Source organism: Lepus europaeus, chromosome 5 (genome assembly GCF_033115175.1).
Source record: "Lepus europaeus isolate LE1 chromosome 5, mLepTim1.pri, whole genome shotgun sequence".
In the NCBI taxonomy this organism is placed as follows: domain Eukaryota; kingdom Metazoa; phylum Chordata; class Mammalia; order Lagomorpha; family Leporidae; genus Lepus; species Lepus europaeus.
Window position 1 is genome coordinate 123,741,061 of NC_084831.1, and position 72,089 is coordinate 123,813,149.

Sequence of the window (72,089 nt, forward strand, 5' to 3'; positions counted from 1 at the left end):
TTGTTACTCCATTACTAAATCCCATGGTATATAGCCTCAGAAACAAAGATGTCCAACTTGCTATCCAAAAAATGTTGGGCAAGAAAGGATCTCTAAAACTATAAAATTGAAGGGCCAAGCATTGTGGCTCAGCAGGTTGAGTGACACTGGCATCCCATAAGGGCACCAGCTGGAGTCCCTGTTGCTTCACTTCCCAACCAGCCCCGTACTACTGTGCCTGGGAAGGCAGTGGAAAATGGCCTGAGTGATTGGGACCCTACCACCCATGTGGAAAACCCTGATGGAGTTCCAGGCTCCCGGTTCCAACCTAGCCCAGCTCCAGCTTTTGTGGTTATTTGTGGAGTGAACAGTAGATGGGAGATTTCTCTCTCTCTCTCTCTCTCTCTCTCTCTCTCTCTCTCTCTGTCTTGCTCTCCCTGTCTCTCCCTCTTTCTGTGTAACTCTGCCTTTCAAATGAATAAATAAATCTTAAAACTATATAATTGAAACATGTTTTAGAGTCCCCAATAAATAATACTTTTCTATATTACATGCATAATTTTATCTGCAACAGATTCATTGAAATAATAGCACTGTTTAAGATACTATGTATTTTTCTCCTCTTAAATTCTCTAAATTCAGTCTGTAAGCTAATGCTTTTCACCTTCTCAGATGGAATCTCAGGGATTGCCTCAAAATTAAATGTCCAGTTCACTATAATAACCAGAAATCTAAATTCCAAATAATCTAAACTTCCCCCATTCCCTGGTGTTTGTCTTCAGATCAGGAAGCCTATACTGCAACCAATGGAGGTAGATTTATATGAGCTCTGTCAGGAACCACTCCTAATTACTTCACTGTCTGATCCCTCAGGAATTACCTTGGTATTAGTATCCCCACTTTAAGAAAAGCAGTATGTATGTGTAGGAATATAATATTTAATAAAAATGGTAAAAGATTCAATCTAAAAATAAATATTTTAAAAGAAAAACAAAACTGAAGCAAGAAAAGAAATTAAAGAAAACCAATTTGTACTTCAGTTTAAAAAGAAAGAATTGCAGTCCAGAGGGACGTAGAGATGGAGGACGGTGTCACTTGCCTGCTGCTGCCATTCTGGTTGTGGTGTCCCCAAGATTTTGTAGATGTTGTACACTGTGACTTCTCACTGGGGAGCTTCCATGGTTTCTGGAATCATTCCCTCCCAGAACTTCGGCCATACTTCTTGTGATGTAGCTGAAGCTCCCTCTGACTGACAGCTTGGAAATTTTCTTATTAATTCTAATAGTTTACCACTTTTCTGGGTCACATGTCTTTTGGAGGGGTTACTGGGAAATGTCCATTTTAAGTCATTCTTAAGTCATTTTAAGTCATTGTTTCTCCCACCTGGCTAATATCGGTCCTCCCCTATTAAAAAAAAAAAAAAAAAAAAAAAAAAACTGAACACCCGTGCAACTCATGGTCATTAGAAGCTTAGACATCCTTCTCCATGCTCTGGAATTTCAGGATAATAGACACATTTCTACATTCAGATTTCTTAGGCATACCGAACTCCCGATCTACTCTGTCCCTTTATCTCCAAGTAGTGTGTAGCAAAATCTTGAAGTAGTTCTTTACACTTTGGAAAGCAAAGCTCTCTCAAAGATAATATGTTTTGCTTAAGTTTATTCAGTAAGTTATTTTTGAGTGGTTGGCATATTTTCATCCCACAGCATTTTTGTCTCAGTGGAAATTAACTAAAAGTGACCTTTTTACCATTTGCCATTACCATGTGTTTTTTTCTATAGAATAAGGTATTTTGATGGGTTTTAATGAGGCTTATTCCTAAATATTGAATTCATAAAGTTACTGTCTTATAAAAAGCCAAATATCTGGCCCAACTTGTGTGTATCATGGCCATGGATAATTACATTAGTCACTCTAGGTGACATATCACAGCAGATACTTTTTGAAAATCTGTTGAAAGCTATGTATCCCAAACATGAAATTGTCTTCATGTATATGGGGATAATACTTACAACTGAAGGAGTCTAGAGAGTATCTAAAGTCCATCCTTTCTCCCAAACTCATCTGAACCATTAACACTATTTTTATCATTTTGCCTTTAATTTTTATACTTTCAATATTTTGTTGTAAAGTTTCTTTCTAATGGAATGAAAAACCATATTCACATTAAACAGATTTTTTATATTTTATAATTTGATTAAAGTAGTGAAAAATTAATTGATATCCCTGCTGCTATGGCTTAAATATCCTTCATGACTTTAACTTTACAATCAATACTGAATTTCAGAAAAACTCATCATGGGATAAACCAAATTCTATCCTTTCTAAGTTAGCAAACACAATTCACCAGAGTAGTGTTGTCTTATGACACATTCATTAAAATGACTGGTAGAAGCTACTATGCATTCTAGAATTTAAGACTTCAGAATGTAGAATGTGTAGGTATCAGGACAATAATGTTATACTGCAGAAAAGAGTGGTAATTAATCAGGAATCTCCAAAAATGGACTTTACACTCAACACCTTAGTCAACTTCCAGGAAAGTGCCTAACGTTCAACTCTAGTGTATGAAATATTTGTGCAGCATTCTGCCATTAATATAACTTTTAAAAATGTCTATCATATTTGAGGATCATTTCCTACTGTCCTTTTGGTTTGTATACCTCTTGAGTCCCCTTTTTACTACTAGAAACATGAAATATTTGGATGTATCAAGGTTTATAATACTAATTAGGAGTATAATATTTCCATAGAAAAATAATTTATAGTGATAGAAGTATGACCTTGTTGGCCATCATCAAACTACAGTCATAATTACATAACAGGATGCCAGAATATAACCATGAATTTGACACACTGCATGTCACATCCCTTAACTTAGAGATATCAGGTCGGCTATGCAAGGGGGCTTGTCCTGTGGTGGGATAGGAACCAAAGACTTTCTCATTTCAAAATGTCGCAATACCCTTGTATTATTATGCACACTAACAAAATTTCCATCCATTTACCTATTTCATAAAGTATTTCCTGATTTCCATTAGTCAGCACTCCATAGAAATTTAAGTCAAATTTATGCTTCTTTCCACACTCTGATTAGTTCAAATGATTACTGTCCATATCTTATTTTTTTTTTACCAGACTATCAACAATGTGAAAGGAAGCATTTTATCACACTCACAAAAATGACTCCTCCCACTGTTATTTGTTTCCCTGGCACAGTAATCAGCATGTAGTAAATAACTAATAAATATCTCTTAATTTTAAATGAGCAAATGACTATTCTATCTCAATAGAGCATATTAAAGTATAATAATATTTTGCATTCTACAACTTATGATCAAAATGACAATAATCATTTTTTAAAGATTTATTTATTTGAAAGTCAGAGTTACACAGAGAAGGAGAGGCAGAGAGAGAGAGAGAGAGAGAGAGAGAGAGGTCTTCCATCCACTGGTTCACTCCCCAATTGGCCGCAACAGCTGGAGCTGTGCTGATCCGAAGCCAGGAGCCAGGAGCTTCTTCCAGGTCTCCCAGGTGGGTACAGGGACACAAGGACTTGATCCATCTTCTACTGCTTTCCAAGGCCATAGCAGAGAGCTGGATTGGAAGTGGAGCAGCTGGGACTTGAATTGGCAGCCAAATGGGATGCCGGCACTGCAGACTGAGGCTTTAATCCACTGTGCCACAGCACTGTCCCCAATAATCATGTATTTTCTCTTCATCTCCAATCTGGGGAGAATTTATGAGGACAACTTGCTCTATTCTATATAATTTCAACAAGGGAACTTGACTACCTTCAATGGCTCTGTTTCCAGTGATGGTTTACTTACAAGAATGGCAGTAAGGTGCTACCTTATGGCCATGTGCTGAATTAGGGATGTAGGCTGTGAGTCTCCATGTGATTTTCACTTTTTCAAAGTTCCTTTGAATTTCTCACAGCACAGGGGCAGGTTCAAAGTATAAATACTCCAAGGTACAGAAAAATATAATCTGCTAATATTTTAAGGCATAACACCAGTAATTTTCCTGCCCCAAATCATAGTGGTGTGATAGGCCATACCAAAAAAAAAAAATGTAATGTATGTGAGCAAAATTGATATTTCAAGAGTTGATTATCATTTTTAGCCCTTGTTTATACTCTTGAGGCACATTCTTTTTTTAATTACTGCTTGTTGAATTCTTCATTTAGGGCCAGATTAAGCTTGTGATTATAAAGAAAATTGATTGTATGTCATCATAAAAATTAAAAGAAAAATAAGAAAAGGAGGAAGTAGAGTAGGCATGAGTGAAGGTGGGAGGGTAGGGCAAGAAATATCATTATGCTCTTAAAACTCTATGTATGGGCCGGCGCCGCGGCTCACTAGGCTAATCCTCTGCCTTGCGGCGCCGGCACACCGGGTTCTAGTCCCGGTCGGGGCACCGGATTCTGTCCCAGTTGCCCCTCTTCCAGGCCAGCTCTCTGCTGTGGCCAGGGAGTGCAGTGGAGGATGGCCCAAGTCCTTGGGCCCTGCACCCCATGGGAGACCAGGAGAAGCACCTGGCTCCTGCCATCGGATCAGTGCAGTGCGCCGGCCGCAGCGCGCTACCGCGGCAGCCATTGGAGGGTGAACCAACGGCAAAAGGAAGACCTTTCTCTCTGTCTCTCTCTCACTGTCCACTCTGCCTGTCAAAAAAATAAAAAATAAAAAAAAAACAACTCTATGTATGAAATACATTGAATCTGTTCCCATTATATACATAAATAAAAAAATCAACAGAATTGAGTCCAGCAATTTTAAAAAGGAAGAACACAAATTCATGATTTGTAAATGTTCACTACATTCATTTTCATCATAATTTAGCTACAACCAATTAGATTGTATACAACTTGTGTCATAGATATCTTACATCCATCAGGATGAATGATAAACGTATCCAACTGAACAGATGTGAAGATGATTGTGAGCTGCATTGAGTTAATCCACACTTGCTTAAGAAAAAATATATTTTATTACTGTGGAACCACTATAATTGATTCACTAAAGAAATTTATAAGCCATTGGACTTTACATGTACAATGATACCGAAATATAGCAATTTATTATTCCTAAAGAATTAAATGGGAAGTAACACATATTTTCTGTAGGCAGCCCATAGACAAGTCATAGACAAGTCAAGGTCAATCTTGGCTTGTGGAATTCCTGGGATGAGAAAGTCCCATACTCTCATGTTGAAGGAGAATGATCAAACAAGAACACTCTGCTAAAATTAACTATGTTATGACTGTGTTGCAGAAAGCCCGATAAGTTGCTTGCATGTGTTGTTAACGTCTGAGTTGCCTTGAGTTACAGCTGGTTATGCATAAATATCTCTGAGACACTGGAATAAATGAGCCTTGATCAGCCTTGTTGTCTTGGCTTCAGTCTCTGCGCCCTTGTCCCTCTTTTCATTCCCACTCCCTCCTTCAGGTTCCGTTTGACTGGTGCGGCTGGCCCGCACAGGTGGCGCCTGAACAGGGACCTGAATAGGAGGGACAACGTGAGGAACCCCGCCAGAAAGGCTGCAGCGACAACAGAATAATGAGAGGAAGATGGAAAGTATCCGCTTGCCTCTGGATAGGTGTGAAAGGGGCATTATGGGACAAGCACAAGGTAGGCAGGCCATGATAAAGGCTATAAAGACTCCATTACAGATGCAGGGAATAGAGTTAAAAAAAGGCGAGCCATATAACAGTTCATTAATGCTATAGGAATAGTCAGTCCTTGGTTTGAAGAAGAAGGAGTCGTGGATGAACAACATTGAGATTTACTCGGAAAAGATTTAAATATGCATTTAAAGAAACAAAGCAAGCCGTGACAAAGGCTATGAAAACTTTATTGCAGATGTAGAGAATAGGATTAAAGAAACAAACCGTAGAGCAATTTATCAGTGCTGTTGAAAAAATTAGTCCTTGGTTTACTAAAGAGGGTGTTGTGGATAAAAAACACTGGGAGTAAAAAATATAGATCAGTGTACAGTGGATACCCCCCACCCTGCATTTGAATATTTCATTTGAAGTAAATGTTATCTGTTGTAAAGTTAATATTACTATGCGAAATGAGGAATTGTGGTAACAAAGTGTCCGGACTACCCATTCTGTTTTCATATTATGTATTAACTCTACCCCTATTATTGGTAGGAATGCTTGGACAGATTATGCTTGGTTTGCTTTACAAAAAAATGTAAATCAAAATATGCCGCACATAGTTAAGATTACACAAACCTGCAAAAATGCAACAATTACAGATAATAAGAGGCTAATTCCCCCTCAGATATGTTTCAATTTATCCTTAAAACACAAGGAATATTATTGTGTTTGATAGCTGGATGTATACTTGTATGAGAAATTTGTATTGTATTCTTATGATGTGTTAATTACGCCTATACCTCGATGCAACCCTAGGGCCAAATGTAATGACAGATTTTTGGGATGGAGAGGCTTGTATCTAGGTTCAGCACTGGTAGACAAGTAACTTTGCTGCCAGATGACCTTCTCCTGTTCCTTGGGAGCCTGGCCAGTTCCCGGGGAGGGGGATAAAGGAATGTTTTTAATAAACAGGTGGGCATGCTTCGTGTCTCGACTCTCTGGCCAAGATCCAGGATGGGACGCACTGCTTGCCTAAAATCTTGGCCATAAGCCACCCTTGTCTTTGGGGGCTTTAAGAGGGAGCTGGAGCAAGCCTCTGCTGCTGCTGTTTCATCCTGGGGGAACACGCAGTCAAGCTGAACGTTAAACATGTCAGTGATGATTACTGATGATGTTTGATTGTCAGTATGGATCCTTTTCCAGTGCTGTGTGAAGATTGCCTAGCGATGCCCACAATACTGTAAATTCTACAAAACATAAGTACAACACGGACATGGATCAATTGGCTACTGTGGCTGAGGTGTTCTGTGACAGTCCCTTTGATGAGGGATTAGCAAAATGGTTTCACTTAAAAACAGGACATTCAGGACCTGCTGCTCTACATGGTATGTCATTACAACAAATCAACAAGGAGGGTGATGCCAAATAAACAAGGGTGCTATAAATGTGGGCAGCAGAGACATGTACAAAAAGTGTCCAAAAGTCAAAAATCAAAATAAGGCTCCTCCTGGGATTTGCCCCGGTGCTAAAGGGAAAGTCATTGGGCCAATGAATGTCACTCCAAAACTGACAAAAAAAAAAAAAAAAAAGGTAATTCGTTAAAAAACAGAGTTCAGGAAACTGGAAGTGGGGCCAGCCTCAGGCTCTCTCTTCAGGGATCAGTGGGCTGTCTTGCTATACTATCATTCAAGCAATGGAGCCATGTTTATCGCAACATTCTGTTAATCTATGCTCCTTTACCATCTTTCCTCTAAATAATTTTAGTGTGCACTACAAGGCTTGCAGCATATTTCTTGTGGATTAAACTAAAAGAAGCTAAGTCTGTGCACAGCAGAGAGCTGAAAATAATTTGCTGTCACAAATTGGCGTAGTCAGCAGGATCTGCAAGTATACAAAGCAATGCCTTTCTTTCTTTCTTTTTTTTTTTTTTTTTTTTGGACAGGCAGAGTGGACAGTGAGAGAGAGAGTCAGAGAGAAAGGTCTTCCTTTTTGCCGTTGGTTCACCCTCCAATGGCCGCTGTGGCCGGCGCATTGTGCTGATCCAAAGCTAGGAGCCAGGCGCTTCTCCTGGTCTCCCATGCGGGTGCAGGGCCCAAGGACTTGGGCCATCCTCCACTGCCTTCCCGGGCCATAGCAGAGAGCTGTCCTGGAAGAGGGGCAACCGGGATAGAATCCGGCGCCCCAACCGGGACTAGAACCCGGTGTGCTGGCGCTTCAAGGAGGAGGATTAGCCTGTTAAGCCACAGCGCCGGCCATCAATGCCTTTCTTTAAAAAGAAAACTGAAGTTGCATGTGTAACCTGTGATGTTCCTGGCTGGAAAGACCCTCAGTTCACCTCTTTGGTGAAGGAATGGGCTCTCTGCTCACGATTGAGTGAGAATTGGGATGACAAGTTATGGAGTGCACAGCCTCCACAAGTTATTGAGGTTTTGCAATTGGTGCTGGTAGAAAAGGGGAGGCAAGGATGGATTTTTTTTATCTGTGTACTGATGCATGTGCAAACAATTAGAAAAAAGCAGTACAGAATAAATGTAAATTGGATTAAAGAAAATGCTGCCCTTTGGAGTCAAACCGCTAGGTAGTGGTAGGAAAATTATATCAAGCTTCTGTACCGCTGCCAGAGACAACTAAGGTTATTCAGTGTAAACAATACAGAATTCCAGGTGGACATGAGAAAATATCTAAAACAGTAAAAAATTATGTTAATGCTGGAGTGATGATTTCCATAACCACTAAAAGAATAATCCAGTTTGACCTGTTAAAAAATCAGATGAAACCTGGAGAATGACTGTGGATTACAGGAAATTGAACAAAGTTACTCTCCCATTGACTGCTACTGTCCCAGATACCATCACTTTGATGTAAAAGTTCAGAAGTATAAAAGTGTGTTCTTGATAAGGAAAGTTAAAAAGAAAAGAGGTTTTTAAATAAAGGAAGGACATGGTTTGTAAAAATTGTTTATCTTAATGGCTAGTTTATACTGGAATGAAAAAAAAAAGAAAGGTTTGAGTAAGTTACAGAAGGTGTAAAAAAATTACAAAATGTTATGGAAAGAAAAAATTTTTGGCTACAAACTATTAGTCTATTTTCTTTGACATAAAATCAAAATCTGATCCTCTGTTAAAGCAATGAGTTAAAGTAATCTATTATGTTCTCTTGATGTCTCTGTTAAATTCTAATTGTTTAAAAACAGCTTCGAGAAAGAACAATGGTGAAATGGAAGGATCCTATCACCAATCAATGGAATGGACCTGATCCGGTACTGGAATGGGATGCGGGCTCCTAAGGGATGGGTTTTTCTATGTAACCAACATGCCTTTATATCTTTAGCCTCTGATAACTTCTGCAATTTCTCCCTGGGCCGTGTGACCCCGATGCGGACTTCTGTATTTACAGCGGCAGATAGAGCACGTCGGCGGCATGCTTCACCTGAAGATTGTAATGGCAACGTCATCCTGATAGGACAGGACACTGCCCTTGCCATGGCTGTATCAGCGGTAGGAGTTCCTGGACTGGCCTTTGGAAATAACCATGGACTGCGAAGGCTTGCATGCTTAGTGACCAGAACAATTAATCTTACTGCTACTGCGCTGTCCAATATAGCTGAAGAATTGGATCAAGTTCACTCAGGAGTGCTTTTAAAACCGCACAGCTATTGATTACTTGCTGTTAAAAGATCATATAAGTTGTAAATCTGTACCTGGGGGATGTTGTTTTAACATTACTAACAATGTGCCATATATACAGTCTGTCATTGATAAAATTAAGAGTGAAATGCAACATATGTTTATTACTAACCCCCTATCATTTGGAGAGTTTCAATGGATTCATTGGTTATTAATGCTGGCTGGACCGTTACTGCTTTTCCTACTTTGTATGGGATGTTTTCCGTGTGTTCTGCATTTTATGCTGACTTTGCTACAGTCTGTATGGACTGACATTCATCACTTAAAACTTTGTACCAAACCTCCTTTGTAATCAAAAATAATTGATATTTGGCTGTATATTTCATCTCTCACCTAATGCCTAGCTGGAATGGTACTCAGAGACGGGTAAGACACTCAGCATCCTGTACCAACCTAAGACAGGGCTCTAGGCCATGCTGCCAGAGTTACCGATGACGGGTAAGGACAGAGATGACTGAGGGCAACTTAAGACAGAGGCCATTCTCAAATAAAAAGGGGGAGATGTAGGCAGCCCATAGACAAGTCATAGACAAGTCAAGGTCAATCTTGGCTTGTGGAATTCCTGGGATGAGAAAGTCCTATACTCCCATGTTGAAGGAGAATGATCAAACAAGAACACTCTGCTAAAATTAACTATGTTATGACTGTGTTGCAGAAAGCCTGATAAGTTGCTTGCGTGTGTTGTTAACTTCTGAGTTGCCTTGAGTTACAGCTGGTTATGCATAAATATCTCTGAGACACTGGAATAAATGAGCCTTGATCAGCCTTGTCTTGGCTCCATTCTCTGCACCCTTATCCCTCTTTTCATTCCCACTCTCTCCTTCAGGTTCCGTTCGACTGGTGGCCCGCACAATTTTCCTTTTGAAATGTGAAGTTATAGCACATCCCCCAACCCTTAGCCTACCCCACAAAGAAAGAAAAAAAAAAAAGAGAAAAAGGTAGGAGATGAGGTACATGACAGTCTCCAGTCTATAGCCACTGCCACATTCAGTTGGGCACATGACGCTGGTCTTTGATTAGGACCCAGTCATATTTCCTGGGGATGACTGTTGATAGCTCCTTGCTCTAACCTGTGAAATTTTCTGCCACCTTTTGATCTTTCCTTATTCATAAGACATAGCCACCACTTGAAGCTCAAAGAGTTGCTCAATCTGATACCTCCATTTAGAAAAATTAGGGTACTAAAAGTCTCTTCAGGTTTATCTCTGTATTTGTTAACATAAGTTGACACATGCTTTTAAAAGGGCTTCCTATGTTTAATTTATGGATCTAAACATTCCGTGTCTAAGATTGCTCCCTTATATGGCTAGTTATTTCACATTACCTCAGCTGAAGATGCTGGCCAGGAGCCTTGGTTTTTTTGTAACATGGATTTTTCAAGGGTTACTTGACCTTTCTCAAAATGTGGTGGCCAAGGTACAAAAGTGGGTATTTGGTGAAACAGGACTTACAGGCTGTCAAACCATAAAAACCAGATTTTTTTCAACTCATACAGTGGGGCCAGAACTGTGGTGTAGCAGCTAAAGCCATGGCCTACAGTGCTGCCATCCCATGTAGGCACCGGTTGAGCCTGGCTGTTCCACTTCTAGATCAGCTCCATGATAATATGCCTTGGAAAGCAGCAGAAGATGGTCCAAGTGCTTAGGCCCCTGCTCAGATGTGGGAGACCCAAATGAAAATCTTAGCTTGGGATTTGCCCAGCTCAGGCAGTTGTGGCCATTTGGGGAGTAAAACAGCAGATGAAAGATCTCTCTCTGTCTCTCCCTTTCTCTGTAACTCTGCCTTTCAAATAAATAAATCTTTAGGGAAAAAAAAAAGAATTTCATCAGAGCATCCTTTTTGCTAACACCTATTTTTGTCAAAATAGTCACTCAGCTTACCTCGATTAAGGGGAAAGGTTCTTGTATATCATCTAAGTGAGAAATAAAAACCTAGAAACAATATGAGAGTACTCTTAATTTCTGTATGCCTAGAAGGCAGGTAAAGCTTGTGAACAGCTTTTCTCAGCAAACTATTCCCAAAAGATGCAGCCATTGTCTCAATCTCTAACTTGAATTAAAGTTAAAACATCTGTTCAAAGATCTTCATTTAATAATTGAGGCTTTTCTTCTACGTTCCCATTCCTTCATTCTCTCTGACAAGACACATGAGCTCCTCAGAGAGACATTATGGGTGCTGAGCATTTACCCCATTTCCCACCAGAAAGAATCAATGTGCAACATGACATGGGAGAAAGCTGAAGGGCTTTGCTAAAATCTATACATGGGCACTTTCACATTTTTCTTCACAGTCTAAATTTTTGTATTTGATTAGTGAACAAATATTTACCAACCTCAAATTATATTCCATAAGCAAATATGTTTCCTATGTGTCTGAAAGTCTCATGCTGCCTCCGCCCATCAAGTATGCTCTCATTTCTTTTTCATATTTTTCTTCTTCTTGTCTAGCTTTCAGGAATGGAAGTTTAAAGTGACTTAAAAAGGGTCTTGGGGCAGGCATTTGACCTCACTGTTAATATGCCAACATTTTATATGCAAGTGTCAGGATTCAAGTACTAGCTCTGCTTCTGATTCCAGATTCTGACAATGCATACTCTAGGATGCAGTGAGTGATGGGTTTGGAGGTTGGGTCCCTGAAATCCAAGTGGGACACTTGGATTGAGTTTCTCATTTTTGAGTTTGGCCTGGCTCAGCTCCAGCCATTGCAGGCATATGGGGAGTGGGGCAAGGAGTGGGGAACTCTGCTTGCCTATCTTTCTCTGCCTCTCAAGTAAAAATAGATAGATAAATACATTTTAAAAATATTTTTTTCTGCAGTTTGAGAAAAGTCTAGAGGCATTAGATAGGAAACCTCAAAGGAAGTAGTTCCTCTGAAGTGTGTTTTAACAACTGCTACACAGAATACCTCCATGTCTCTAATGAGTCCACAGAGAATTTCTAAGAGAAAGTTAACTAATTTCTGTGCAGTAATAAAAAGGGCCTTCTCTTTGGCCAATAAATTTTTCTAGTATTTTATTGTGGTTAACTTGCTCATCAGGGAAGTAATGGAAAAGTATTGGGTACAATGAGGTCATGAGCTCTTCATGGGAGTGGGATCACAATTACCAACCACCAAGGGACTGAGGCCATGGTTAACGTTAAGAGGAAAGACCACTGGTGATACTCATTGAGACAGTATCTGCACTATCCATGGAGAAAAGGCACAGGTGACAATTTTCTGTGGAGTAGTATAGTTTTCATATATTTGTCTAGGGAGTTCCAGGAAGTGGAATAAAAATCCTGTAGCAGCAGGACAGAGAAGATATTTTCGGCAAATTTCACCTGAAACTTTCACAAAAGTTTCCAGGAATTGTCAGAGACTGAAGAAAGCTGCATGCCACAGGCACTAGAACTCCAATATGAAGAAATGTGAAATTTTTAGTTTTATTGAGGGACTTTGATTTCTTTATTTAAAAGAGCAGAGAAGTGACAGTTGAATTATTTGTACGTCAAATTTAAAAATTGTAGAGTTTTCTGAAGAGTGAGTGATCTGTTTAGTAGTGAAAACAGGAAATGTGATCAAATGACAGAAACTGCAGCTAAATAGTGAAAATGTAAGGATAAAGACCAAAGATTGGCCATGCTAAAAGGACTAATACAGGATAAGTATTGATTACTACATAAGGAAGGTATAATACTGGTATTGGGAAGAAAAAAAATATACAGAAAACATTTGATGTATGGAGAAAACAGAAGACTTTTTCAATTAGAAGACACATAGAATACAGGGGACTGACAAAGCTGGATGAACTAATTGAAATAATTATTAAATCATTAGTGTAAGTTTTTATTTAGTTATTGATTGCTTATTACTCATTTATTTAATATTGTGTTGTCCTAATGTGCAAAGGGAATAAGGCAAAACTTTTATCCTTGAGATTCTCAAAGCTATTGGAGAGACAAAAAAAAAAGTTTGGATATAATGAGTTTTTTTTTTTATAAAGACACATAAAAAATCTTTCGATATACTGAAAAAGGAGCAGTGAACTCTTAGATTAGGTGAAGTTCAATAACTGATGGCTTTTAACTTGTGAAGAATGACAATTCCAGAGATGCAAAGGAAAGAATATTAAAGGTTGAGTCCTCTATCTTTTTCTGGGACCTTAAAATATAAAGGCACATATAAGGATCTTTAATTTTTTGGTACAATTCTTATGTGATGAAGATTTACAGGAAGAGGTATAATTGTAGACAGGGACAGAGAATCAGCTATTTTACAATCCAACTTGAGGAAATCAAACTTTACCCAGTAGGTGATGAAGAGTAATTGAAAAGGACAATGTGGAAAGCAAATGCACTATTTCCATTTGTTAAGAAAGTAATTTAATTGCCCTATTCTTCCTCTTTCCCTTCCTCCTCACACCCTCTTTCTCCAAATTTCCAATGCTTTTCTCTCATCCTCTAATACCTTGACTTCCAAGCTCAAGTTACTATCACATCCCCTATCTGCCAAATAGTTTATGTGGCATCATCAGATGGGTTAAATGAAGTCAAGGCTCCCATAGTGCATTTTGTTTTCAAATTTTTGTTTCCATAATGGATTCAAGAATGATAATGAAAGAACAGAAGACTGATAGATTATAATTGAGTAGCTATTGAATAATGTACCCTTCCTTTCTTTCAGGAATTCCAACTTTCTTAGCATACCTGGTCACCTTAATACTGGACATGATCTGATAAGAGAAAAAAGTGCCCCAAACAGGGAGAATAGGCAAGTGGAAGGTTAAAGATGAATGCAAGTGGGGGTTTTATTCAATACAAATGCATGGTGTGAATTCCTTTTTTACAGGTTTCAATCAGGCAATTAAAAAAAGGATTTAAAATCTTTATTCCGGTCTTACTTCAAAATTTCTAAATCTTTCTCTAAGCAATCACAAATGACAACAGTAATTTAGTTACTTGAAAAGTACTTCAAATTTCCAAATAATGTGTTTTTAAAACAAATTTAAAAATTTACCTAGTGAGATAGTAAAGGAGACCTTGTGATAATCAGAAATGAAGATAATAATTTTTATGATTTTTCTGCATCTACACTCAAAAAGTGCTGTCAGAAATTTTTAATCCCAAGATATTGAAGCCGAGGATTAATATTAAGATAACAAATTAAGAAAATCCCTACAAGCAAATGCCATCCTCCTGGAACTTTTGAAATGACTTAGAGGAGAATCTAACGTGGTTGGGCATTGGTTTTTTCAAAACTTTTCAAGCTCTTATCATATCTTGGGCACTATTGTATGTGTTGGGGATGCAGTTTCTGTTTTCTGGTTAATTATAATTCATGTAGGTTAAGGCAAACTTATAACATTATTCCAGTGATTACTAAAGAAAGCCATAGAAGTAATATATAGCACAATTAGGAATTGCTGGAAAGATTCCATGAATATATTTACTCTGAATTAGAGTTGAATGAAAGCCAAATAATAGGCATATTTCCAGAAGATAGTATGGAAAATGTCATGACTATAATTTCTCAATGATAACATTAAAGTAAAGGGAAATATAATGGCAGTATGAGTAGAAATGTGGATTTAAGAAAGATGAAATATCTAGAAAGTTTTATAGATGCTTGAATGTCATTTAGTCTTGTTAATATGGCAGGTTTTGTCTTGTAGGATTTTGCTGCCATTGTGGAAGATAGCTCAGAGTAGGAAGAGAGAATCAATGGAATGTGTTTAAAATGCTCTTGTAATAGTCCAGCAGAAAGCCACATACTCACAGAAGAGAAGGAGTTGATCCTAGAAATATTTCAGAAGGAAAAGAACTTGGACTTGGTGGATGAGAAATATTGTTGGTTTAAATTTGTCTTACAAATTTCACTTGAACTGCTCATTACCTAATATATACATGAATCAAAACATCATGTCGTTCCTCACTAATATGTAGAAATTATGTCAATCAAAGACTAAGAAGCCAAATGCTTGGATGAATAAGAATATATTTGAAATATTTTATTGAAACACAGAACCTATGTAATGGCATACAGATGGGCAGAATGTAGAAGAGAATGACAAAGTTTTGATTTAAAGAAATGTAAACTAATAGCAGCAATAATGACTGAGGAACATTAGAGAAAGTATCTAAACCTCCTTTTTAGGAACTCAGAAACAGATCCAGGTGACAGTAGTCTGTTGGACCTCCAAGTCCAATGTTTTAAGAGTAAGACATGTAACAAAATGGATAATCATCATGTTGAAGTGAATGTTGACATAAAACGAAATTATTCCTATCATGTGTTTTCTGTAAGGAGAAATCAGGCTTAATATCCTAAAAGAGCTTGTATAGGGACCAAAAAGGTAGTTTTATCTACAGTAGCATTAGATACATTTTTTTTAATGAATACCACACAGAAATGGGCTTATTTACGAATTTATAAAAGGAAACTCTCTAGAAGCAAAAACACAAAGTCAGGTCACAGGATGTTTCCCTAGGCAGGGAATGCATTGAATGCAGGTTGGAGGGGTGTGAATCCTTAGGCATTAGCACTTTCACTTACTGATACTTCTGTCAGCAACCAGAGTCAAATTTAATCATTTAAACCCATAATCAATGTAAGTAAAGGCTTTTTAAGGATTAGCTTTCTAAAATGATTTCATAGAGAATACAGATCTGCAAAGTGGGAGCTTTTACTTAAGCAAGTGACTTCATATTTCACATGGACATTTGTCCTCAAATTCACTACTAAAATTATCTGCCGAAAAATAGCAGCTTGGGTGCAAATCAACTTAGAATAATTTCTAGTCAATTTGCATTTTTCCCTTCCCATTTTCTGTTCTTTCTCTTCCAAACAAGGTACCTTAACTACTTTATGAGGGTGTCTCCATGATTTCTCAGTTACAAAGGACTTGATCATACTGGCCTTATTTCTCGGGATCAACTTTCCATGGCCAATTCTTCCTCCGTCGTCGAATTCCTATTGATGGGTTTCTCCAGCCTTGGAGAGTTTCAACTTGTCCTCTTTGCTGTCTTTCTCTGCCTCTATCTGATCATCTTGAGTGGAAACGTCACCATCATCTCAGTCATCTGCTTAGATCGCAGCCTGCACACACCAATGTACTTCTTTCTAGGTATCCTCTCCACCTCTGAGATCTTCTACACAATTGTTATACTGCCCAAGATGCTTATCAACCTGTTCTCTGTACTTAGGACACTCTCCTTTGTGAGCTGTGCCACACAGATGTTCTTCTTTCTTGGTTTTGCTGTCAGCAATTGCTTGCTGCTGGGAGTGATGGGCTATGATCGCTATGCTGCCATCTGCCAGCCTTTGCGCTATCCAATTCTCATGAGCTGGAGAGCATGTGGACAACTGGCAGCAACTTGCATTGTTAGTGGTTTCCTCGTATCTCTGGTGGGAACAACAGTAGTCTTTAGCCTCCCTTTTTGTGGCTCCAACAACATCAACCACTACTTTTGCGATATTTCACCAGTCATCCGTCTTGCCTGTGCTGACACTTACATCAATGAATTGGTCATCTTCATCTGTGGGGTGCTGGTGCTTGTTTTGCCCTTGTTATTCATCTGTATCTCTTACGGCTTCATTGTCCACACCATCCTGAAGATCCCATCAGCTGAAGGCAAGAGAAAAGCCTTCTCCACCTGTGCCTCCCATCTCATTGTGGTCATTGTCCATTTTGGCTGTGCTTCCTCTGTCTACCTGCGACCCTCAGCCAAAAACACATCAGGCAAAGACAGGCTAGTGACAGTGACCTACACCATCATCACCCCACTGTTGAACCCTATGGTATATAGCCTCAGGAACAAAGATGTACAAGTAGCCATTAGGAAATTAATTGGGAAGGCTGGCTTTTCTTTCAAGACTTTGTAATCACAACACTTTTCAATAGTACATACACATTTTGGCCAATTGTTTCACCGTTTAAGTCATGAGGATATTTTGTCTATTTTTCTTACTACATATACTTGGGAAAGTGCTTTACATTGTTACAATTTGGCTTAAATTTTATTCTATGTAATGCAGTGATAACGACATTTTCTTCTTGGAATTATTTTTTCAGATTTCCAGAGATTAAAAAAGAGTCTGACAATGGTGGGTAACTCTCCTTTTCCTTTTTTTTTTTTTATTTTTCTAGATTTATAGCTCTCAAAAATGATCTTTGCAACTATCATTTCCTCTATATTTTTCTTGTTTCTCAAAATTTCTGATTGTATTCTGTTTATGTTTATATCCAGCTTAAAATTAGGTGTCTAAACCTGAAGGTGGCTTTGATTTAGCAATATTACATGGCAGGGAATGATGTTCCTTACCAGCAACTACATGACTTAAGATTGGACATGAACTAGGTCATGACTTTCACATGATTTCTCTCTGGATCTTGAAAATTAATATATGGGATATATGAATGATGTAATTTTCCCTCTTTATTTCACAAATGGTTTATTTTTATCTGAATCTATTTCTGTATGTCACTGTACCTTACAAATAATTTTTTTATATTTTAAAAATGTAAAACAACCTAGAATATAAGATTCTTATTAAACACTGTTTTGCACCTTTTTAGAAGAACTATTTCTTTAAAGAATCTCCAAAGCAGGCACTTCAGGTTATCTTTTTTTGATCACTCCTTGAAATTACTCCTTTATGTGACGTTGTAGATCTGTTACATGAGAACAGAAAAGAATGAGCAGCCATCTTGTCCCACCTCAGATGGAAGAATTTTGCTTTGCCTTCTGCATCAAATTCATTAAGGAGCTGGGTGGGCGCGGTGGCTGAGGCCGGAGGATCTCTTGAGTCCAGGAGTTGTGGGCTGTCGTACGCTATACCAATCAGGTGTCCACACTAAGTTTGGCTTCAACATGGTGACCTCCCAGGAGCGGGGGACTACCAGGTTGCCTAAGGAGGGGTGAACCTGCCCAGGTCGGAAACGGAGCAGTCATTAAGGAGATGGAGCTGTCTGCATTCAAATTTATCGTCAGACTTTATGTATTAAGGAAAGAAAGACCTCGGTGCTCATTTGCTCCTACCTCTTACCTGTACATACGTCCCTTCCTAAGTCTCACAAGAGAAAAACAGTTCTCACTGACTGAGCATACAGGAATTCACAAAATGTATATTCTTGCTGTGCTGAGATCTTACCGCTATTTTCCCTCAGATAAGAGGAAATTACCCCATGGGGTTTTCATCACTCTGTTTCCTTTCAGCAAGCCTCATCCTGGTTCACAGATGTTTGAGACACTTAGAATGAAAAGCTAAACCTTTTCTTTACTCAGGTGACCTGAATTTCAGACTCATCACAACCCTGGGGCCGGCTCTTTAGATATGCTGTAGCTTATCAATATTGTTTTTAAAGTGTAATAATTAAAATTGGAGTTTATATTTGATGTGTGGCATTTCCCCCAGAGTATATTGTAACTGCTTTCTCATCTGTTTACATTTAGATGTTAAGCTCAACTGTCTAGATATCATAAATAACATTTTCTTATATTTTTAATTACCATATCTGTTCTTATTTTCCTCCTTTCTTCAGTTTTTGTATTAAGTCTTTTTTTATTTATTATCATTGTTGCTAGTTAAATAATCAAGAAACTTCAGTCACTACCTTTCTCCATAAGTAGAATATTGTTTACCTCCATTATTTTTGTTCTATTCCTTCTTTCCTCATGGGTTTGCTATCTTCCTTTATTAACTGAATATCCTTTTAGGAATGGAGGGTTTATTATACACATTTGTTTGCTATTTATAAAATGAATTCAGTTATTAATTTCTAGTTTTATTTTGTTAGTGAGTCACTGTAATGATGTAGTTCTATGTTTACAATTTTATTAGATTTTGTTATTGGCTTCTGAATTATGCCTCATCAAACATTTTCAATTGAAATTAAAATTTTAGTGTGTGTATTGTAGGTATTATTTCAATTTTATCAATTACATTTCATTAACCTAGTTTAGTATGTTATACCCTTATTTGTTTGGCTTGTGTATGACCTGTCATGATTCATTAGTGATGCACTAAAATGCTTTGCTGCATTTATGTTTATTAGCATTTCATTGCATTTCTAGCAATATTGATTATGAATATTATTTTTATGGAATCTTAAAATATTGAACAATGTTGTATGCTTCATCATATTTATTCAACCCTTAAACACACTAAAATGATAGCAGAGCTGTAGAAACACATAGGAGCCCTTCAAGAAAATAAACAGGAGATGATGACACAGGGGAGGTATTGAAATAATTACAGAAGAATCAAGGAGATAAAACCCTGGGACACCCAGATAGCAGAATAGGGAGGGAGCTTACTGCTCTAGCCTAGGGGAAGATGTTTGAAAAAAAATAAAGGGGGGCATCCAAACTCAGCAGAGAGATAGGGAGAAAATGGCAGAGAAAACTCCACACAAATTAGGGAGGCACTGTGGATCGACGTGGAGATGTCCACAAGAACAGCTCAGAATCCCAGTAGCCAAGAGCCTCAGCACCAGCTTTATAGAGTGAGGTGAGACAAGACTGCAGCAGCCCAAGACACTGGCGATAAAGCTGCAGGAAGAGCCTGGTGTGAGGACAGCTTGGAGCCCTGTAGGGAACAGTGTATCTGCCAACCTAGAGAGGAAAAAAAAGGGCAGGTTTCTCTCTCCCCAGCCACCCAGCACCGGCCTCCTGTAACTAGCAGAGGGAGTACGGGCACCATCTTAGACATACGTAACAGCTGTACCAGCTTGTGTCTGCACACTCAGCAAGCAGCCAAGCAGAGACAACTGAGTCTGGCTGGGAGAACTGACAGGGGGCTGGGTGCTCCTGACTGAGAGCCTTATGTGCTGGGTCTATGAAAACACTGTGGCTGCACGGGAAAGAGCAGGGTGTGGCTGGACTTTGGGCAGTCACTGTGAGTGGCTCCACAGGCTTGGGGCTCCCTGATACCTTGGTGAAGGTCATTGCTGTGGGATCCATATTCACACTGAGGACTGCATGGATCCATTGTGTGATGTGAAAGAATAGTATACCCACTGGGGCTAGTGACCAGGCATCGGTCTTCTTGTAAGAGAGTAGGTGAATATGAGACTACATCGACAGAGCCGATTAATCTTCCCTTCTGATTAAAAGAGAAGAAAAAGAAGAGATTTACAATGCCCAATGTGGGTTTCTCCTTGGACACTCTCTGTACCCTGGAGCACTGAACAGAGCTCCTGGCCACACTCAGCACACATCTCACAGTATTCACCAAAAGAGCAGACATGCTAGTAATCCACAGGGCCATAGCCCAAAGATAAAGCCATCACAGGGAAAAAAAAAAGTATATCCACAATGCCCAAAAATAAACTTAGCAACTTAGGAAACAAGAATAAAGAAGACAACATAACACCTCCAAAGGAACACAACAACACTTCAATATTAGAATGTGAAAATGAAGAAACTGAAAAATGCCAGAAACAGAATTCAAAGAAGTGATCGTAGGATTTCTTAGACACGATCAGGAGCAAATCCACAAATTAAAGAAATCCATACATGACATGAATGAACATTTTTCCCATGAAATTGAGATTTTAAAGAGAAATCAAAATGAAATATTGGAAATGAAGAGTTCAGCAGATCAAATAAAAAATATGATGGAAAGCCTTAACAACAGATTTAGTGAGGCAGAAGAAAGAATATCCAAGTTAGAAGACAATTCTCGGCCCAAGTCCTTGGGCCCCTGCACTCATGTGGGAGATCAGGAGGAGGCTCCTGGCTCCAGGCTTCAGATTGGCACAGCTCCAGCCGTTGTGGCCAATTAGGGAGTGAATCATCAGATGGAAGACCTCTCTCTTTCTCTGCCTCTCCTCTCTCTGTCTAACTCTGACTTTTAAATAAATAAATAAACCTTAAAAAAAAAAAAGAAGACAAATCTCTGGAAAAATTTACAGTCAGACCAAAAAAAGGAATAAATTAGAAAACTATAAAAAAGTGTTGGAGATTTATGGGATACTATCAAATGACCCAACATAGAGGTCTTTGGCGTTCCTAAAGGCATGGAAAAAGAGAATGGATTAGAAGACTTTTTTGGGGAATAATAACAGAAAACTTCCCTAATTTGTAGAAAGAAAGGGACGTTGAAGTACAGGAAGCACATAGAATTCCTAATAGACATGACCAGAATATATCCTCACCACGACACATTGTAGCCAAACTCTCCACAGTAAAACATAAGAAAAGTTTCTAAAATGTGTACAAGAGAAACATCAGATTACTTTCAGAGGGTCTCCAATTAGACTCACAGTGGACTTCTCATCAGAAACCCTACAGGCTAGGAGAGAATGGTGAGATATATTCTAAGTCTTAAAAGAAAAAAAAAAAAAAAAAACTGTCAACCCAGAATACTGAACCCTGCAAAGCTCTTATTTATGAATGAAGGTGAAATAAAGACCTTCCATAACAAACAGAAATTGAAAGAATTTGTCACCACTTGCCCAGCCTTACAAAAGATGCTTAACGATGCACTACACACAGAAACATGGTCACCACTATGAAAAAGGTGAAGGCAGAAAATCAGTAAAAGTAAAAACAAAATCCAAAATAACCAATAGGAACATTTATGGAAAAACAGCAGGGAAATTGACTGGTTTATCTTCTGTAGTTCCTTAGCTTGCAGAATATTCTATCACTGAGAATCCAGTCACATATTAAGCAATCTGTTTTTGAATCTTTTTAAAAAGAAGACATTGGTTATATTGGGCCATCTTTTTTTCTCCCTTCTTTTATTACATACCATTTGTGTGATTACAGTGTTAAGTCTTAGCTATTTTGTCTTTGGGCTGAAGAGTGTATCAGTTATGTTAAATGAATTTTTCCCTATCTTTGAAGTTCAGTCCGTAAGTGTGTTGTTACCACAAAAGAAAATAATTGGCTTTGCATTACTTGATTAGTTTAAAACTGAAATTGATGAGGTGCATTAGGTAATGAATTAGGTTTTTATTTCTGGGTAAAATTAGAAATGAAATAAAGATTTGAACTACTTATAAGATGAAAATAATGATAGTGCATATAAGCACTGAGAACCCTTTTGTGTCTGAGGCATCCAAAGTTCAAGTATTTACTAGATTTTTCTCCTGAAATCCTGCTCTTCTTTACTGTGCTTCCTGCATTTACTCTTATTATTGCTGCTGTAAAACAGCAGGGTTAAAGTGCCATTATACCTGCGTTCATTATGAATCCCATAGCTTTCTAGTTAAAAAATAGTCTCAAAAATACTCTTAGTATCTTTTTTTGGTTAATACTTTACCCACTAATGGTATTTCAGATACTTTTAATCATTTTAATAAGGTAGCTATAAAACTTTAAAACATTACATATTGTATTTGAACTAGTAAGTGAAGAGTAAGAAAAAAAAGTGCCTTACTGAGACTGTAGAAGTGCCATTAGTTAAATTTCAAAATGTTTAATAAAGGAACTTTCAGAGATGGGTTGAGACTTGATGGTCTCCATTAAGTTAGCTCCTGTGACATGGAAAGCACCCTGGAAGCAGTGGAGGACATGTGAGGGTATTTACTTACCATGTGGTTGTGATGTGCTCCTACTTAAACACAAGTAGCAACACACTGACATTTTTGTTGGACAATAGTCTGGAGCAGTGTCCTGCATTTATCTGTACTAAAATAACTACAAATTAATGGAATATACAAAGAATAAAAACTTTACGACTGTACTGTATCTGAGAGCCTTAGTACAGCTAAGTAAAGTTTCCATGATACAAAGTATTTGGATTTTAAATTCACTGTTATAAAGAAGATATGCTGTTATTCCATGTGCTTAAATGATAACCTGCTTATTGAACTTCAGAAAAAAAATAAGAAATGAGTAATTGTCACTGTGTTAATTATAATGTTAAATTTACAAGTTGTAGCATAAAGCTTAAGTCTGTGTTTCTCAAATGTGAACCATAGTAGTTTAATGCTGCTTTGTGTATCCTGTAAGTGCTACAAATAGTCACAACATTGAACATGTATTGATACCCCTCAAATGAATCCAACCTTTGATGTAGGTGTTTTGATATGTCTCAGAAAGTATCTGAGTGTCTGCAAATTTGTTAATCTGTTTGGTAATGAAAATACTTCCTGGGTCCAGTGCTGTTGTGCAGTGGGTTAAAACCCTGGCCTGAAGTGCTGGCATCCCATATGGGCACCAGTTCTAGTCCCGGCTGTTCCTCTTCTGATCTAGCTCTCTGCTATGGCCTTGGAAAGCAGTGGAGAATGGCCCAAGTCCTTGGGCCCCTACACCCACAGGGGAGACCTGGAGGAATCTCCTGGCTCCTGGCTCCAGCCATTGCGGTCATCTGGGGAGTGAACCAGCAGATGGAGGACCTCTCTCTCTGTCTCTACCTCTCTCTGCAACTCTGTCTTTCAAATAAAAAACAAAATAAATCTTTAAAAAAAGAAAAAGAACTTCCTGTTCTTTTGTTGCTGTTGTTCTATATTTTCAATTTGAAATTTTAATTTTTACTACTGTTAATTTCAGTACAATTTGTTCATTGGTTAAAATAGATTATCAGTGAAGAAACATAAAAACAGTCTCATTCATGTAACTGCTTAAGTAAAAACTACATTTTGTGCTCTATGTTCATATACTTTTAATGATCTGTATCTCTTTTTAAATATAAATTATAGGACGGTGCCATGGCTCACTAGGCTAACCTTCCACCTGTGGCACCAGTACTTCAGGTTCTGGTCCCAGTTGGGGCACCAGTTCTGTCCCTGTTGTTCCTCTTCCAGTCCAGTTCTCTGCTGTGGCCCAGGAAGGCAGTGGAGGATGGCTCAAGTCCTTGGGCTCTGCACCTGCATAGGAGACCAGGAGGAAGCGCCTGGCTCCTGGCTCCTGGCTTCGGATCAACGCAGAGCCAGCCATAGCGGCCATTTGGGGGGTGAACCAATGGAAGGAAGACCTTTCTCTCTCTCTCTCTCTCTCTCTCTCTCTCTCTCTCTCTCTCACATTGTCTAACTCTGCCTGTCTATATATATATAATGTTTAGGCTTTGTTTCTGTTTAATAAGGGTTTTTACCACTGATTAAATGAAAGAATATAAAAAATAAATTAATTGATTAAAAAAGGAATAAAGGACAATTAACACGGTTCTAAGCAGAAGAAAGAAACTCAAAATACATCCACATAAACGGGGACGCCAATAGAAAGCAAATCAATGCACAGCACAGCTCTGTCTGGAAATTGTCTTCATAACTGGGTCACCCGGATGACACTGAAAAGAGCAAGATTGATTTAATGTCTGAACAAGACACACAGCTTCTTGATCAGCAGTTCTCAAATCATCATCAATGACACAATAGTTTCCTTTTTCTATTTCATAAAAAGCCATAAAGTACAATAAAAACGAAATGAATGATATCTGAACTATTTCATGTTCCAAAAGATGTGTCCACTGATTATGAGCTTTTTTGTGTCAGAGTAATGTCAAAATCTGTAAAAATTGCTTCCCACTCGTATTCCATTTCTGTACCTATCTCATCACAACTGAAAAAAAAAAAAACAACAACAACAACAAAAACACACAGCAGATTCCCCTTGGAATTGCAATGCTTTCTATCTCTTCCACACTGGGGAAAATCTAGAGCTGCTTTTACAGCAGTTAACGTGGAGGACTTTTTGGATTCTGCAGAACTGAGGCGATTTGAGGAGCTGCCCTTAAAGCACAGGTTAACTGTGAATACTCTTACAGTCGGTACAACACCAGCTTCCTTCCTCCACCTGGGGAAGCCAGTCTCAGACATTTCAGTTAGGAAACAGGAGAATTGCTTTCTGGGAAAGGTGACAGGAAATGAGTAGTGTTTAGCATTGCTTTGCCTAACTCTTCTGCGTTGGAGCCCATACATCCACAGAACTACCCCTGAGTGTAGAGACTCAAACAGACTCTTTAGTGCCATGATCTGGAATGTATTTGAGCAGTCAAAGGTTACCAGACATTTGAAGAAATCTTAAAAATAACACAGAAATTTTTTCATAAGAGAAAAAAATATTCAGGGGAAATACTGAAAATGCACAGAATAGAAAATATACAATTAGTATCCTCATGTAAAATATATTGAATTCATCAAAGAAGAACAGTATATCAGGTACACTTCCTTAATCAAAACACAAGCACACATCGAAAACAATAAAAGTTGTGATTGGCACATCAGTGAATTATTACAGGGTGAACATGAATAGGTGCAAATTTAGAATATTATAAATACCACAGAGCTTACCTCATCTTCTCCAAAAGAAATAATTACCATGGCTTTTAAAATCATGCATCAGTACTTGCCTGGTTTCAAACTTGTAGAGAATACATCCTCTAGTATTATTTCTATTAATTGTTTTATTTTCCCTCTCTTTCTCACGTATTTTCTGTAGTGATTCTATATATTTCTCAGTTTTACAGCCTCCAAGTTTAGATTTAACTTCTGATTTTTTTTTTTATGTTTCTACCTGCTTGTGAGTCTATCCCCTCTCCTTTCAAAGTTTCTCTGCTAATCACTCATAACTGAGTTCTTTTAAATTCTGATCTTTGCTGTTATTTCATATTTTCTATCACTGTTTTAATTTCTTTTAGCTTATTTTAAAATTTTTGGTTAGCTCCCGGCCTCAGCCGGACTGCACGCTCAGCCCTCTGCCTCTGTGCTGAGTCGCCCGCCTGGTCTGGCCAAGTGTAATCTCTCCACCCAACCATGTAACCTCGCTCCTCCCCACCCACCAAGTCCGAGTGGCTGGGCACTCTCTCAGGTCCTGTCTGGAGAGGTGCCATCCATCCTTACGGATGTCCCTACCCTAATAAACCTTGCTATTTTACCTCCCACTAAAAAAAAAAAATTGTTAGCATTTTCATACATTTTATGAGCATATCTTCCAGGTTCTTTTAGGTTGTGTTCCCTGAGAAGCACATTCTGTGACAGCTTGCCCTGTCGGATGTATTGATAAATGTGTAAAGGAGGGGAAAATATTGAGCATAAAGAAATATCATGTTGAATATGCTTTGTTTTTTAATGGCAACCTTCCAAGGTGACATCTTTTATTCCTGGTTACCCATCAAGCTAATCTTGACAGCCGTTTCTAGATAAATCTTTTGATTCACTCCACAAATGGCTACAATGGCCAGAGCTGGACCTGTTTGAAGCCAGGAGCCAGGAGCTTCTTCTGGGTCTCCCAAGTAAGTGCACCTTCCGCTGCTTTCCCAAGCACATTAGTAGGGAACTGGATCAGAAGTGCAGCAGCCAGCACTAGAACTGGCACCCATATGGGATGCTGGCACTGCAGGCAGCGGCTTTACCCATGAAGCCACAGCACTGGCCCCATTTGAACTGGGGTCAGCATCAGTGGACCCAACGATAAGCTCTGTAGATAAAAGGACCATTCGGAAGAGGTGCCCTGGGCTGGACCATGGTAGCCAGGGCTTTACCAGTGAATTGGTGTTTGGGTTTGGCCTGCTCCAAGAAGGGTTGTTCCCTTGGACTAAAAGCTGAAGAGGCTTGCAGCCTAAGTCTGCCTACTCACAGCACTACTGTCAGCTGGAGAAGTCCTGTATTTGAAGGAGAAACCGATGGTACCTCTCAGATTGAAGAACACAGGCACAGTATTCCTTTATGAATATAGTTTTAGTGATTATTTTTCTCAAATGTGATAACTTCATATGTGATATGAGGATGATCTTTTTCAGAATTCATGTTTATGTGATAATGGTGTTCTCAGACTCTTAGGAGGAGAACATTATGTCTAATAATGTTCCAGGTTCTATAACTGTCTAGCTCCCTCTTGTGTTGTCATCAGAAAAAAATCAAGCATTACTGCGAGTCTTTAAATTTTCCTTGTTCCGGATGTTGTTCTCAGATTGGTCAACTGATTTTTAAGTTATTACCATTTGTGATTGTTTTTTTGTTGTTCAGATAGCAGAATTACCAGGGTTGTTCTTTTTATCCACTTTCCTTTACACAGTTTCTACATATTATATTTTGAAAACCATATCTTGAATTCCTTGAGCACATTTTGTTGATTAGATTTTAAAGTGTGGCTATGGGAGCTTAAATTTCCCCTTTTGTTGTTTTAAAATATCAAAGCTGAAGTTACATATAAATTCTCTGAGTATTTGAAGTGTAAGTTATTTAAGTTTTAAATATACTGAGACATTCACCCACTTAACCACTGCACCATTCAAGAATTAAACTATTTCCCTGACTCCAAATTATCTTATACTACCTTCCAATTGACTCTCAACTGGAGGCAATTCACTGCTGATTTTTATCAAACTAGTTTGGTTTATATTTTGTGAGTTAGACAGTATATATTTCATGACTAGGTGTACATGTAACAATGTGTTTTGTGTGTCTAATCTTTTCACAATATTTAATGCTAATAAAATGTGCCTCCTTATGCTTGGTTGTATTGTGGTTATTTTACTTGAAAACAAAAGAGTTGGCTAATCACATTCTTCTAACATAATTTTAAAGAAGTTTTTGTTTGTCATTTACATATATATGTATATATATAATGTGGTCTATGTATTAGTCTGAGTTATGGAAAAGACAAAATACAGATGGCATTATATATATGTAAATATAAACAGACAATTTTTGTATATGTTATCTACATTATTTACACATAAATGTATTGAAACAAATAGTAGGGAGAGAGAGAGAGGGAAGCAGAGAGAATTTATCACAAGGAATTGGCTTATGTCATTATGGACACTCAGAAGTCTCAGATTCTGCTGTTAGCCCCCTGGAGCCCCAGGAAAGCCAGCAGTCCAGTTCTGAAGGCCTGAGAACTGACAGTCAATGGAGTGAGTGCCTTCAAGTCTGAGTCCGAGTTCAAAGGCAAAAGAAGACTGATAATCCTGGCTTGAAGACAGGTGGCAGAGAGCATCTGCTCTAATAGCCTTTGTGCACTATTCAGGTCTTCCATGGATTGGATGAGGCCTATGTACTGGGTAGGGCAGCCCCTTTCCTCAGTGTGTGAATGCATATGATATTATTATCTAGAAACACTTTCACCAACACATCTGGGATAAAGTGTAACCAAATTTCTGAGCACCCTTGACAAAGAAAGTTAAACAGTGCATTTTATTAGGTTTATTTTTTATTTTTTAATTTATTTAATTTATTTTAATTTATTTGACAGGTAGAGTTATAGACAGTGAGAGACAGAGAGACAGAGAGAAAGGTCTTCCCTCCGTTGGTTCACTCCCCAAATGGCTGCCACGGCTGGCAATGCGCAGATCCAAAGCCAGGAGCCAGGTGCCTCTCCCTGGTCTCCATGTGGGTACAGGGGCCCAAGCACTTGGGCCATCCTCCACTTTCTCCCGGGCTGCAGCAGAGAGCTGGACTGGAAGAAGAACAACCGAGACTAGAACTGACATCCATATGGGATGCTGGCACTGCAGGCGGAGCATTAACCAAGTGAGCCACGGCACCGGACCCTAGGTTTATTTTTAAATATACGGCAATATCAAGGCATGCGTATTCTATAGCAACTCATTTCATTATATCAACTACACAAATTTCTTTTAGAATTCAATTTTTTTTTCTAATTTAATGCACCAGGAATACATTCCTTCAACTTCTTTTTTCTTTTTCTTTCTTTCTTTCTTTTTTTTTTTTTTTTTGACAGGTAGAGTGGCAATGAGAGAGAGAGACAGAGAGAAAGGTCTTCCTTTGCCGTTGGTTCACCCTCCAATGGCCGCCGTGGCCGGCGCACCATGCTGATCCGATGGCAGGAGCCAGGCGCTTCTCCTGGTCTCCCATGGGGTGCAGGGCCCAAGCACTTGGGCCATCCTCCACTGCACTCCCTGGCCACAGCAGAGAGCTGGCCTGGAAGAGGGGCAACCGGGACAGAATCCGGTGCCCCGACCGGGACTAGAACCCGGGGTGCCGTCGCCACAAGGTGGAGGATTAGCCTATTGAGCCAGGGCGCCGACCCCTTCAACTTCATTAAAACCCCACACATAAGTTATGGGGGGGGAAGCCATTGTAATCCATAAGCTGTACTTTGGAAATTTATATTCATTAAATAAAAGTTTAAAAAAAATAAATAAAACCCCACACATAAAGTAGAGATTCAGTTTCACTTTTCATATATATCATGCCACTTTTCTTTACCTAATGTCTTTTTATGTATTTCTTTCCTAATATTGCAACATTTCTGATTTTTTCTCTGCTTCACTCTGGAATGAGAGCAAGAAGCAATGGAAGTGAAGATTCTGGGAAACTCTCCTCTCAGAGAATCCTAGCATATGTGACAGCAAGAATAAAAATTGCTGCAAAATGTAACCGAAACATGTGCTTCATATTATACATGTAGTGTACTCAATGGTGATGCTTTTACATGGCAAAAGCAGAATATCCACTTTACAGCATTGTGGACCTCTGGGCTTGGAGGGTGCCGTCAATAAGGGTGATATGTGATATCCATGGACAAAATGTCCTAGGGAACAGGTCTCAACTTGAAGTTAATTTGCATAGCTTTCTCTGAATATGGAATTAGAGATCTTGCGGGTTTTTTTTTTTTAAGATTTATTTATTTATTTATTTATTTGAGAGGCAGAGTTACAGTAAGACAGCGGGAGAGAAAAGTTTTCCATCAGCTGGTTCACTCCCAAATGACTGCAATGGTTTAAGCTGGGCCTATCCAAAGACAGGAGCCAGGATATTCTTCCAGGTCTCCCACATGGATGCAGGGGCCCAAGGACTTGGGCCATCTTCCACTGCTTTCCTAGGCCATAGCAGAGAGCTGGATAGGAAGAGGAGAAGCTGAGACACAAACCAGCACCCATATGGGATACCAGTCCCACAGGCAAAGGCTTAGCAGACCCCATAATGTTATGAACATATTGAGATGGAATATGTTGTATAGAAAGATTTTCTTTTATTAAAAGTTGAGTTTGGGGCCAGCGCCGTGGCTCACTTGGTTAATCCTCCACCTGCGGCGCTGGCATCCCATATGGGCACCGGGTTCTAGTCCCGGTTGCTCCTCTTCCAGTCCAGCTCTCTGCTGTGGCCCAGGGAAGGCAGTAGAGGATGGCCCAAGTGCTTGGGCACCTGCACCCGCATGGGAGACTGGGAAGAAGTACCTAGCTCCTGGCTTCGGATTGGCATAGCTTCGGCGGTAGCGGCCATTTGGGGGTGAACCAATGGAAGGAAGACCTTTCTCTCTGTCTCTCTCCCTCATTATCTAACTCTATCTGTCAAATAAAAAAATTAAAAAATTTCTATTAAAAAAACTGAGTTTAAACTCTGGTAAAAGAGGATTGCTAACTCCTGGAAAAGTTCTCTCAATCACGAGAACGTGAAGAGATGTAATTCCTTGAGTCTTGCTTGAGCTCAAACAGTTGTGTGGAGAAGTGATTAAAAATGTGACAAATTGCAGTGGTTTGTTGTTTGTTTGTTTGTTTGTCTCAGATGTACTCCTACTCTGACACTTTAGAGATCTGTGAAGAGTTACACAGCACCAGGCTTAAGACTGAGCTAGTATCCCATGGAGAAGCTGACTGGGGAAAGGGCACAGGAAGCCCACAAAGTCAGCAGAGATTCAGGGGACCATTGTGAACATCGGAAAATTGCTTGAAGCAGTGGTTGCTGTCTTGGGATCTCTGTTGGTAGCCCATGGCAATAGTTGATACAATTGGAAAGAAAAAAGACTCTGAAATAGACATTCTCTCTTTTGGGGGTTTCTGCTGACCTTTGGACACCTGCTAGCAAGAATCACTGGCAGGGTCCTCTGGAGGTAGATGTTGAGGCTAAGTGCCTTTACTTCCTTGCCATTTGCTGTGAGTCACTCATGAAATCTTGAGAGAGTAGACTGGATTTTTCATATTTTCTCCTAGAAAAGGAAAAATAGCAAGTTACAGCACAGATAAGTGTCTAGAATTTGTGTTGCCTAACTCCTTCAATAGAGAACTCAATTTTTTACAGATTTATTTATTTATTTGAAAGGCAGAGTTGCAGAGAGAGAGAGACAGAAAGAGATGTCTTCCATCTACTGATTTGCTCCCCCTAAAATGGCTCCAACAGCCAGAGATGGGTCAGGATGAACCCAGGAGCTTCATCCAGTTCTGTCATTTGTGTACAAGGGCCTAAAGACTTGGGCCATCTTCTGCTGCTTTCCCGGGTGCAGGGAACTGGATCAGAAGTGGAAAATCTGGGACTCAAACCTGACACCCACAGGGGGGTGCCAGCGTCACAGGTGGTGATTTAACCCACAACGCCACAACACCAGCCCCAAGAGCTCAACTTTCAGCCTCATTTCAAATTCAGAATACAGAAACAGTGGTACATGGTGTATATATACATATATCCTTAATCAATTTTCCTTAACCTTTATACTCTCTCTCTTCTATCTTGAGTCTGACGAACAGAGAGTTGCAGGGATAAATGGGGATAATTTGGGGAGTTATCCTAACCCCTCCATGATTTGCTGGCATGCTTTCATTCTACTTCCTACCAGTGATTAAAAGTTGTTTCTTGTCCATAAGTCTAGGAATAAGGAGACCCTCACCTCTGACCTGCCCCTGAATCTCTAGAACTTCATAATTCTGCATGTATGCTCTATACTGCTTCTAGGATTTTTAGCTATGCCAGCAAAAATAACACTCTTTTTTTCCACAGCTTCATTCTGTGCTCTTATGCTTGCCTTGTTGCATCAACTACATGGAGGTTTCAGATGAACCTAGATTTAAAGGGAGAATTTTGTTTCTCTTTTGTAAATGATAAACCATCTATTTTCCCTGGGGAAGTCCAAGAAGGTAGAGAGATTTTCCCTAACAAAATTACTTCAAAACAACAACAAAAAAGACTGTACTGCATTACCTCCTGTAATATTTTCCATATTCACTTACTGTTTTAAAATTTGCGAAAGCTCTCAGCTTCTAATGAGTCAGCAGGGAACCTGAGAGATGACCAGCTAATTGCCAATGGCAATTTCTCCTGTTCCTATTTTCCCCTATTGGATCTGTGAGAATTGGGAACCATGGTGTTTTCTGCCTGCTCTTTGTTAATTGAGCCTTGGAACTATTGGAAAATAATGGAACTGTTCCAAAAATAATGTTGCCATAATGATTCCCTGGAGTTTTGGAAAGCATAAAAATCAACCCATATATTGGGACCATAACTAATAAGAGACAAAAGAAAAGTTCTCCAATGATGCTTTGGGGGATAATTCTAAGAATTCTCATCAGAGGAGGTAGAGATACATACGGTTTTTGCATTGAGATGTCAATTGTATAAATGAATAAAAAGAATAGATCCTTCCCCAAAATAGAAGTTGTTGTGGTAATATTACTTATGAGTTTTATTTGATCAGAAAATTTCCAGTTTTCACTGGATTCTGTCAGTTATGTACCAAGAAACATAGGAAAACATCCCTAGGGTTTTTTTTATTTGGAAAGTTGAGCAAAGATAATATTTGGATCTACTGACTGAGAAGTGCCAGTGATAACTTTAGGAATCCTCTAATTATCCTATGAGTCTTCTAGTCACTTAGTGATGGTGACAGGGATAAAAAGCCTGTGATGAGAAGACACATTCATATATTACTGCATATGCGTGAAAAAACAGCTGACAATATGGGGCTTGTGGAATCCAAAGTAGGTTATCACTAAGTGAATTATAGTAGGCTTAGGGAAGATTTCAAACAAATGCCACAAAATATGTTCTCTAGAACCTATATCTCTTACTCCCTATCTCTGATCCTTTTAGGAAGCCTTTCCTAACTGATTGAAAAAGAAAAGAGATACTCATAACCCTCTGTCAAAAATGAGCTTTCAATGCTTAGTTTCTTCATCCTGCATTATCAAATCTCAGATAAAAGTATTATAGGGTGAGAAAACTATATTAGAAAACTCTAATAAGACACGAAGGAACAAAAATAAGTGAGTGTCTAAGTGAGCTATTTTTATTTATAGACCTGCTGTCTTTGCACCTCCCCCATCCAAGCATTTATGGAGAAATAATCTACTACATGAGCCTTGGAAATGGAAACACTGGAGGTAAATAAATTGCATTCCTCAAGAAAGATCCTGATGGTGTTTGCTTTGTTAATCATCAACTGTTATGTAAATTATTGTAAGCTGCCAGAGTAGATGGTGAAAAAACAATGTTTAGAGAATTTATGACAACTAGATCTGGTTTATGTTTGTGATTTCTTGGTTGCATACAGATTATCACATGAGCAGTGCTATTATAATACAATGTGATTTAATAGGTTACAGATTTGATCTCTGTTCCTATAGATTTCCTTCCAATGCTTAAAAGTCAATTACCTCATTCATGAATTTAACAAATGCCTTTTACACATGCCACTTAAAATACTTCCTTTAATATTTTATTAAACATTTATGAAATATTTAATGATTAATTCACTAAACAAAAAAGTATTTTAAGTGTCAATTAGTTTTAAGATGTTATTGGGGGGCCGGCGCCGTGGCTCACTTGGTTAATCCTCTGCCTGTGGCTCTGGCATCCCATATGGGCACCGGGTTCTAGTCCCGGTTGCCCCTCTTCCAGTCCAGCTCTCTGCTGTGGCCCGGGAAGGCAGTGGAGGATGGCCCAGGTGCTTTGGTTCCTGCACCCACATGGGAGACCAGGAGGAAGCACCTGGCTCCTGGCTTCAGATTGGCGCAGCGCTGGCTGGATTTGGCACAGTGCTGGCCATAGTGGCCATTTGGGAGGTGAACCAATGGAAGGAAGACCTTTCTCTCTGTCTCTCTCTCTCACTATCTATATCTCTACCTGTCAAATAAAAAAAAAAAAAGATGTTATTGGGACATAAAATTACCTCAACACATTTACACTCCAATCTATGAAAAAAATTGAGGCTGTGTGACATAAATCTGTCTGAGAAAAAAATTGCTAAATAATCCAAATAAAAATTTACATTATTTTCATTTTCAAGACCAAAGTAGCCAAAGTTTGCAGTTACTATTTGGTTGATCAAGATGGATGGAAAGTGGGCAAGGCTCTCTAAGTGAACAGAAAATAAAGTGAGCAAAACCACAGAGGTGAGCTGCTGCAGGATGAGAACACGTAGTCTCACCATGAAAAAACTACATTTTTATTGGTATATTTGGGAAAGGAGAGGGAGTCCATGAAAATGGCACAGTGATGAAGCATCTGCCCTGCTAAGAATGATACTTTCCTTGTGTTGACTAGGAAAATTTCATAATACAAATTGTAAATAATAATTAAATATTTATACTTATCAATTGGATCTATCAGTAAATTAGCACAGTAATGAATGAGTAAATTAATAGAAGTAGTGACTTGTGTATTCAGGAAGCACATAAATACTGCTTCTTTTTTATATTTATTTGACAGATAGAGTTAGTGAGAGAGAGAGAGAGAGACAGAGACAGAAAGGTCTTCCTTCCATTGGTTCACCCCTGCAAATGGCTGCCACGGCAGGTGCTGCGCTGATCCGAAACCAGGAGCCAGGTGCTTCTTCCTGGTCTCCCATGAGAGTTCAGGCGCCCAAGCACTTGGGCCATCCTCCACTGCCTTCCTGGGGCACAGCAGAGAGCTGGACTGGAAGTGGAGCAACCAGGACTAGAACCCGGCACCCATAATGGATGCCGGTGCCACAGGCGGAGGATTAACTAAGTGAGCCATGGCGCTGGCCCATACTGCTTCTAAAACACTGGTGACTATGATTGACTTGAACAGAAAAGTGAAACTGATACTTGTGCTTTAATCCTATCTTTAAAGGTGAGGGAACCCAAGTTGAAAACAATTAAAGATGATAGTGGGTGAAAGAGCGTTATTTCACGAGTAAGGTGCCAGTTGGTCTCCTGAATTCAGTTATATCATGTAAGGAATTTTTGATTTGTACTTTTGTTTTCTTCAAATCCAATGATTTCTATGGATTTTGTTAGTTTATTACATTAAAATTTTCTATTAGTTGAAAGGATTTTCTGACCCATTAGCAAAGAGAAATTGACAGAGCTGAAATGTTTCAAGGTCAAGTGTGGCCAACATGATGGTGAGTTTTGTTTGAAATTCAATGAAACGTGATGGGCAGGAGTGATTTACTTATATTGAGGAGAGGGATGATGGCTTTAAATTATTTCTTCTTGATGGTTAAAACTATAATCCCAGCAAAAATTGTTTTTCAGGTCCATCTTCTTGACAGAACAGTAAACAGTAGATGACCAATCCAACCAACAAATGTGTGGGTTTTTTTTGTTTTGTTTTGTTTTGTTTTTATCTTTTTGGTTGTTTGCTTGTTTCTTTGTTTAGAGCTACTTAAATATAGGGACAGGTTTTAGATGTACTAAGGTACTTCAACTCCCCTCCACCAAGCAGGTCAAACAGGTTGTGTGATTAGATGAAAGGATAAGCTAAGTCAACACGATATTGCTGTCACTAAAAATATACACAAATAGGAGTGGGTGTAGATGTTTGTTCAGTAATTTGCAAAAAAATAGCATCTTTATGTCAAAGATTAATGAACAGGAGCATGGAGGATTAAATAGGTAATACCAGGCTACCTAGGATTGTCAAAAGAAAATTTTCAGACATTCTTTTCCCAATTGATATTTGAAGCAATCATTGTGAAACTAACACTTAAACAGAATTAGAAATACAGAAATGCCACTGGAAACAGATGTGATCTGAGTTATTATTTCAAAATAATACTATGAATTGATATGATCAACATGTCATTTGCTACTAGTATAGGTTCTTCTCCCATTTCTGATTTATTGTTCCTCCATTTCTGTTTTCTGCAGGTTAATTTCTGGAACCAAGTCAACCAAGCTAATTTCTCCTCTGTCACTGAGTTCCTGTTGCTGGGATTCTCCAGTCTTGGAAACATCCAGTTCACTCTCTTTGTCGTTTTCCTGTGCCTATATCTGATTATCTTGAGTGGAAACATCACCATCGTCACCGTCATCCGGCTGGATCATAGCCTTCACATACCTATGTACTTCTTTCTAGGAATCCTCTCCATCTCTGAGACATGCTACACCTTTGTCATCCTGCCCAAAATGATCATCAATCTGTTGTCTCTGCTTAGAACAATATCAGTTACCAGCTGTGCCATTCAAATGTTCTTCTTCCTTGGTTTTGCTATCACTAACTGTATGTTCCTGGGGTGATGGGTTTTGATCACTATGCTGCCATCTGTCATCCACTTCGCTACCCCATACTTATGAGCTGGCAGGTATGTGGGCAACTGGCAGCAACATGTGCTGTGACTGGCTTTTTGTTATCGCTGTTAGGCTCACTATTAGTCTTTGAACTTCCTTTCTGTGGCCCAAACAAGATCAATCACTACTTCTGTGACATCTCACCAGTTATCCAGCTTGCCTGTACTGATACCTACATCAATGAACTAATCATTTTTATTGGCGGAGTTCTAGCTCTTATGGTCCCTCTGACGTTCATTTGCATCTCTTATGGCTTCATTGTTCACACCATCCTGAAGATTCCATCAGTTTAAGGCAAGAGAAAAGCATTCTCTACTTGTGCCTCCCATCTCACTGTGGTAATTGTTCACGATGGCTGTGCCTCCTTTGTTTATCTGCAACCATCAGCCAGGCATTCTTCTGGCAAAGATAGGCTAGTGACAGTTACCTATACAGTTGTGACTCCATTGTTGAACCCCACGGTATATAGCCTCAGAAACAAGGATGTTCAGATGGCCATTGGAAAACTTATTGGCAGAAGGTGATTTTATCCTAAAGCTCTGTGGTGAGAATATTTCATACCTATGGAAACATCCTTTCCAAGAATAATATTGGTGATACACATGTATTTCAGTTATATAGTACTTTACAAGGCTCAGAGTATAAATTTGCCATAGTATAATTTTTATTGGTTTTGCTAGCTGAAACCTTAGATTTGACGTGTCCATGCCTCAAATACTTTTTCAAACTTATGCAGGTATTTCTAGGAATACTGAAAGAATAATCTCAGTGAATGATAAGTACAACATAGTGGATGCCAATTTACTACAGAAGGCTCAACTACCACAACTTCTCCACGGTTAAGGAATATTTTGAAATGCTCTCAAAAAGTTATCATCAGAAATAAAGGACTCAGTGTAGTAGAAAACTATGCATATAATCATTGCTATCTGTATTGAAAAGGATCATAGGCAGTCATTCCCATTGCTCTGTTGTTGAAAGACTCTTACTTACAGGATTCCACCCTTGATTAAATGCTAAATATTCATATTAGTTACCTCTCTCGAAGAGTTTCAAAATTTCACTTTTATCTTCATATCTCCTCCCTATTGCTGCTTATTTTATTTACATATGTATCATATGTAATATTTACACGTATTATTAATATGTAATATGTATCACATGTGTTTCTTTATATAAATATTATATGTAATATTTAACCTGAACTAAACAATCCAAATATCTGAAAATGGATAACGTATGTCTCCATGCAAACACCTTTAACCTAACTGAAGACTCTTTTGAACTTCATGATATATCAAATTCAAAGACTGCAAAATCCTGTTTATCTTTCTCTCCCTGTTTTTAGGGTTTTTTATTTGTTTTTCTTAATTAATTAATTAATTTTTAAAGGAATACAAATTTCTTTTTTTTGTTTTTTCATTTTTTTTAAAAAGAATGGATATTCTTTATTTTTTTTTAACTTTTATTTAATGAATATAAATTTCCAGTGTACAGCCTATGGATTACAATGGTTTCCCCCTCCCATAACTTCCCTCCCACCCGAAACCCTCCCCTCTCCCGCTCCCTCTCCCCTTCCATTTGCATCAAGATTCATTTTCAATTCTCTTTATATACAGAAGATCAATTTAGTATAAAGATTTCAACAGTTTGCACCCACATAGAAACAGAAAGTGAAACATACTGTTTGAGTACTAGTTATAGCATTAAATCACAATGGACAGCACATTAAGGACAGAGATCCCACATGAGGAGCAAGTGCACAGTGGCTCCTGTTGTTGACCCAACAAATTGACACTCTAGTTTATGGCACCAGTAACCATCCTAGGCTGTCGTCATGAGTTGCCAACGCTATGGAAGCCTTCCAAGTTTACCGACTCTGATCATATTTAGACAAGGTCATAAAAGACAGAGTGAGGATAGTAACCAATGATCCTAAGAGTGGCATTAACCAGGTCTGAACAATTATACAGCATTAAGTGGAGAAGAGGATCATCAGTACACACAGGTTGGGAGTAGAGCCATTGGCGGTAGAGTAGAGGTTATGATTACAAAGGAATGAGGCCCAAGTACGCTAACAGGGCCTAGAAAAAAGGACAGAGTCATTATTAGAGGAGCTAAGAAAGGTGCTGTCTAAGCTACAAGTAATTTTTCTGATTGAGAGGCAAATAGAACCTGATAGAAGGGGCTTGATAATAATCTGGTGGGCTTTAGGCCTTGTAAATTCAGAGGCCCAGGCCTATCTATCTCTTCACATGGGGTATATCCTAAGGGAGGTATGAACCTCCTAGGGGAAGGCACTCTGTTGACTTTCATTACTTGGCTGGCCTGGGAGGAGAGCTGGCCAGGTAAAGGCAGGTGGCATCTCTAACAGGAAATTTACAGTTCTGCCTTCAATGTTGCTGACCCTACTTGGCTGTCCCCTCAGCTGCAGTGGTCACTTTGGAAGTTGGGCTGAGTGAAGGGCTTTTCAGCTTAGAGCCAATAAGGTCTGTGGCTCTGACCTGGGCATCCTTCGACTCCAGGGCAGGTCCATTTCCAGTGACCCAACTCTTGGCAGAACTGCCAGGGCTCTTCACAAGCTGACTTCTGCTGAAGCCCAGGCTTACCACATTGAAAGCCACTGCAGTGGACTGGCCTGTTGGGTCTCCTTGAGGGCAGATCGCTGTACACATCAGCCATTAATAGGCCTGCCACCTATTGCTTCTGATGCCGAGCTTTCTTTTCCTCCTGGTTTGTGTTAAAGCAGACCAGAGGATGCAAGTCAAGGGAGTGCCCGTGTCCCATCTCTAATCTTCGGTGGCCTGAACGACAAGTCTATAGTCACAGGCATGTTCTGTAGTAGTTTTTCTAAGGTAGACAATGCCCATGAGGAAAATTATATTCTCACTTTAAAACTTTCTTTCCCTTTGGTCTGAAAGGGAGGTTTTTTTCTACTTACTGTATACTTCGCTGATGGCGAAGAGAATCTAGCTATGAGATTATTATTTAAGTTCTTATTTTGGCTATGCTATTACAAAAAAATGTTAGCCATCTCTTTTATAAGGTCTAAAGATTAAATTGTGCGTCCTACAGATTCCTTTATAATAGAATTAGTTTCCCACCTTGAAGAGAATAGAGAAATAAAAGAATAAGTTGGGCTTAGAATAGAGAAATGAGGGAGCAAGTCCTAGATCACTTGCTGACAATAGCAATATTACATGAATACTTAGCAAACCGTTTCAACCATTAGATAACAACTTAAGAAAACATTTACCAGAAGGTCCAATGCCTCCCATAAATTTTAAGAATCATGTATTTGAAAACACCTCTTAAATATCTAACATGGTGTAGTTTGTTTAGCCAGTAAACTTAAGCACAACCATATAAAATGTTTTTAATTTCTTTCTACCAACACGTTTAAAACATATGATACACAGATTCAGGTCCCACAAATTAAAATGTATCTTTGATTGATTTTAGCAGCTTAAATTTATGGACAATCTTATCTATAAGCCATTTAAAATAGAACTCTTAATAAAATTTCCCCATGTGGACATACAATATGTACACACATATAACATAGCATAATAGACCAATATAGCAATTTTAATAATAGCTTTTGAAATCTTTAACTCTTTTTGTAGATTGCCAATTGATTTGAATTGCTTTTTGTTTTTAGTAACCTCAGTTAACCATACTTTCTCTCAGTTGGTACTGTTAATACATTATTGGCTTCATCTGTTTACAGAGCCATCCCAAAGCACTGAATACAATAAAAGTGGCTGGAAAAAGTCCATAGGAACCTATAGGAGGACAGCTAAACACGGAACCAACAACGCTTTAGTTTTATGAGCAGCACATCATATATAACTATGGATGACAAAAGACTTTAAATCGCCATGTTTAAAATTATAAACTCATCAACCAACCAGAGGCACTTGCTTACTTCACAGTATTTTTGAAAGCACCTGTAGGATTTTACAAGTATTTAACCCTTTAGGCCTCTGGGGCTTTCTCATTAAGATAACTATCATGTCTAGTAACACAAGATCATTAGACTTTTTAATTCTCAAACATTTGTATTAATAGCATTTTCCATTATAGAAACTTAAAGTCTGGTACCACATCACATCTTGACAGTCCTTCTAATATCATCCAAATAGCCTGATTAGTTGGTGTCTCTATAAGATGAGAGACATAGGTCCTTCAATTTTTTCAGTTGGGCCCAAACTGGAAAAACCAAAGTCCAGGATTTACTGGAAATTTTAGAGACCAGATTGTTTGAAACTTTGATTTTTTGAATGCCTGTCAAGAATGCCAAGAAGGCTCAAAATCCAAAATATCTGGTTGAAATAAGATTCCTTAAAATCATGACATAACATAGACCAAATTTGATCTTGTTACAAGGTGATTATTCAAATCTTTGAAAATAAGCACATATTTAAATAACCCATAGCTCTTAATAAAAATTCAGCTGTTTTTGAACAATTAGGATTTAACAGACATCAAGAGAACATAATAGATTACATTAACACATTGATTTAACAGAGCATCAGAGTTTAATTCTATGTCAAAGAGAAATTGAGCTTCCTGTGATCTTTTGCTGTGAGGTTTCCTTCCTTTACCTTCTTTCATATTGGTGACCATGTTTCTGTGTTTCTGTGTGTAACACATCTTTAAGCATCTTTTGCAGGGCAGGATGAGTGGCAACAAATTCTTTCAGTTTCTGTTTGCTATGAAAAGTCTTAATTTCACCTTCATTCACAAATGAGAGCTTTGCAGGATATAATATTCTGGGCTGGCAGTTTTTCTCTCTTAGTACCTGGACTATGTCTCGCCATTCCCTTCTAGCTTGTAGGGTTTCTGATGAGAAGTCTGCTGTGAGTCTAATTGGAGATCCTCTAAGAGTAATCTGATGTTTCTCTCTTGCACATTTTAGGATCTTTTTTTTATGTTTCACTGTGGTGAGTTTGATTACAACATGTCGTGGTGAGGATCTCTTTTGGTCATGTTTATTAGAGGTTCTATAAGCTTCCTGTACTAAGTTGCCTCTGTCCTTCTCCAAACCTGGGAAATTTTCTGCTAGTATCTCTCTGAAAATGCCTTCTAATCCTTTCTCCCTCTCCATGCCTTCAGGAACTCCTAGAACCCGAATGTTGGGTTTTTTAATAGTATCCTGTAGATTCCCGACAATATTTTTTAGATTTCTTTTTTTTTTTTTAATTTTTTTTTTTTTTTATTTTTGACAGGCAGAGTGGACAGTGAGAGAGAGACAGAGAGAAAGGTCTTCCGTTTGCCGTTGGTTCACCCTCCAATGGCCGCCGCGGTAGCGCGCTGCGGCCGGCGCACCGCGCTGTTCCGATGGCAGGAGCCAGGTGCTTATCCTGGTCTCCCCTGGGGTGCAGAGCCCAAACACTTGGGCCATCCTCCACTGCACTCCCTGGCCACAGCAGAGAGCTGGCCTGGAAGAGGGGCAACCGGGATAGGATCGGTGCCCTGACCGGGACTAGAACCCGGTGTGCCGGCGCCGCAAGGCGGAGGATTAGCCTGTTGAGCCACGGCGCCGGCCTATTTTTTAGATTTCTAATTTCTTCTTCTTTTCTTTGGTTTGCCTGTTTCCTTTCCTGTTCTCTGTCTTCTAAGTCTGATATTCTCTCTTCTGCTTTGCCCATTCTGTTTTTAAGGCTCTCTAATGTGTTTGTCATTTGATCTATTGAATTCTTCATTTCATTATGATTTCTCGTCAGTATCACAGTTTCTTGTTCTACTAGTTGTTTCATTTCATTTTGATTCCTCCTTAATATTTCATTTTCATGAGAGAGATTTTCTATCTTGTCCCTTAAGGATTTCTGTAGTTCAAGAATTTGTTTTTGAGAACTTCTTAATGTTCTTATCAATTTTTTGAGATCCACTTCTTGCATTTCTTCTATCTCATCATCTTCATAATCTTGAATTGGGGTGTCTTTTTCATTTGGGGGTGTCATAGTGTCTTCCTTGTTCTTGTTAGCTTGGTTTTTGCGTTTGTTCTTTGGCATGTTGGAGATATTTGGTTTCTTCACTGTGGTGTTTTTTCTTGTTACACTATGGCTCTATATTAAGTGGACTGTCTGCTTTCAGTGGAGCCTTAGAGGCTTGAGATGAGTGTGGACTGAGAGCTGTGTTTGGTTCCTCAGGGTTGAGGGTGTGTCAAAGATGACACTCCCAGGTTAGGTGTGGTAAATCTCTCTTTCTTTTTTTTGATTCAAAAGGGAAGTAATTCTGCACAGCTGAACGTAATTGGAGGTAGTTAGCAGGCAAATGATATACCCACAGGAGCCAGAGATCGGAAGCTCTTTCCCAAGGACCACACAGGTAATCTCTGCTGCCCTCAGTGTGGGCTCCAATTCTCCTGCAGTCTCCCACTGGGTTGCCAAGTTAGATCCTAATCTCCTGTTATTTCACCCCTCCCCCCAGAGTCAGGTTTTTCTGCTAGGCTCAGGGCCGGTGCAGACCTGAGGTTGCCCTGCTTATGACGTATGTCCAAAATGGCGCCTGCTCTTTATCTTGCTCGCCTTTGAGAGGTGAGCGGAGAGAGAGAAACTTGCGTCCGTATCGGTCACTTTTTTTATTTTTTTCCTCTCTCTCTTCTAGTTAGCCTGGTGAATTTTTCCCCACGGAGTTTCAAGCCTCGTTCCCTCTAGCCTCCTCTTTCCGCTTGCCTGCTGGTGTCTCGGGCTATTGAGCTTCGGCTCACCTCGCGTTCCAGCGCTCGTGTGTTGAGTCTGCCGCTGGTGTCCCGAACTTGGGCTCCCACGCTCTCCACGCAGGTACATTGTGAATCACTAGTTCCAGAAGAGTTTCCTCTGCTGTTTCATCCCCTACTCTTCCTTGACCCTGCAGTATCTCCACTTATATTAAACTGTCTCTCCCCCGGACTAATAGTGTGCTCCCTGCCTATTCCGCCATCTTGCCGCTTCCTGTTTTTTCATTTATTAAACTTTTATTTAATGAATATAAATTTCCAAAGTACAGCTTATGGGTTACAATGGCTTCCCCCCTCCCATAACTTCCCTCCCACCCGCAACCCTCCCCTTTCCCGCTCCCTTTCCCCTTCCATTCACTTCAAGATTCATTTTCAATTCTCTTTATATACAGAAGATCAGTTCAGTATATATTAGGTAAAGATTTCAACATTTTGCCCCCATATAGCAACACAAAGTGAAAAAAATACTGTTGAAGTACTAGTTATAGCATTAAATAAGAGTGTACAGCACATTAAAGACAGAGATCCTACATAATATTTTTTTTTAAAAAATTAATTAATTTTCTATGCCATTTCCAATTTAACACCAGGTTTTTTTTTTTTCATTTCCAATTGTCTTTATATACAGAAGATCGATTCAGTATATAATTAGTAAAGATCTCATCAGTTTGTACCCACACAGAGACACAAAGTGTAAAAATACTGTTTCAGTACTAGTTATAGCATCACTGCACATTAGACAATACATTAAGGACAGATCCCACATGGGATGTAAGTACACAGTGACTCCTGTTGCTGACTTAACAATTTGACACTCCTGTTCATGGCGTCAGTAATCTCCCTAGGCTCTAGTCATGAGTTGCCAGGGCTATGGAAGCCTTTAGAGTTCGCTGACTTTGATCTTAGGAATACAAATTTCATATGTACAACTTCAATAGGGTAGTTATTCTTCCAACCATACCACCCTCCCACCCACATGCCCACTCCGCTTCCTCCTCCCTCTCCCTTTCCCATCCCCTTTCTCCACTAAGATACATTTTCTTTGTACATAGAAGACCAAATCTATACTAAATAAAGATTTTAACAATTTGCTCATGCTTACACAAAACTGAGAACAAATATCACAGTTAACTCTCATAATACAACTCATTAAGTACAGAGCTCCTGCTTGGAGAGTTAGTGCACAGTGACTCCTATTGTTAATTTAACAATTAACACTCTTATGTATGATGTCAGTGACCACTCAAGGATTTTGACATGAGCTATCTAGGTTATGGAAGGCTTTTGAATTCACAAATTCCATCACTATTTAGACAAGGTCATAAGCAAAGTGGCAGTTCTCTCCTACCTTTAGAGAAAAGTATATCCTTCTTAGATGGCCACTTCTTTCCATTGGAATTTCACTCACAGAGCTCCTCCATGTAGAATACTTTTTCCCACATTGTCTTGGATTTTCATGCCTGAAATGCTATCACAGGCTTTTCAGCCAGACCAGGAAGCCTTAAGGGCTGATTTTGAGGTCAGAGTGTTACTTAAAGCAATTGTCATTCTGAGTCTGCAGTGTGGACTGCTTCCCATGTTGGAATGTTCTCTCCTTTTTAATTCTATCTATTATAATTACCTAATGCTTTATCCTGTTTATATGATCACTTTAACACTTAAGATGACATTTTTATCACTCAGCTTAATTAGATTTGCGGTCCTATGACAAGTTTTTAAACTGTGCCCTTATAAGCTAGTACTTAGGATTGTATGCAGAACTGCATAGCTTTACAGTTAGAAAATTCCTCCTCCTTCTCTTATTCCCATCTTATTTCTTACTGAGATCCATCCTCAATTGATTTTATACAAAAATGATTAATGCTATGTTAAGTAATGAGCTCAACAAATAGTATGAAGAGAAAAAACAAACAAAACAACAACAACAACAACAAAAAATCGTTCCTCCACAGTCAAGGGCAGCTCAAGTCATCATTTTTTAAATTGTTAATTTCACTTCTGCAGATTTCGTTTTAGTTGCTCTATTTGTTCTCACTTAAGGTATTTGTCCCTTTGGGACTGGCATATTTCACTAAGTGTGATGTTTTCCAGAGTCATCCATTTTGTTGCAAATGACCAGATTTCATTTTTTTTTCTTTACTGCTGTGTAGTATTCCATAGTATACATATCCCATAATTTCTTTATCCAGTCATTGGTTGATAGGCATTTAGGTTGGTTCCATGCATAGTTATTGTGAATTGAGCTGCAATAAACATGGGGGTACAGATAACTATTTTATTTTCTTATATCATTTCCCTTGTGTAATTCCCAGGAGTGGTGTGCCTGGGTCACATGGTAGGTCTATATTCAGATTTCTGAGCTATCTCCATATTGTCATCCATAGTGGCTTTACAAGTCTACAATCTTACCAACAAAGAATTAGGGTACGTTTTCCCCCACATCCCCATCAGCCTTTGTTGTTTGTTGATTTCTGTATGAAAGTCATTCTAACTGGGGTGAGGTGAAACCTCATTATGGTTTTGATTTGCATTTCCCTGAGGGCTAGTGATCCTGAACATTTTTCATGTGTCTGTTGGCCATTTGGATTTCCTCTTTTGAAAAATGTTTAAGTCCTTTTGTCATCTCTTAAGTGGGTTGTTTATTTTGTTGTTGTGAAGTTTCTTTATCTCTTTGTGTATGCTTGTATTAATCCTTTATCACTTGCATAGTTTGCAAATAATTTCTCCCATTCTGTTTGTTGTCTCTTCACTTCCTTGAGTGTTTCTTTTGCAATACAGAAACTTCTCAATTTGATGTAATCCCATTTATTAATTTTGGCTTTGACTGCCTATACCTCCGGGGTCTTTTCCAAGAACTCTTTGCCTATGTCAATATCGTCTTATAAGGTTTCCCCAATATTCTCTAATAGTTTGATGGTGTTGTGTCATAGATTTATATCTTTGATCCATTTTGCATAGATTTTTGTGTAAAGTGTAAGGTAGGGGTATTGCTTCATACTTTTGCATGTGGAAATCCAGTTTGCCTAGCACCATTTGTTGAAGAGACTGTCCTTGCTCCAGGGATTGGTTTTAGTTTCTTGGTCAAATATAAGTTGGTTATAGATGTTTGGATTGAGTTCTGGCATTTCTATTCCATTCCATTGGTCTATCCATCTTTTTTTGTTCCAGTACCAGGCTGTTTTGATTATAACTGCCTGGTAGTATGTCTTGAAATCTGGTATTTGATGCCTTTAGCTTTGTTTTTATTGTATAAGATTGCTTTAGCTATCCGAGGTCTCCTGTGCTTCCATATGAACTTCAGCCACATTTTTTCTAGATCTGAGAAGAATGTGTTTGGTATTTTGATTGGTATCACATTGAATCTGTAAATTGCTTTCAGAAGAATGGACATTTTGATGATATTGATGAACATGGAGGATTTTTCTTTTTTGTATCTTCTATTTCTTTTTAAATGTTTTATAATTCTCATCACAGAGACCTTTGTCATCCTTGGTTAAATTTATTTCAAGTTATTTGGGTTTTTTTGATAGCTATTGTGAGTGGGATTGATCTTAGAAGTTCAGTGTCAGCCATGGCATTTTCTGTGCATATAAAGACTGTTACTTTTGTGTATTGATTTTATATCCTGTTACTTTACTAGACTCTTTTTTTAAAGACTTTATTTATTAGAGAAGTAGAGTTACAGAGAGTGAGAGGGAGAGACAGAGAGAAAGGTCTTTCTTCCATTGGTTCACTTCCCAGATGGCTGCAACAGCTGGCATTACACCAATCCAAAGCCAGGAGCCAGGTGCTTCTTCACAGTCTGCCATGTGGGTGCAGGGACCAAGAACTTGGGCCATTTCAATTGCTCTCCCAGGCTATTACAGAGAGCTGGATTGGAAGAAGAGCAGCCAGGACTAGAACCAGCGTCCATATGGGATGACGGTGCAACAGATGGAGGATTAACCTACTATGCCATGGTGCCGGCCCCTTGACTAGACTCTTTCATGAGTTCCGGTAGTCTCTTGGTGGTCTTTTGGGTCCCCTATATATAAAATCATGTCATCTGCAAATAGGGGTAGTTTGACTTCCTCTTTCCCAATTTGTATCTCTTTGATTTCTTTTTCTTGCCTAATGGCTCTGGCTAATAATTCCAGAACTATATTGAATAGTAATGGTGAGAGTGGGCATCCTTCTCTGGTACCAGATCCAAGTGGGAATGCTCCCAACTTTTCCCCATTCAATAGGATGCTGGTCATGGGTTTGTCATAAATTACCTTGATTGTGTTGAGGAGTGTTCCTTCTATACCCAATTTGCTTAGGGTTTTCATCATGAAAGGGTGTTGAATTTTGTCAAATGCTTTTTCTGAATCTATTGAGATAATCATATGGTTTTTGTTCTTCAATTTGTTAATGTGATGTATCACATTGCATGATTTGAGAATGTTGAACATCATTGCATACCAGGGATAAATCCCACTTGGTCCCAGTGAATGATCTTTCTGAAGTGTTTCAGATTCAATTGGCCAGAATTTTGTTGAGGATTTTTGCATCTTATGTTCACCAAGAAAATTGATCTGTAGTTCTCTTTGTTGCATTCTGGGTTGCATTCCAGGTTTAGGAATTAAGGTGATGCTGAGTCTAGAGTTTCCACTTGGATGATTGCTGGGCATGGCCACAAGCTGACACAGCTATTACAAATGTCCAAAATGGCTCCAAGTCAGGTTCCCTTTAGGTTCTTACCATAGCTTTACAGTCAGTGGCTTGGGCTGCTGCAGTCTAGTCTCATCAGCTCTCCCACACTGATGGGGAAGCTCTCAGCTGCTGGAGTCCTGAGTCATGGGAGGATGTCCACACCCTCCACGCAAGTGCACTATGTCCCTCTAATTTGTGTAGAGTTTCCTCTGCCGTTTTCTCCCTAATTCTTCCCTGAGACTGTACTCTCTGCACATTATTTAAGCTATCCTCTCCTAAACCAGAGCAGTAAGCTCTCTCCCTACTCTACCATCTTGGAACCTCTCCTATCTTTCTCTTAACTAATCTTTAGATACTTTCTCTTTCTCCTTTTCTGCAAGGGACTTAAGACAATCACTTTCATTGTTGTTTAACTAAATTAGATGCTATTGAATACTATATTCATCTCTTCCCTATCAGCTCTATCAAACATGTGCTCTTCTCTGTCTCCCAGGTAGTAGAATGAAGGATTTCCATCATAATTACATAACCCTGTAATTATGAAACTTTTGTTTAGCTTAGTTTAATTTTATTCTTTTAAACAGTCTCTTATTTAGCCTTTGTTTTTAAAAATTTCTTTCTTTGATTTCAGGCTCATAGTTTCAGAATATCCAGGTCATTTTATATCCTATTTATATTACTCAGTCCACTAAATATCTCTCTCATTGCTTCATTCTACATTTTCTTCTAGGCTTGAATAGTAAACAGTATTTGTATTGTGTGAAAACACATTTATTGGGGCCAATGTTGTGCTGCAGTGGGTTCAGCTGCCTCTTACAATGCCAGCATCTCATATGAGTGCCAGTTCAGTGTGCCTGAAAAGGAAATGGAAGATAGCCAAAATTCTTGGGCCCCTGCCACCCACATGGGAGAGCTGGATGGAGTTCCTGGATCTAGGCTTCAGCTTGATCCAGTCCCAGATGTTGTGATCATTTAGGGAGTGAATCTAAAGGACTTGATATATTTTTCTTTCCTCCTCCCTTTCTTCCTCCTTTCCCCCCTCCTCACCCTATTTCCTCCCTCTGTCCAGATCTTTGGTGCCAATGGGACCCTCCCTGTCTCCTTGCAATGAAAATGGCAAAACAGTTAAGCTGCACAGGGCTTCTTGTGAAACAGATAAGGGGGAAGTTCCTTGAGGCTTCAATGAGCCTCCCACTTTTCCTCAGCTGCTTTCTACCCTTAACCCCCAGTAGTGGCAAATTCCCTCCTTAACTGGATAAAACCTGAGTTCCAAATGCACTTCTCCTAAGAATGGACTGCGACCCCTCTTTGTCTCCAATAAAGTAACCTTTATCTGTTGAGGTTGGTCTTTGTCTCCTTTATCCATCTTTCCTTTCTGGGGTTACAAAAGGCCAGAACCCAGAGCTATTCCAAACCTAACAAAACCAGTAGATGAAAGATATCTCTGTGTGTCTGTCTCCCCTCCTCTCTCTGTATCTCTGTGATTCTCATATAAATCTTAAAAAGAAACAGATGAAAGGAACTATGGTTAAATACTGATGCCTGCCAAGGGATGGATATGAAGTTGATGGTAATATGGTCAAGTGTTTTCCACCTCTGTCTTAAACACTTTGTGAAACAAAGTCTCTTTTCATTCAGCCTCTAGGAGCTCCACGTTGGAAACCTCCATGCTTAACTTCTGTTTCCTTGTATCATAGGAATCATGAAAAATATGCTACCTTTAACATCCCTTCCCAACAGCACATTCTTGGAAAGAATATAAGTTCTGTGAGTGAAGTATAACAGATTATTTTCTGAGGACACAGAAATACCCAGTACTGTAAGAATACCTAGGGAACTTTATAAGAATCAGAGTAAGAGAAGTATAAACCTGTAGGGTATAGGGTGAGATATGATATAATGAACTGGAATTAAGAAACATCTTGAGGTACATGGAAAACTCCTTTCTATTGTCATAGAGATATAATACTGTTCATTTTCTCTCAAGGTTTTCATGTCTTTTAAAAAGATTTATTTATATGAAAGGCAGAGTTACAGAGAAAGAGAGGGACAGAGAGAAAACAAGAGAGAGAGAGAGAGAGAGAGAGAGAGAGAGTGTCTCATACACTGGCTCATTCCCCACATAGCCGCAATGACTGGGGCTAAGTGAGGCCAAAGTCAGGAGCCTAGAACTCCTCTGAGTCTCCTATGTGGGTGGCAGGGCCCAAGTACTTGGGTCATCTTCCACTGCTTGCCCAGGTTCATTAACAGGGAGCTAGATCAGTAGAGCAGCCTAAACTCAAACTCATAGCCATATGAGATGCTGGTCTCACAGATGGCAGCTTAACTCATTGTTCCACAACTCTGGTCCTGCCCCCATCTCTTAAAATCCTCCCTTGTGTTAGTGAAACCTATAAAGCTCATGCTGTTCACAGTTATTCTTAATGCTAATGAGGTATGTTTCCTTGGGTGGCCCTTCTTCTTTTTACATTAAAAAATTCATTATGATGAAAATTAAAAGGAAAAGATAATTACAGTAATATTTCAAAGACCCAGAGATCATCCCAAATATGGTTTACTCCTGAACAAATTGCTCCCCTCATCTCTTCCTTGTCCTGCTAAAATTTCTTGTTCTGTTTTGCAAAAATTAACCTTATATTCTCAGCAGAAGTTATTGTCCTCTATGTAAATGATAATTAGCTACTTTCCCTTTCCACAGCTTCTCTCACATTGCTTCCAGAAAATGCCAGCTAATGCTATCAATATTTTATTATTTATTTATTTGTAAAAATTTATTTGAAAGTCATATTTACAGAGAGAGAGAGGGAGATAAGCTTCTTCTAGGACTGCCCTGTGGGTGCAGGAGGCTCAAACACTTGGGTCATCCTCTGCTGGTTTCTCAGGCACATGACCAGGAAGCTGGATCAGAAGTGGAATGGTCAGGACACAAGAGCCTATATTGGATGCCAACAGCACAGATGGCAGCTTTCCCTGCTATGCCACATGGGGGGTGCTAACATTTTATTTTTAAGGATTTATTTATTTGAAAGGCAGAGTGAGAGAAAGAGAGGGAAAGAGATCTTCCATGTAATGGTTCACTCCCCAAAGGGCTGAAACATCCAGACTGGGCCAGGCTGAAGACAGGGCCTGGAATGTCATCTGGTTTCCCTCATAGGTAGCAGGGACCCAAGGATCTGGTCCATCTTCTGCTGCTTTCTCAAGCTCATTGTCAGGGAGTTGGATCTGATGCAGAGCAGCCAGCCTTCAAAAGAACATTCCAATATGGAATGTTGTCACCAGAGAAAAGGCGAAAAAGAATTCAGGTGTGAGACAGAGAGCAGAGTGATGAGGCTTTATTGGGGATAGGGCATCCATCAGAATGGAAGGGACAGAGAGAGGGTGCCCAGTTGCTTGGACTGAGAGGAAAGCGAGGCTACATGGTTGAATGGAGAGAATACACCTGGGAAGGCCAGGCGGGGCAGCTCAGCAGAGAGGCAGAGAGCTGAGTGGACTGTTTGGACTCCCTAGGTTTTTAAGGGAGTCTCTTTACCCACCTCCCCCTATCCTTCAGAACAAAGAATGGAGAGTCCTGGTGGAAGGTTTGTTGGGTGAAAATTAGCAAATTCCTCCCCAGATTTGCTAGGGGGGTTTCCCTTAGGGCATCTGAGAAGGTTTTATTGCCCACTTGGTCTTGAGAAGAGAGAATTCCCCTGGGAGTTTTCCTTGGGGGAAGGGCTGGGACCACCTGGGAAGTTATCAGGTTCTGAGCAGGACTTTGAAGTGCAAAATGCTGGGCTTCTGGAGCTTCTGCAGTAGGTGCTGGTCTTCAGACCTTTCTCATGCACACATAGGCTCAATTTCTGACTTGCCACCTAATGATGTCAGAATTGCAAGTGGTGGCATAACTTGTTGTACTACAATGTTAGCCCAGTATTGACACTTTAAAGAAAATTCAATATACATTGAAAATTCTTTTTTACAAACATACTTTTGACGCAATTATTCTGTTCTTTATATTTACTTATGTTATAGTAAGAAGTAGTTGGTTTTAGCATCCTCAAATATTCCTTTTTCATATTTTCTGCCATTTTGCCCATTTCTTACTTACTTTTACTCATTGGTCCCTCTCCCATACAATCAGATTTTGTGTGGTCTTGGGCAAAGGGATAGATGATAAGACAGTCTATGAATATGTTACTGAAAATTCAATCCTTGTCAATGATATCAAATCAAAATGATACAAAGTTTTTGAATAAAGGAAAGAGAAAATTTAATCTTTGGATAGATGAGGAAGTAGCAGACTCACATCTCAAGACTACTATTCTCCTAAATAAAGATGCTTTAAAAAATCAAATCCTTTATTTATTTTAAAGGCAGAAAGAGAGAGAGAGAGAGAAAGAGAGAAGGAATTTTCACACACAATTTCACCTCCCAAATAGCTGCCACAACTAGGTCTGTGCCAGGCTTCAACCTGGAGCTGAGCCAGGAAATCCATCCTGGTCTCCCACATGGGTGGCAGGGGTCCCTTCTCAGGCACATTAGTGGTGAGCTAGGTTGGAAGTGGGGCAACTCTCCAATATGGGATGCTAGTGTTACAGGTGGAGGTTTTGATAGGCAGGCATATAGGATAGATTGATTAGATTTGTGAGCTGGAAGACCATGCCTTCACCATGTCCCCTGTGTGATCTCATGCCCCATCTGACCCGACCTGTGCACTCACCTGCCAATCAGACTAATTTTTTTTAACTTTTATTTAATGAATATACATTTCCAAAGTACAGCTTATGGATTACAATGGCTCCCCCCCCCATAACTTCCCTCCCACCTGCAACCCTCCCCTCTCCTGCTCCCTCTCCCATTCCATTCACATCAAGATTCATTTTCAATTCTCTTTATATACAGAAGATCAGTTTAGCATATATTAAGTAAAGATTTCAACAGTTTGCACCCACACAGAAACACAAAGTGAAAAATACTGTTTGAGTGTTAGTTATAGCATTAAATCACAGTGTATAGCACATTAAGGACAGAGATCCTACGTGAGGAGTAAGCGCACAGTGACTCTTGTTGTTGACTTAACAAATTGACACTCTTGTTTATGGCATCGGTAATCCCCCTAGGCTCTTGTCATGAGTTGCCAAGGCTATGGAAGCCTTTTGAATTCGCCGACTCTGATTATATTTAGACAAGGTCATAGTCAAAGTGGAAGTTCTCTCCTCTCTCCTCTCTTCAAAGAAAGGTACCTCCTTCTTTGTTGACCTGTTCTTTCCACTGGGATCTCACTTGCAGAGATCTTTCATTTAGGTCTTTCTTTCTTTCTTTCTTTCTTTTTTTTTTTTTTTGCCAGAGTGTCTTGGCTTTCCATGCCTAAAATACTCTCATGGGCTTTTCAGCTGGATCCGCATGCCTTAAGGGCTGATTCTGAGGCCAGAGTGCTGTTTAGGACATCTGCCATTCTATGAGTCTGCTGTGTATCCCACTTCCCATGTTGGATTGTTTGCTGCTTTTTAATTCTATCAGTTAGTATTTTCAGACACTAGTCTTGTTTATGTGATCCCTTTGACTCTTAGTCCTATCATTATGATCAATTGTGAACAGAAATTGATCAGTTGGACTAGTGAGATGGCATTGGTACACGCCACCTTGATGGGATTGAATTGGAATCTCCTGGTATGTTTCTAACTCTACTATTTGGGGCAAGTCTGATTGAGCACGTCCCAAATTGTACATCTCACTTTGGAAATGGATTAAAGGCGTGGAGCAGGGCCTTTCTTTTTCATTTTCTTCCCTACCCTTGATCCCTTTGCTGCCCCAAGTCTTCAGGGTGCATGGCCTTCGAGCCATCAGCTCCATGCTTTCTGGCCTGTATGCTCCTCCACGTGGCTAACTCCTGGTGCTTGGTATGAATCTAGATCTCCCTTTCTCTCTTAGATAGAGCCTTTACTCTCCTATGCATTTCTCTCACTGAATAAAAAGCCTAAAAATTTGTGCAGCCTTGTTTATTTCTGCCAGTATTCAGAATTCTTCTCTGAGTTCATGGCAAGAGCCCACACAGCATAGTAATTTCAGATCTATTAATAAGCAAATAGTAACAGTTTAACCTGTTATGCTACAGTACCAGACTCACTTTTGGGTTTCTAAGGAGGCTACAAGGAAGGGAGAGAGAGGAATAAGGGAAACAAAGGATAGGAACAGCTGTTTATTGGTCTGAAGCCAGAAAGTAAGGGGCTTGTTGGATTCATGGTGATAACTCCGTCCAATTGCATGTTCAGCTCTTCCCCAAGTTCCTTGTTGGTCTGTGGTGTTTGTTGTCTTCCTTTGGCCAGCAATGCCAAACTTCTCAGAAAATTTTTTTGGTAGCTAAGTGGGCTTCAGTTAGTCTTGGGGCTACATGCAGATGGTAGTTACTTTCTCCCTAGACCTGGATTTACATTACTAGGCCTGGAATTCCCCTAAAGGAAATCCCTCTAGAAAATACCAGACATAAAGGAGCTATCTACTGCAAAGGCTTCCCTTCAAGTCTCTGGAGATTAGAACCTTATAGGGATGACTGTACCCCTCCATCAATTCAATGAGTTAGTTTTAGTGTTAGTATGATGAATTATTATCTTGGAGTATTTTTCAACTTTTAAAATGTTGGTGTAAAATGTAACAAAATAACAATATTTTAAAAATAAAAAAAACTTTATTTTTAAAGTGATGGTAAAGCACTGTGAATATTGTTGCAGAACATGTCAACTACTTTGGCTTACATGAAACAAGATTTTCCCTAGACACTTCTTACCTTTTGCCCTGTATGGAAAGAGAGACCTGTACACATACCCATCCTTATTTTCTTCCTTTTCAGAATCAATATACAGAAGAAAGTCAAAACTAGTGGGACACTTACAGGGGACTGATTATGTTGATTGATTCATTGCAGAAGTCTGGGTATTTGGAGGATTCAGTCATAGGAAGTCTGCTGTTTCACACTCCTAAACCACTTCCACCCACCTGCCCATCAATAATGAAAGATATTTAGATCTCTATTTGCTATCTTTTTTTAGGTTTTTATTTAATGAACACAAATTTCATATGTACAGCTTTTAGGAATATAGTGTTTCTTCCCCCTATTCAAACCACCCTCCCACCCCTACTCCCATTCCACCTCCTACTCCTTCTCCCATTCCATTTTTCATTGAGATTTGTTTTTAAGTGACTTTATATGAAGAATACCAACTCTATACAAAATAGAGATTTCAACTGTTTGTACCCACACAGGCACACAAAGTATAAAGTACTGCTTGAAGACTAGTTTTACCATTAATTCTCATAGTACAACTCATTAAGCACAGTGGTCCAAAATGAATGGTCGACTTGCTATCTTATTTCTCTTATTTTTCCACTGGCTTAGGAACTTATTCAGAAATAAGAGACATACTTGATGTTATTGTTTTCATTCAATATGCCCCCATAACTAAAATAGCACTAATGATAAAGAGCCATGGATTGTAATACCTGATTATAATGGATATTCTGTTGGATTTTTAGGAAGGCAAACATCACCACTCTTATTTCTGAATAAGTTCCTAAGCCAGTGGAAAAATAAGAGAAATAAGATAATTTATATATATATATATATATATATATATATATGCGTGTGTGTATATATATATGTGTGTGTGTTTTTAAACAAGATATACACACACACACACACACATATATATATATATATATATATATCTTGTTTAAAAACATGGTTCCCAATGTCTACTTAATATTCTATTTAGTAATTAAATCACATTTTAGCTGAATATTCCTCTAGCTGGGGATATTTACATGCTTTTATATTTTAGTAAAGGTTCTAATTTGAATATTTATGTATACAACCACATGAATTACCTCCCTAATACAGATTCTTAGATTTGAAATTACAGGGTCAAAGGAATTGAATATTTCCAAGGTGACTTCATGGTTTGAAATAATGTATTTAACCACAGATAGTACAACATAAGGGGATGTCAGAATGCTCATGGAAAATTAGAAATAAAAGACAATGTGGGGGCAGGTGTTTGGAACTTCTGTATCCTGTATTAGAGTGCCTGGAATTGAGTTTGGCCTCTACTTCCAATCCAGATTCCTACTAATGTGCAGCCTGGTAGGCAGCAGATGATTGTTCAAGAACTTAAATCCCTGCCAACCACATGGAGAGACCATATTGAGTTTCTGGCTCCTGGCTTCAGCCGTTCAACCCTGATTGCTGTAGTCACCTTGGAAATTATCCAGTGGATTGGAGACCTCTATCTTTATGTCTTTCTCCTTTTCTTTGCTTTTCAAGTAAAGTAAATAACATGTTTCTAAAAAGATAATGGTACTGCTAAAAAAAAAATATTATGTAGGATCTCTGTCTTTAATGTGCTGTACACTCTTATTTAATGCTATAACTAGTACTCCAACAGTATTTTTTTTTCACTTTGTGTTGCTATATGGGGGCAAACTGTTGAAATCTTTACCTAATATATACTAAACTGATCTTCTGTATATAAAGAGAATTGAAAATGAATCTTGATGTGATTGGAAGGGGAGAGGGAGCGAGAAAGGGGAGGGTTGTGGGTTGGAGGGATGTTTTGGGAGGGGGGAAGCCATTGTAACCCATAAGCTGTACTTTGGAAATTTATATTCATTAAATAAAAGTTTAATAATAATAAAAAAAGATAATGGTACTGCTGACTTTCGAGTATCAGTTATACAAATATGTATGTCTTTAACTTTTATCCACTATGGATGCTATCTTTACACAAACAATTGAAATTTGGAGTTTCTCAATGTCCTTCAAGTTTTATTTTTAAATGTTTATTTTAAATACTATTAAGTTTCATTGTATATCATATTAGTTTTCTAGTACTAGTTTTAAAGTACCAGTAAAACATAAATTTTTTCTCTCAATATTCTGTAGGTTAAAAGACAGAAACCAAGAATTTGGCAGGGCCATGGCCTCTCTGACCGCTATAGGGGAGAATCCTTCCTGGACTCTTCTAATATTAAAGATATTACAATGTAGGTTACAAATATGTTCTACTTTACTTTCTAATTTATGTTCTATTATTTTAAAAGCCTCAACAAGTTAGGAGTGTTTTACTTCTTTTTCTTTTACTTCTCAAGGATGGAATATTCAAAGACGTTTTCCTAATCTGAGAGCAGGAATATGGTTTTACTCCTTATCCTGTCCAAAATTTATTTTGGTACATTGTATGAGAAAAAGAACCTCCTTTCTCTTTCCCTTACTCCTCATTTCAAATATTTTTCTATGAAAATGCTTAACATTTTTTTCTCTGGTCCTGATAGGAGAGGTTACTACTTCTCAGAAATCTGATTCTCTAGTCATAAGCGTACCCTCAGAGAGCAGTGTTAAAGTTCCGTGTGTTATTGCCTAACTACAGCTGAGACTGAGGGAGACAGTGTGTAGTACTCATCTTCCAATTCAGGCCTCACAGGTTGACACATGTTTTTTTAACTACTGACAGTCTCATCTCCCCTAGGCCCAATTCCATGGCAGAGTATAGTCTTTTTTAGAGATGCTTTTACTTCACGGTTCCTCAGACAGTAAATGATGGGGTTGAGGAGTGGAACGACGACGGTGTAGAGAACAGATACCATTTTGTTGGAATTGTAGGCATACATGAGCTTGGGGCGGGCATAGGTGAAAAGGGTTGTGGAGTAGAAGAGACTCACCACTGTCAGGTGGGATGCACAGGTGGAGAATGCCTTTTGACGGCCTTGAGAAGACGGGATCTTGAGAATGGTGGTGAGGATGGTGACATATGAAGTGACCACTACACAAAGTGGAACAGCAATGACCATAAGGGCCAAGAAGAAGTCCACCAGCTCAGCCTGTGAGGAGTCCTCACAGGAGACGTTGAGGAGTGGAGAGATATCACAAAAGTAGTGATTGATATTGGGTGTGCCACAGTAGTGAAGTCGGGCTATGAAAAGCATCTTTATCATGGCAGTCACAAGTCCACAGAACCAGCATCCTCCAGCCATTGTACCACAAAGTTGATTGTTCATGATAACTGGGTAACGTAGTGGGTTACAAATGGCTACATAGCGGTCAAAGGCCATGACAGCAAGAAGGATGTACTCAGTGCAGACAAAGGTTACAAAGAAGTAAAGTTGAGTCATGCAGCCATTGAAGGAAATGCTTTTATCATGGCTGAGGAAGTCTACCAGCATCCTGGGGCTGATGACTGTGACATACCACATCTCCAGGAAAGAGAGGTGGCTCAGAAAGAAATACATGGGCTTGTGCAACTGCCCGTCACTTCGAATGGCTATGATGATTAGAAGGTTCTCAAGCAGTGTCAACAGGTAGGTTGCCAGGAAAACAGAGAAGAGAAGAAGCTGGAAGGCTGGTCGTGTTGGAAATCCCAGAAGAATGAAATGTGTTGTTGCTGTCCTGTTATCTGCTTCCAGAGTCTTGGTCATCATACCTGGCTGTGGGCACAGACAATGTCAATTCCTTCCATGTCCCAGCACAAGCCTATGGTTATTTACGTAATACAGCCTGCCACCAGCAAATTCTTAGCAATAGGAACTCTCTCCTGTCTTTATATCTTTATTTCACTTTGAATTATTATACAACCAAAGCTTTTGAGTGAATATGGACTTCATTGAGACTATGTTTTTATTATTTTTAACGTTAGTTCAAGAAGAGTAACTTGTCTATGATGATACAGAAGTGAAATTAGTACCCTCTGATTCCCAGTTCTGTGCTTTGCCAATGTGAGATTTCTTTTCTGCTATCATATTTAGGACAACAGAGAAAGCTATATTTTTCCATAAGGAAATAGTCTTGGAATAAAAGAGCTGGAAAAATAGTGCTCACTCATTTATTTCTGTCTTCTCACTTGAAAACTCAGCATTAGCATCCTACAGAAAGGCAGACTCATTCGCTCCTAATTTATTCATGTTTAGAGAGGAAAACAGATAAATAACCAACATATTGCAAATTTATCAAACAGTTTTGTTTTCTGTTGGAATGTCATATACAATTTCTTTAAACACATATTGTCTCTTTCTGCTCAAATCACCTCTCTCTCACAAACATACACAGACACACCATATCCTTGCTTGCTGTAGTCTAGTGTTCAGCAGACATTAAGACAGTGGATCTTAGGAAAAAGTTTTTGCATTCCTCCCTAGATTTTCTTTCAACTTTGCTTTCTTTGAATCTCATTACAGGAGTCTAAGTCAACTAGGAGTCTATTTGTGAATAGATTACGCCAGTCTCCATTCTGGTCTTTGCTCATCACTGTCCCATGTTTCCCCATGGATGGATGAAAAGAACATATTTCTAGTCACTGAAAGGTAGTACTTCTGTTTTTGAAGCTTTTTTTTTATATTCCAGAAACTACAGACACAACATTATTCCTTGATCTCTTTTCCTGGAACCATCTTCAGTGACTCCTAGTAGCATTGTGGTCTAACATCATAGATCTAAACATCACTCTAAGAAGAAATTCAATGTATTATTAACAGCACCTTAGCAACAGATACTGTTTTTTCTGGGTGCATGCCTCAGACTTGAAGTTGGAAATAAAACACACAATTTATCACTAAGAATTAGTCAATGAAATGGGTGACAATTTCACAAGACCTATCCATTAATTCATTCTTCATCTACTTTGAGCAGAAATATAAATACCAAGATGCAGAATCACAGAAAAGTAAGCACCAAATATAGGTACAAAGCAATAAAATAGAGTTCAAGATATGTATCAACAGCATTTGATGGAGAGCTTTCATTATCTGAGCATGGAACTTGGATTGAGCTTTCTGGTTGCCAAGTGAAATAGGAAAACAATTGGGCGGAGTCGCATCCTAGTAACATCCAAGACTGTTTACATAGCTCATGTGCTAGATTTATGAGGAAGAGAACAGGGCTAGCACAGTCAACAGCTCTTCCTCAGTGGAAGTGGAAGTACATGGAGCAAGTATACTTAGTGAAATAAACCAGTATGCAAAATACAAATATGTTTTCCTTGATCTGTTGTAACTAGTAGAGTACCAAAAAATGTAATGAATAGGAGTAAAAGTGACATTTTGAGATTCAATGACTGTTTACAGACCTTGTCTCTACTTTTGAGGAACTGTTTTTTCTCCCTACTATTTACTGAATTCTTTACTTAGTGCAGGATTAATCTTTTGAGTATACAATAACCTGAAAGTAGATCATTGTAAAAAATGAGAGGGAATAAGAGTGGAAGGAAGAGGAAAGGTGGTATCTTGGGCAGGAGGGAGGATAGGGTGGGAAGTATCACTATGTTCCTAAATCAGTATATATGAAATGAACAAAATTTGGTCACTTCAAAAAAATTTTTTAAATAAAAAAATAGATAAAAAGAAAGAAAACAGCTGTATCCAGAGGAGGTCACTCTGAACGCATAACAGCATTTTTAGTCATGTTTGTGATCTGAAAGCACATTCACACTACTTCATTTGATCTTCACATTAACAAGTGCCCACCAGACTCAGAGATATTAAATATTTAGCTCAAAGTAAGAAAGCTAGTTCCTTAATGGCAGAACCAAAATAAAATAATGAACTTCTTTTTCACAACCCACTGCTTTTTGTGTGTATGTAGGCAGAAGATGATTAGTGAGCTAGAGGTTTCTCTTTTGTGTTGTGAACACTAAATTTTATCTTTTAAGACAGTTCTAATGACTCTATGCATGAAAAATAAAGATTCAAAGAATGAGGAGTGTAAAATGTTTAAAATTCCAAGATGAAAACCAAGAGCTAGATGATTATTCCAACATAAAATCATTTTAAAACCAGTGGTATTTTAGTTCAAACTTTGTTTTCATTTTTCTTTTTAGGATAAGGTAATCAAAGAATGTTGAAGTAATTTTCTCATATATATTAGCAGAGTGGCATTTTATTAATTATTACATTTTAGTCCCTGGCAAGCTGTAATTTCTGGTTATTTTACACACTCTATTTAATTTAATTCCTTTGACGGTCCAATTAATGTAATCTCAAAAAGGACAAATCATCTTAAATTTCAGTTTAATTTGAATAGAATCATAAAAGTTAGTGTGAGAGATATAATCATGATTTATCTGAAAACAAGGGCAATTCACTAGCTTTCATAACTGACAGTGCATTACACTAAGAATGCGTACACACACACACACACACACTGCTACAGTAGGAGATAATGTTCAGCTCAGGAAACACAAAATCTTAGAGCAGAAAGGAACCTGATTAGACTTACTCCCTACCAAATCCGTGAAACCTGGGTGCATAGAAACCAATATTCACATAATCTTTTTCTGTTACTCTCCAGAAACAGAATACTCAAAATCTACAAAGAGAACCATAATTTTAAAAATCTCTGGGTGATATAAGCATTTCTTTTCTAGAAACTATTGTTGCTTCATTCATGCATCACTGTTATGTTTTTTGGGGTTGCACAGAGTATGTCTCATTGCTTTCTCAAGGATACACATTTCGCTCAACCTCCAATCTCCTCTGAATACCACTGTCCTATCATAGAATTCCTTCTTTAGACTACACCACTCAATTTATATTTGGTTAAAAGTCAAGTTATTAGCCTCTAAAGTTTGGTGCCATATTTGAATTTTTCCACTTTAACTGAAATATTTAATGTGGATCAATAACATGAGATTGTAGAAAATTCACATGGGATTTAAGGCATGTTTTCCTTCTGAGTACGAGGAATAGGTGTAGTGTCATCCTCTTGAATTTCCACTAGAGAAAAGCAGGTTTTCCTTCTGATTCCCAGGGATGGTGGAAATGGTCTTCTCCATGGACAATGAAGGTTGAGCCAGGATCACAATGAATTTTGCAAGGGATATGCTCTGTTTGTAGGGATATGAAGGGTAAGGGAAGAAAGTTTATGTGATCAAAGCATTACTGGGAAAGAAAGCATTTGAAAAATTGCTATGTAACCTCCGTGGAGAACCGTCAAGACAAAATGACACAAGAATTCTCAAAATGTGACATAGGCAATGAGACATATGGTAGAATTGTCATCTGGACTTGTTATAACCATCTGCCAACTCCTGCAGAGACGTGAGAAAAAAGAGGGGTTGGTCAGAGATAGATGTATCAGCTTTGGGCCTTCACTAACAAGGTATTTTCTAAACAGGAAATTTATCTTTTAAATCAGTTTTAAAGGGATATAATTCTAGCCCCTCTCCCTTTCCCCAGAACCCCTTAGGAACAACCGTGCTTTTGAATATGTTCATAGCAGTTCCTTAGCTGGTAGAAGGACAGAATAAGGAGCCTTCATAGTGAACATCTCTGGAACTTTTGGTTTTTGCTGTAAGTTTGAAAACATAGAGGGGAAAATCTTTAACATCCCTGGTCCTTAACATACTGTATAACTTCCCATAACCTACATCTGAAATAATTTTTCTTACACTTAGAGGAAGTAGCTTTAATTCTATAGATCTCAGGTCTTATTTTTAGCAAAATTAATTTTATATTTAAGCTATCTAGTTGAGGATAAATGTGACTGAGTGTTTTTTTTTTGAATGATTAATAAGTTAAAAGGGAGTCTTATCTCTTATGGAAACCTTGTATGTTCTAAGGGATTTCAGTCATCAAAATTTCTGTAACCACCATCTTCTTTGCAAGCTACTGTGCTTATTTATCATAAAAGTGCACACTTGCATGACTACACCACACTAGCTACTCGTCACATACACATAAATGTTCATTTATGTACTCTTGCAGGTTGAACCTATCCTCCCAATCACTTTCTTTCTCTTTGTCTGGGTCACAGTAGAACTGTACTCTGACTGTTGCACAGCAGAAAGTTGGGTTGATGCATTGAACGGATATATTTTCAGAGATCACCAGGTAATTATCAGAAGCTCAAGTCTATTTCATCTAGAATAATTTCTCACAGTAGAGCCTTAAAATCATGTGAAAATCTAGACCACAAGGTATCACTGAATTCCTAACATTTTCATGTGATTTGCTATGCATAAAAGCGAATAGAATTTTTATTGATTTGAAATTAATCTATATAATCTAACAAGTTCTTTCTCTGTCTATATCCCAGTGTGACATACTCATCATAGGGTCACAGAAGGAAAACAATTTTTAAAACTATCAAATTAAAATTCTGATGAAATAAAAAATATGATTTTCAATTATTTCATGCTTTCCTTAAAAATAATAAATTATTAAAAGCTGGCCAAACCCTTTTTTGGAATTATCAACTCACCATTTTTTATTGATTTAACTGTCTTCCCAGCCTTGGCAGGATGGCCAGCTTACACAGAGGAAAGAGAAGAAATCCTGCAGGCAAGGAAGAGGGAAACCATGTGCATAAGCACAGATTGTCATTGCTCAAGTCCACTTTGCTCTCTGCTGAGCTTGAGTTCAAGATCTGATGGAGCTATTTGTGCTACTGCCTGTCTCCAAGCTAGTGACGGAGCAGGATTCAACTCCCTTCCACCCACAAGGGACCTCCCAAGGGACACAGCCTTCAGGAAAGTATTTGGCTTTTCCAAGGCTCAAGGGCATCAGAGGGGGGAATTCTAAGGAAAAAAACCAGTAATCTAAATGTAATCTCAAGGTAAAAGAGAGGGCTTAGACTTACTAGAAACACCCTACCCCATTCTTCCCAACCAGACTCCCGTGTGCGTGAGAGCTCGCGCGCGCGTGTGTGTGTGTGTGTGTGTATCTTCCTCTATTTCCTTGAAACAGTCTCACAAATAACAAGCCCCTCTGGGGAGATGGTGCCAGAACCCAAGTAATGCAGAATACAGGAATGATCTTTACCCATCCTTATTTGGAGGCTTATGTATGAAAGCATGCAAACAGAAAAACTGTGAACACACTGAGATATGTACTTACAGGTGCTGACTCTTTACATTGCAATGATTCTTATGCATGGGTGATTCAGTACAGGTGAAAAATATACACTACCTCTGGATGATATCTGTATTTTCAAAGACAAGTGAGAATATGTGTGTTTTATCTATAAACGGTGTACATTCAGAGGCATACGACGGTATTCAGAGAAGATGGAGGTAGTAAGCCTATACGGAACACATATGGAAATTGGATAGTTATCTCTTTGGATGTATATGTTGCTTCGTGGGTAAGGATACCTAGTCATTCAGGGATAGTTAGCCCCTGGACCACAGACCCAAGGCTATAGCAGAAGGTAAATAGGATCTATTGGGATTTGATATTCACTGCTATGAAGTATGTAGGATTCCTCTAGTATTGCTGTTTAATTTTTAAATTTTTATTAATATAAAGAGAACATATTTCATGTATTTCATAGGATAATCACACTTACCTCCCTCTCTCAATCCCCTTCCTTCCTTCTTTCCTTTTTTTGAAAAACCTTGAAAAAATAAGCTCAATGCACTCTATAAGCACAGACTTAATTCATTACAAACAATAATATTCAGTGAATATAAAATAAGAAGACCACAATTCCACAGGAGTATAAACAAGGGCTAAAACAACAATCATATAACAAGATGTATATTTCACTTCTATGAATTTTTATATTCTATATTAACTGTCACATATCAGCAAAAATATGATTTTGTTTATTTTAGACTGACTTATTTCACTAAGCATAATGGTCTCCAATTATATTTATTTTATTGCAAAAGACAGATTTCATTCTTTTCTATGGCTGAGTAATATTCCATAGTGTATGTGTATATATATATATATATATATATATATATATATATATACACCATGTTTTCTTTATCAGTTATTAGTTGATGGAAATTTGGGTTGATTCCATATCTTAGCTATTGTAAGTTGAGCTGCAGTATATATGAGTGTGCAGATAATGCTTTCATATGCTGATTTCATTTCCTTTGGATAAATTCCCAAGAATGGGATGGCTGGGTCATATGGTAGATCTATTTTCAAATTTCTGAGGAATCGCTATACTGTCATCCTTTAGGTTGTACTAGTTAACATTCCCAACAACAGTGGATCAGGGCTCTTTTTACCCACATTATTACTTACATTTATTGTTTTTTGACTTTTGGATGATAGACATTCTAAGAGGGGTGAAGTAAAACCTCATTGTGGTTTTTATTTGCATTTGCCTGATGGCTAGTGATCTTGTACTTTTTTTTATGTGTCAGTCATTTGAATTTCATTCTTTGAAAAATTCCTATTCATGTCCTTTGCCCATTTCCTAACTGAAGTATTGTTGCTGTTAAATTTATTGAGCTCCTTCTATATCCTTGATTTTCATCCTTCCTTTATCAGATGTATAGCTTGCAAATATTTTCTTCCATTCTGCTGATTGCCTCTTCACTTCGTTGAGTGATTCCTTGGCAGTGCAGAATTTTCTTAGCTTGATATAATCCCATTTGTCTATTTTTACTTTTATTGCCTATGCTTTTGGGGATTTTTCCACAAATTGTTGTCCTAAGTCAATGTCTTGCAGTGTTCCCCCAGTGCTTTCCTCTAGTAATTTTATGGTATCAGGTTGTAGATTTAGATCCTTGATCCTTTGTGAATTGATATTTGTATAATGTGTAAGGTAGGAGTCTTGTTTTATATTTCTACACACAGTGATTCAATTTTCCCAACACCATATATTGAATTAACTGTCCTTTCTCCAGGAGCTTATTTTAGCTCATTTATCAAAGATTAAATTGGTTATAAGTGTGTGGATTGATTTCTAGGATTTCACTTTGTTCCTTTGGTCTACATGTCTTTTTGTGTGCCAGTACCAGGCTGTTTTGATTTAAATGAACTGTACTGTTTCCTGAAATCCAGTATTATGATTTCTTTGACTTTATTTTTTTATTTTTGTTGCATAAGATTACTTTAGCTCTTAGGGGTCTCTTGTGTTTCCATATCAATTTTAGCATTTGTTTTTTCCAAATCTGAGAAGAATGTCATTGGTATTTTCATTGGGATCACATTGAATCTGTAAATCACTTTGAGTAGTATGGACATTTTGATTATATTAATTCTTTCGATGCAGGAACATGGGTGATTTTTCCATTTTTTCGTCTTCTATTTCGTTCTTTAATGTTTTGCAATTTTCATTGAAGAGATACTTGGTTAAATTTATTCTAAGGTATTTCAATTTTTGTAGTTATTATGAAGGGTACTGTTCTTTTTTTTTTTTTTGACAGGCAGAGTGGACAGTGAGAGAGACAGAGAGAAAGGTCTTCCTTCTGCCGTTGGTTCACCCTCCAATGGCCGCCGCGGCGGCAGGCCCGCTGCAGCCGGTGCACTGCGCTGATCCGATGGCAGGAGCCAGGTGCTTATCCTGGTCTCCCATGGGGTGCCGGGCCCAAGCACTTGGGCCATCTTCCATTGCACTCCCTGGCCACAGCAGAGAGCTGGCCTGGAAGAGGGGTAACCGGGACAGGATCAGTGCCCTGACTGGGACTAGAACCTGGTGTGCCGGTGTCGCATGGCGGAGGATTAGCCTAGTGAGCCGTGGCGCCGGCCAAGGGTACTGTTCTTACAAATTCATTCTCAGCCATGGCATTTTTGTGTATGTATATAAAGGGTATTGATTTTTGTGCATTTCTGAAGTTGGGACAAAGGAGGTGTAGCAAAGAGACAGTAGCTCTTTGTCTATTTCAGCTCTTTGTCAAATTATCAAATTCCATTCAAGAAGAGTAGCAAATTCCTCAAATCACAGAAGCTCTAGTGAATATTTATAGGAATAATCATAATTTAGTCTTCATTATTTTTCAATATGATAAAATTACAAAAATGTCTCCCACAGAAAACTGAAATTACATAAGATTGATTATTGGCACAGTGGTTAGAAGCCACTTGATATGCTCACATTCCACATTGGAGGACCTAGCTTGGAGTCCCAACTTTGCTTCCAACTTAAGCTTTTGATAATGTACACTAGGGAAGACAGCAGATAAAGATTCAAGTATTTGGTTCCCTGTCACTCACATGAGACAACTTGGATTGAGTTGCTGGCCCCTGGATTCATCCTGGCCTAGCCTTAATTGTGCAGACATTTGGGGATAGAACAGAAGATGGAAGATCTCTGTCTATTTCTTTCTATCTCCCCGTCCCTCTGGCCCTCATTCTGCCTCTTGTCAAATAAATAATTTCAAAAGAAAATCCATTGGAATATCATTTACAGATAGTCTCCTATCTGTAGTTTGGTTATGTTCTCTAGTTCTGTATTATAAACAACAAGGAGCTCAATCAATCAGTCAAAAATATTTAATGAGTTTCTTCTAAGTGTTAAGAATATCATTGTCATGTGCCATTAATCCTTTCAAATAGTTTTACCATTAGTTTAATTCAGCATTTGTGCATTTGATCATATACTTCGGTAACAAACTCCTCATCTGAGACAACTAATAGAGTACTTGAAATGTAACATATTGGAGTGAAATAGATATTTTGAGAATCGATGATTGTTTATAGCCTTTGTCTTTTCCATTGAGGAACAGTGTTTTGTTTATTTTTTTTGTCTTCATACTATTTGTTGAACTATTTTACATGGAGTAGGGTTAGCTATAAAATCGTTAAGTATATTGAAAATAGATCATTGTAAAAATTTATAGAGGGAAGGGGAGGAAGAGTTGGAGTGTGGGTGAGAGGGAGGGTGGGGGATAAGTGCCATTATGTTACTAAATCTGTATGTATGAAATATATTAAACTTGTATAACAAATAAAATTTATAAAAAAACACACAATTCTGGCCGGCGCCACGGCTCAACAGGCTAATCCTCCGCCTTGCGGCGCCGGCACACCGAGTTCTAGTCCCAGTCGGGGCACCGATTCTGTCTCGGTTGCCCCTCTTCCAGGCCAGCTCTCTGCTGTGGCCAGGGAGTGCAGTGGAAGATGGCCCAAGTGCTTGGGCCCGGCACCCCATGGGAGACCAGGATAAGCACCTGGCTCCTGCCATTGGATCAGCGCGGTGCGCCGGCCGCAGCGTGCCTACCGCGGCGGCCATTGGAGGGTGAACCAACGGCAAAAGGAAGACCTTTCTCTCTGTCTCTCTCTCTCACTGTCCACTCTGCCTGTCAAAAACAAAAAAACAAAAAAACAAAAAAAAAAACCACAATTCTAAAAAAGAAATCATTGAAATGAAGCCAGTTTTGTGAAGCAACACGTTAAGCAGCTGCCTATAAGGCTAGCATCCCATGTGGGTGCCAGTTCAAGCCCCAGCTGCCATACTTCCAATCCAGCTCTTTACTAATGGCCTAGGAAAAGCAGCACAGGTTGGCCCAAGTGCTTGGCTCCTGTCACCCACATGGGGGACTTGAAGGAAGCACCTGGCTCCTGGCTTCAGCCTGGCCTACCCTTGATCATTTCAATCATTTGGAGAGTTGAATTAACAGATGGGAGATCAATGTCTCTGCTCCACTTTCTCTCTCTCTCTCTGTAACTCTGCCTTTCAAATAGATAGATAGATAAAGAAATAAATAGATAAATAAATAAATAAATGTTTCAAAAATCATTAAAATAATTTCTGAGCATGTATGTTGAGGAAATGGGCTGAGTCCTGTTTTATTTAGATAACATAATAGATACATAATGTCAAAGCAGAGGAAGATAAAGATAAAATACTCCCAAGAGGAGATTTATGGATAAAGCTATGATTATTATTCCAGATTAAAAATAGATATATTTCTAAATATTGTAGTGTGAACTGAGAACCTATGTAAACAAAACATGGTCATTTCTGAGTATCACTGCTTATAATCATTCCTTACTACAAAAAATGGAATTAGAATTATAAGTACTTAAAATGAGGAAGAATTGTAAGTTTACTTGTCATTGTTTTATTTCACAAAAGAAAACAAATAATGCTTATGCATAAAGACTAAAAACATAGAGCAAAACACAATAAGAGCTTAAAAAGTAAAGTAATGTATAATAAAATAAAATAAACTCAACAGTAGCTATTGAAATTGCAGGTACAGAATCTAGAAAAAAAAAAAAGCTATCTTTCTCTGGCTAGTCCTCCAGGTTACAACTTTGAAGAGATAATCAGTATCACCTCCGGCAGAATGACAATACATTAGGTTGGCAAGGATGAAAAAGAGTCATGACTTTTGTCTGAAAAACAAAGAAACATGTTTTATCAGAAAAGGAAAAAAAATTAACTTTCATTTAATAAATATAAATTTCCAAAGTACAACTTTTGGATTATAGTGGCTTTTCCCTCCATAACCTCCTTTCCACCCATAACCATCCCATCTCCCACCCCCTCTCCCATCCCGTTCTTCACATGATTCATTTTCAATTATCTTTATATACAGAAGATCAACTTAGTATATACTAAGTAAAGATTTTAACAGACTGCACCCACAAAGACACACAAAGTATAGAGTACTGTTTGGGTAGTAGCTTTACTATTAATTCACCAAGTACAACACACTAAGGACAGAGGTCCTACATGGGGAGCAGGTGCACAGTGACTCCTATTGTTGATTTAACAATTGACACTCTTATTTATGACGTCAATAATCACCCGAGGCTCTTGTCATGGGCTGCCAAGGCTATGGAAGCCTTTTGAGTTCGCCGACTCCGACCTTATTTAGACAAGGCCATATTCAAAGTGGAAGTTCTCTCCTCCCTTCAGAGAAAGGTATTGCTTTCTTTGATGGCCCGTTCTTTCCGCTGGGATCTCACTAACAGAGATCTTTCATTTAGGTCATTTTTTTTTTTTTTGCCACAGTGTCTTGGTTTTCCATGCCTGCAAAACTCTCATGGGCTTTTTAGCCAGATCTGAATGCCTTAAGGCCTGATTCTGAGGCCAGAGTGCTATTTAGGTCATCTGCCATTCTGTGAATCTGCTGTGTATCCTGCTTCCCATGTTGGATCATTCTCTCCTTTTTAATTCTATCAATTATTATTTGCAGACACTGGTCCTTTGACACTTAATGCTATCATTATGATCAATTATGAACTTAACCTGACCACTTTGACTAGTGAGATGGCATTGGTACATGCCACCTTGATGGGATTGAACTGCAATCCCCTGTCACATTTCTAGCTCAACCATTATGGGTAAGTCCAAGTGAGCTTGTGCCAAACTGTGCCTCTCTTCCTTCTCTTATTCCCACTCTTATATTTAACAGGGATCACTTTTTAGTTAAATTTAAATGACTAAGAATAATTGTGTGTTAATTAAAGAGTTCAACCAATGGTATTATGTAGAACAAAAAAATACTAAGGGGAATGAAATAGTAAATTGTTCCTCGACAGTCAGGACAAAGGCTGATCAAGACATTGTTTCTCATAGTGTCCATTTCACTTCTACAGGTTTCCTTTTAGGTGCTCAGGTAGTTGCTTGGGACACCCACATCAGATCTCAAAGTGTTTGGGTACGAGTCCTGGCTCCCATTTTGATGCCAGTTTCTTGGTAATGTGTACCCCAGGAGCCAAAAGTAATGGTCCAAATACTTGGGTATCCATCACCTTCCATGGGATACCCTGATTGGGTTCCAGGACCTTGACTTTGGCCTCGCCCATCCTAATTTTCTTTATTGTGAGCATCTAAGGAGTGAACAAATGGATGAAAGATCTCTGTCTCTGACTCTATGCATTTCAAAAAATGTATTATGATATGTCCTCATAATTTGTAAAAGGGAGCTCCCCTGGTTCAAACCAAAGACACCTTGACATAATGGTAGAGTATATAATTGGGAGTGTTAGATGTTTTAATCAGTTTTTTATCTCCAAATAATTATCAGGGTGCTTACAGTTTTACTGCCCATGCATGTTTTAGAGAAAGTCCATTTTCCAAACTCAGTTTGAATAATAGTGAGTTTGACACATTAATAGAACATGCACATCTGCTAGAAAGCAGATAATATTAATAATGAAATAATAATAGTGATTCTTATTGGCAGCCACTTACCTTTTATACCAGAAGGTCTTACTGGCGCCACAAGCAAATTCACACACTGAAAAAGCCACACTTGGCATTAAGTTAATTGAGAAAAAGATAGGATAGGAAATAAAACAAGGCAGCATCAGGAGTTTGTCTTTTGGAAAAGGAGTCTTAAAACAGTTCATTGGCTAAATGTTATTATTCAAGGTCATAGCTGAGCTATAAATATATGAGTTTCACACAAAGTGGTGCAGATCTTACCATGGCTTGTAATCCTCACGCCATCAGAGTTAATTATATCACTTGCCCCAGTTTTATGAGCATACATAATTTCTCAAATTCCCTGCAAATGAAGTGACTTTTCAAAAGTAGCCTGAAGCTGTGATTTTTTTACGGCTTATATCTATATTTATTGTCATCTAGACCACAGACTATTTAGCAGTGCTGATTTGTTTCATAAGCAATATAGCCTAGTAACACCTATCAGGTTTCCAAGGAGCCAGGAGTAGGAAGTTTATCCAACATCAAATTTATTCACAGAAAAAGAGTGAAAAAAAGCTGTTAACCCTATGCTTGCATATGCATTATCTCTTTAATAGACCCAGCAAGCATATGAGATAGGTGACTCTATTTTCATTATAAAAAGAAAAGAATTGGGGCCGGTGCTGTGGCATAGTGGCTAAAGCCTCCGCCTGCAGTGCCAGCATCTCATATGGGTGCTGGTTCAAGACCCTGCTGCTCCACTTCCAATCCAGCTTCTTGCTGACTTGACTGGGAAAGCAGCAGAAGATGGCCCAAGCCCTTGGGCCCCTGCACCAGCATGGGAGGACCCAAAGGAAGCTCCCGGCTCCTGGCTTCGGATCTGCACAGCTCCGGCCATTACAGCCAATTGGAGAGTGAACTAGCAGATGGAAGATCTCTCTCTCTCTCTCTCTGCCTCTCTTTTTCTCTGTGCGTAACTCTGACTTTCAAAGTAAATAAATAAATCTTTTAAAAAAAACTAACAGTAGAAATGTGTAGTTCTTTGCCTGTAATCATTTAATTATAACTCATTAGTGGTAAATCCAGGTTCATATTGAAATTAGCTGATTCTCTTAACCACAAAATCCATGACTTTCATAACTATAAACATGGAATAGAATGTAATGTAATTCAAGTTGCAATGAGGTAAACTTGCAAATGTAAGATTTCTTTCTGTTTGTTTGCTTTTGCTATTTTAGTTTAGATTCTGGAAATTCTAGAATGATTATTGATTAAGTAGTTTTCTTAGTGGTCAAACAAAGGCTCCCCTGGCTTAAAATAGAAAAATGTGCACTGACCAACAATCTCTGTTTGTCGGGATTTATTAATTTGCACATTTATTTTGCTTTTATATATATTCCTCATCTAAGTAATAAGCCAAATTTGGTTCGGTGTGAAAAGAACTGGGTAAATGAGCCTAGAGTCAGGATGTGA

General features: G+C 38.6%; 3 protein-coding genes and 1 pseudogene across 3 annotated transcripts in view; 3 read left to right on the top strand and 1 right to left on the bottom strand.

Annotated features, from left to right (window-relative positions):
- Nucleotides 1–104, top strand: part of LOC133759228 (olfactory receptor 10R2) — a 1,081-nt gene extending 977 nt beyond the window's left edge. Inside the window, exon 2 of the mRNA XM_062190173.1 lies at nucleotides 1–104. This exon is cut by the window's left edge and continues 838 nt beyond it. Coding sequence (XP_062046157.1) covers nucleotides 1–104 — 104 coding nt within the window.
- Nucleotides 105–16,191: 16,087 nt separating this feature from the next.
- LOC133759229 (olfactory receptor 10R2-like) lies at nucleotides 16,192–17,133 on the top strand. The gene has a single exon (XM_062190174.1). It carries the CDS (start codon nucleotides 16,192–16,194, stop codon nucleotides 17,131–17,133), a length of 942 nt encoding a protein of 313 aa, XP_062046158.1.
- Nucleotides 17,134–35,240: 18,107 nt separating this feature from the next.
- LOC133759230 (olfactory receptor 10R2-like) lies at nucleotides 35,241–36,938 on the top strand (annotated as a pseudogene).
- Nucleotides 36,939–57,280: 20,342 nt separating this feature from the next.
- On the bottom strand, nucleotides 57,281–58,258 carry LOC133761033 (olfactory receptor 6Y1). Its single transcript, XM_062193683.1, has one exon. It carries the CDS (start codon nucleotides 58,256–58,258, stop codon nucleotides 57,281–57,283), a length of 978 nt encoding a protein of 325 aa, XP_062049667.1.
- Nucleotides 58,259–72,089: the final 13,831 nt, after the last annotated feature.

Bases quoted from the DNA above. Each gene is read 5' to 3' on its own strand.
- LOC133759229 (XM_062190174.1), top strand. From the start codon at position 16,192: ATGGCCAATTCTTCCTCCGTCGTCGAATTCCTATTGATGGGTTTCTCC.
- LOC133761033 (XM_062193683.1), bottom strand. From the start codon at position 58,258: ATGATGACCAAGACTCTGGAAGCAGATAACAGGACAGCAACAACACAT.